Source organism: Haliotis rubra, unplaced genomic scaffold (assembly GCF_003918875.1).
Source record: "Haliotis rubra isolate DU_JTF1 unplaced genomic scaffold, ASM391887v1 Scf160, whole genome shotgun sequence".
Classification (NCBI taxonomy): domain Eukaryota; kingdom Metazoa; phylum Mollusca; class Gastropoda; order Lepetellida; family Haliotidae; genus Haliotis; species Haliotis rubra.
In genome coordinates this window covers 114,370-172,865 of record NW_025765559.1, presented here as the reverse complement: position 1 = coordinate 172,865, position 58,496 = coordinate 114,370, and the positions used below count along the sequence as shown (strand labels likewise).

General features: G+C 41.2%; 1 protein-coding gene and 2 long non-coding RNA genes across 3 annotated transcripts; 1 reads left to right on the top strand and 2 right to left on the bottom strand.

Annotated features, from left to right (window-relative positions):
• Window positions 1-3,736: 3,736 nt before the first annotated feature.
• Window positions 3,737-11,665, top strand: LOC124271453. Its single transcript, XR_006897040.1, has 3 exons — window positions 3,737-3,815; window positions 10,015-10,017; window positions 11,655-11,665. It is a non-coding gene; the product is annotated as an uncharacterized LOC124271453 (long non-coding RNA).
• LOC124271451 lies at window positions 8,372-13,476 on the bottom strand. Its single transcript, XR_006897039.1, has 2 exons — window positions 13,350-13,476; window positions 8,372-8,508 (listed from the first exon to the last, which is right to left on the bottom strand). It is a non-coding gene; the product is annotated as an uncharacterized LOC124271451 (long non-coding RNA).
• A 5,110-nt stretch (window positions 13,477-18,586) lies between these two features.
• On the bottom strand, window positions 18,587-34,197 carry LOC124271450 (cell cycle checkpoint protein RAD1-like). Its single transcript, XM_046706607.1, has 8 exons — window positions 34,002-34,197; window positions 32,763-32,918; window positions 31,700-31,794; window positions 29,489-29,600; window positions 27,911-28,033; window positions 27,279-27,343; window positions 20,108-20,252; window positions 18,587-19,433 (listed from the first exon to the last, which is right to left on the bottom strand). Exons 1-8 carry the CDS (start codon window positions 34,110-34,112, stop codon window positions 19,395-19,397), a joined length of 846 nt encoding a protein of 281 aa, XP_046562563.1. The 5' UTR covers window positions 34,113-34,197; the 3' UTR covers window positions 18,587-19,394.
• Window positions 34,198-58,496: the final 24,299 nt, after the last annotated feature.

The window sequence follows — 58,496 nt, the reverse complement described above, 5'->3', positions numbered from 1 at the left end:
CTTTTGCAACTTTTAGAGGGATAACATTTGTTTGTTACACTGATGTCCTGACCGCTACCAATAATGTCACAACCGTTACTATTCATTCAATTTTCGTTCCCCAATTGCACTCTTCTTTAGATTATAAGTGATTTTCAACCTAGACAGGTGTGTTTTTCTATTCTTTAGAAGCTACAGTTTGTTTTTATTCAAAAGCCTAAATTCATTCACAAGTTTCATATTGATATAACAAATGTCCAAACCGTTACCACAGCATGGAAGAAAACATGTCACATTTGTTACAAGTTAAAATTTCTAATACACATTTCACTGTCTGTCCAAAATAGGGTTAGCAGTTGAAGTAAATAATATAATTTTTTCCTTTCATGTTACCTGTTTCTATGTTGAATTAAATTGTTTAAGGTTTATGTCCAGCCCGTTACCATTCCTGTCCAAACCGTTACCACTATTGTCCTAACCGTTACTGGTGTTAATTGACTGCTCTAATTAATTCATGATAATACATGAAACACTCCTCTTTATGCTGGTGTCATCAAAAGATGTCCTGGGCTTAGTAGCTGATGTGAATTTTAGACAATATTACCTGCGGAAAGCTATATGCATAATAATGTTTTAGAAAAATGCAATTATTTTGTGGTAAATAAATGAAAGATACAAAATAACACTTTCAAAAATAATGATAATAGTTTTTACCTTCAAGTTTGATTAAGTCGGTGTAAAAGCTGTGTATGCCATCTTTAAAAGATTTTTATGAATTATATTTTAAAATCCTTATTCTGATTAAGAAGTGGTAACGGTCAGGACTTTCCTCACCCTATTAATTACTTATGTATCAATTAAAAGGCCAATTAGTAAATTTGAGCCTGCATGTTTGTATTATTGAATAATTAAGTATTTGAGATTTCATTTGAATAAAACATGTTTGTATTATTGAATAATTAAGACCCATATTTTGAGATTTCATTTGAATAAAACCTAAATCAATTTTCATGAGTTTGATTTTACTGTAATAAAGAATTGAAAATCCTACCAATTTTGAAAATGACCCATGGCCAGATTATCTATTAATAATCCAAAACCACTAAATATCCGAAAGATCCGAAAAAACATCCAAAAGGTCCAAAAATGTAGAAAACCTATCTTATTTATGATTTAGTGTAATCAATTACTACATGACACAGTTTCCAAGATGGCAAGATGTCACTCTAAGTGTCCATCGTAACACACTCAACAAGAATCCAAACAATCACAAGATGGCACTCTAAGTGTCCATCGTAAACACACTCCTCAAGAATCCAAACAATCACAAGATGTCACTCTAAGCGTCCATCGTAAACACACTCCTCAAGAATCCAAACAATTGCAAGATGTCACTCTAAGTGTCCATCTTAAACACACTCCTCAAGAATCCAAACAATCACAAGATGTCACTCTAAGCGTCCATCTTAAACACACTCCTCAAGAATCCAAACAATCACAAGATGTCACTCTAAGCGTCCATCGTAAACACACTCCTCAAGAATCCAAACAATTGCAAGATGTCACTCTAAGCGTCCATCTTAAACACACTCCTCAAGAATCCAAACAATCACAAGATGTCACTCTAAGCGTCCATCTTAAACACACTCCTCAAGAATCCAAACAATCACAAGATGTCACTCTAAGCGTCCATCTTAAACACACTCCTCAAGAATCCAAACAATTGCAGGATGTCGCTCTTACTAAGCATCCATCGTAAACACTCCTCAAGAATCCAAACAATTGCAAGATGTCGCTCTCAGCGTCCATCTTAAACACACTCCTCAAGAATCCAAACAATCTCAAGATGTCACTCTAAGCGTCCATCTTGACATGGAACACTCTCCTCAAGAATCCAGACACACGTGACAGGAAGACTCGAACTGGGGACTGGGTTGGGGTGTCGTCATCATCAAGGTTGATGTCAACGAAGTGGGGGGCATCACGGGGGACGGGGGTAGAGAGAAGGGCAGGGAGATAGGTGGGAGGGGTGGGCAGCTGAGACAGGGGTTCAAGGATGGTCATGTACCTCCCAGTAGGATGCTGACGGAGGGATAGAAGGACATGTACAGAGTCACAGAGGGTGGAAGTCGAGAAAGAGAGCAGAGTTCATGATTGATAGAGCCAAACACATTGTAAAAGCAATGTTATTTAGTTATGGAGTATTTACTGCACACACACAGACAATGAGAATAGTGTCCAATTAATAGTTTATGTGTTGGTATGACTAGTGTTTGTAACATATATAGTGGTAAGGTCCAGACACAAAATGGATACTAAACACACAATTTCAGTTTTACAATAACTATAAGATAACTGATTCGCTAAGACACCCACTTGGCGAGGAGGGGCCCAGATGTCAAAGTTCAAAGGGAACCTGATCACGAGGTCAAGGGCTGTGGGGAAAGAAGGAATGGAAGTCTTATAAATAATCAAACAACAAACAGAACCTGACTGTATCAAACCTTCAACAATAAATGGCATCATTTAACCCTAACTGATCATTAGTCAACATCTTACTCAGTTTATGCATATAATTATTCATTTTATTTAACTCCATTTTAAGAAACAAGCATGTTCAGTGCAAATTGGATCCTTACATTTTGTCTGTGTATCACTGCATATAAAAAGCTATCTTTTGGTTGATGTCAAGATACGATTACCCCAAACCTTAAATGAGTTAATGGTGTGAGTTGATGTGTATTGACTGGACACCGACTACTTGCTTGTGTACATGAAATAGTGCTGCCAATGTGTAAAACAAAATCATGCCCACATAATTACAATAGGTTATTGTGGTATACCATTGGTCTACCAATGGCCCAAACCATGTGCTCTTTACCCAGTAATTTACGATACAGATCAGAAGAAAGTTCTTGAATGTTTTTGTATAAATAACATATATGTAGTCGGTTGGGAGCACCTTTAGAATTCACCACAACAAATCATTATGTTAGTTTGTTTTTATCACAAGTCACCTGTCGCTAAGACAAGCAACCAGGGAGAAAATTCTGTGAGTACTGTTGGCCATAATGTATACAATATATCACAATAAGAGGTGTGAAGCGTGTTGACATTATTAATGTTTTCTTGATTTATACTGATTTATACTTATGGACTGTTGTTTATCTGGTTCAACCTGGTTTTAGAAGCACTAGTAAAAGCACCATGACAGTGGCCACTGTGCACATACTGTTGGGTATTAACTACACTTGCACAATTCTCTAAGGTAATAATTAATAGTTTGGTAAGTGATAATATCTAAATAATATAAATAAGAGAATGGCCTCTTCCGCCATAGACATAAGGATTTGCACTGGGACACTTGTGTTGATATGGTTATCAACATGCCCATGACTGCCTTATCTGGGCAGTCCTGTCAAGAGTCTGTCAACCTAACTTTTGGGACTGCATTTTTTGCAAATATCTTTTTTGTTATTTGTTTCAATGTAAAAGTCTTTACGTGTATATTATTGTTTCTCCGCGACTTAACGGTGATCGCCTACTAAAAACAGTTTTGCGTGATTGTTTTGATCAACTGGGGCGTGGGCTCAATTCATGTAAACACTAATGACTCCAAGCTCAGTGATTGTGATCCACACAGGGTGACACAAGAACACCCACTGCCATTGCAAGGTATTTTTATTAGGGTATACCCTATTATGTATTAGGTTCCTGTAAAATCATAACTTGACAAATTTCGTTAAATATAGGACCGGTAAGACTACAGAAAACCGGATACCTTCCATCATCTTTGAAAGCATGCGAGTTTACTTAGGGTTAGGGCAAGGGTTAGGGTCTGGGTAAGGTTTAGGTTTAGGGTCGTAAGTATCCCGTATTCTGTAGGTGTACCAAAGGACCTTTTCAGGGCAAATCACTGGCAATTAGTACCATTTACGGTTAACATTTCAAAATTTCAGGCTTGTTCAAGCCCGTGGGAAACCTGCATTGCAGAATATTGGCATGGGTATCCATACAACAAAACCTTAATAACCACCAGTTATGAGTCTATTTATTATATAATTGTGTGAAACGGACGTTGTATTCCACCCCCTGTTGCATGTAAACACTCTGAAAAGTTGAAAGGCCCAAAAGTTAATGTGAGAAAGATTCTACGACAAGTCAGTATTTGATGGCAGCTGACAGGATGTTCTGGATGTTTCTTTGTTTCCCCACATCAGGATGAATACAAAAAAGAAGTCATAAAAGAAAGCAAAAAGGCAACAATAGCTATTGTAGAAATATAGAAATACCTTGGGTGTAGGAGTTCATAGTGACAATAACTGGTGATGAGCAGATCGTGAGGCAAATGTCAGCAGAAATTCAGCAATATCACAGAGGTATGATAGCGTCAAAATGGCGGCATCAGAAGTGAAACTGTCGTCATAGCGACGTCATAAATCTCGCGAGATCGTCATAGCATTACGTGAAGTTAACGACTGGTTTCATCCGTTCCCTCCGCAAGTCAGGATCCCAGCCACGTTTCCACTTTTGAGTGAGCGAGTCGAGATTTACGCCGCTTTTTGCAATATTCTAGCAATATCACGGCGGGGTCCGCAGAAATGGGCATCACGCATTGTACCAATGTGGGGAATCGAACCCGGGTCTTCGGCGTGATGAGCGAACGCTTTAACCACAAGGCTACCTCACCGCCCCGTTTCCACTTGTACTGAGCATGGGTTATACATAGAATATATTTTAGTCAGACAAAACTGTTTTGCCAAACTAGTTCTTATGATTCCGCATTCCATTGCTGGGGACGAACGAGTCTTCAGCATGGTGCGGAAAAACAAAACAGATTTCAGGGGCAGTCGGCCTCTAAATGGAACTCTCTCCTCCCTGCTAACAATCAAGATGGCAAATCCTGAAGCTATTTCTCCATGTTTTAAAGAGCTTCTCACTAAAGCTAAGAGCGCCACAAGGGTATACAACAACAACAACACACACACCCCCCACCCCCACCCCAAAAGTGAAATTGAACTATATGTACTATTAACATTCAAATGAGTTATTCTCATTTATGTTGTATGAACTGATTGAATGTGATTGTGATCTGTGTTGAAATTATAACCGTGCAAACAATGTTAGAATTTTACAGAATATGCAGACTGATCATGCCAAAAACAATGAATTATATAGTTTGAAAACAACACATATGCTTGGACTGTTAACACCCCCCACCCCACCCCACCCACCGGGCTCCGCCCTGGACCTGGCGAAGCAGCAGCAAAGTCTAGCTGCGATATACATCAGTAGGAATATGAGATTTTAAGCATGTTTCAAACACAACGAATCAAATAGAATCATTCACTGTAGCCGAGTGTAAGTTACAAACACTGGGCCATTGTCTAAGATGCTATCGGAGAAACGTGAGGGCAAAGTGAATAGGCACCTCCCGAAGTAAATAAACTCTTCAAAAAAAAAGAAACGCACAGGACAAAAACAAAGAAATGTAATAAACGTAGTAAACGACCAACAGATGTTCGATCAGGTTCAGACCAGGCGATTTGGAAGGTCAGGGAAGGACATTGACGTTTGCATTGGCGAGATAGGCACTTGTTACATGCACGAGCTGTGTGGGGTCGAGCGTTGTCGTGTTGAAACAGCTCTGGCGGTTAAAAAATAGGAGGTCAGGTGGCAGGATCTGGTCGATGTAGCGATTTGCTGTAAGATTGCCTTGAACCACCACTAGCCCTGATCTACCTGTGTAGGACATTGCTCTTCACACCATGACGATTACTCCATTTAAATCTGTCCACCTGTCGAACGCAGTTCGGCGCAAAACGTTCGTGTCGACGTCGTCTCCCATCCCGTCGTTGCAGGAGGAAACGCGATTCATCGCTGAAATGCAAACGCGTCGCCAGTTCCCCAGGTTACACGCCTGTACCCTGTCGCACCATTGGGCACGTCGTTGTCGGTGTAGTCGTGTCAGGACAGGTCACATTTGTGGTCGATATGCTGGAATTCTCACTTCTCTCGGACGATTTCTGATGGTTTGGTCGGAAATTCATCGAAGAACCTGTCCTGTAGTGTCCGTTGCTATAGCAAATCGGTGACGTAGGTGAAACACCCGGATGAATCGGTGCTGGGCAGGAGTGGTCACTCTTGGTCTTCCACTTCTGGGGCGATATTGGGTATATCGATGCAATAATCGATATATGGTGCTGTGGTGGACGTTGAAGTGTCTTGCAACGGCAGACGAGGTCTCCCCTGCTTCCATTCAACCTTGGCACTTTTTTTCTTCGAATATCTTCTTCATTACGTCGTAAACTTCGTAATGAAATGATGAATTTGGTTTCGCCATCTATAGTCGATGTCTCTACTCATGTTTCCGACACACTGCACGTGCATTACGTGGAAATATTTTTCTGCATGTGCCGTGTTCATTCTTTATGACAAACTGTCAAAATATATCGAAATGAAGTGCTGAAAACGCCTGTGGGTTTCTTTTCTCTCTTTTTTAAGAGTGTAGAAGCACGGTGCTGAAGATTTCTGGTGAGTCCCTATAGGATGTCCCTTTTAGTTTATGATAAGGCATAGAGTAAAGATCACCTGTATTAGCATTAGACTTTACAACGGTCTTGGTCGTTTACCTGTCTGCAATTGTTTGTGTCGGGATTTTGCGGGGTGTTTTTCTAGAACCCATGCTTGTTGTAAGAGGCAACTTACGGGATCGGTCGGTTAGCCTGCATTCGTTGGATTCCTGGATCAGATTATTATTATCATAATTGACAGCCCGTCGCCATGGTGCTGAAATAGTGGTGAGCGTGGCGTTAACCCTCTTGGCGCCACGGGACCATATGATGTCAAACACTGAGTACGCAAAAGGAAAATCATGTCCATCATTATTATATCCTGATCATCGCCTGAGCTTTAACAGCATGTATTTCAAACACTGCTACGGATTATGAATTACGGTGAGATTAGAAACGTGGTTACCGCTCTTCTTGCCCTTTTACTGCCATATTTAAACTTTTAAAAAAAGACGTGCAATGACTCTTTGGCACCTTTGACGCATGTGGGGTAGCCTAGTGGTTAAAGCGTTCGCTCTCACGCCGAAGACCCGGGTTCGATTCCCTACATGGGTAAAATATGCGAAGCCAATTTCTAGTGTCCCCCGCCCTGATATTTCTGGAATATTGCTGAACCTTACACTCTCACTCACTTACCAACCGATCACAGATCAAGAAAAAGGGGACGGATGTCTTTTGGCTCATAACACATTGTCAAGCCTCCTGTGTAATCCAATGACAAGACCTTTTTGTTTCATATGACAACCAGCATGCCAAAATAACAAACACAATCACCAAGAAATAGTTGTAAAGATCATGAGAGAATAATATTGTAGCTATTTGTGTCAGGTAAGGTCGAAATACGTCACCACAAAACAGTTTCTAAATTATTGTAATAATAATGGGAAAAAAACCACCATAGACGTTCTTCTTTTTCGGAGACCAAACAAATCTGTCACCACGCAGTGACTGTATCGCTTCAGGATGTCCTCCTATACACGTGTACCACACAGTGACTGTATCGCTTCAGGATGTCCTCCTATGAACGTGTACCACACAGTGACTGTATCGCTTCAGGATGTCCTCCTATAAACGTGTACCACACAGTGACTGTATTGCTTCAGGATGTCCTCCTATAAACGTGTACCACACAGTGACTGTATCGCTTCACGATGTCCTCCTATAAACGTGTACCACACAGTGGCTGTATCGCTTCAGGATGTCCTCCTATGAACGTGTACCACACAGTGACTGTATCGCTTCAGGATGTCCTCCTATAAACGTGTACCACACAGTGACTGTATTGCTTCAGGATGTCCTCCTATAAACGTGTACCACACAGTGACTGTATCGCTTCAGGATGTCCTCCTATAAACGTGTACCACACAGTGGCTGTATCGCTTCAGGATGTCCTCCTATAAACGTGTACCACACAGTGACTGTATCGCTTCAGGATTTCCCCCCATAGGGAGCTGACAAACTAACACAGTCAAAATGGGTTCGACTAAATTCACTCACTCATACAAGTGATAATTAAACAGAAACATATTGAACTGAGCTATTCAGGAACGCATCAGTTACGTTTCGACAGATTTTAACACGCAGACATTGTGATCACCCAATCCTCATTAGACCGGGGATGATCAAATCTGGAGTACTGAGTTCCGTGAGTCAAAAAGTGAATGCTGGGCTCCCCACACTGAAGGTGTGACAGTACGTGTCCTTTTCTCCGCCGACAAACCCACACACAAACACAAATGGGGGTTCGACCCAATTAACTCACTCATACAAGTGGTAGTTACACCAAAACAGTTTTTACAGAGCCAAGATGTAACATCAGCTACGTTTCCACATATTTTAGTACATTTCAGTGATACATGTTCAGACAGGCGCGACACACATCAACTGGAGAGGTTCGCTTTGACGATGACTGGTCATGATAAGTCTCTACGTGAGTGGAGGGCTACCTATCTCCAACCTGTGGACAGAAAAGAAAAAACCTCATAAAAATCTCTGATCAAAGCAAGGTCACTTGCATGTTCCCGACTATATCATAAGTGTCTATGAATCACTGTCACTCGAGATATATGACTTCTGGAGTCCTGCTTTATCCAGTATATGAAACTTAAAGTACTGTAAACACTGTCCCTTCCATGATCTCTCTTTGGAAACTGGAAATATATGAAAAAAATCATCGAATTTTTTTATACATTTAACGCACACTTTGACCCAGGAGTTAGTGAGTTAAATTTTATGCCGCACTCAGCTTTTTGGCGGCAGTCTGTAAATAATCGAATCTGGAACAGACAATCCAGTGAACAACAGCGTGAGTATCAATCTACGCAATTGGGATACGATGACATGTGACAAGCAAGTTAGCGAGCCTGACCACCCGATCCCGCTAGTCGCCTAGTACCACAAGCATGGGTTACTGAATATCAATTCTAACCCGGATCTTCATGGGTCCTTTCACCCATGACATGTTTTTTATCCAACATAGATATAGCTATTGGCATGCTGAGGGAACAATGTATGAATGTACTTATCTAAGTTGTCATCTATATATGTATAGGTGTTTTAATAACTGTGGTTCCGCGACTACCTCAGCAAAACGGAATCGTGCAGGAATAAAACTTAAGAACCCCGGTGACAAAATCTACTAAAAGACTGTAGGGTAGACTTCAGATGCCACGCGCCACCCTGCTCTGACGTCATGGCCATGATGGGTCGTTGCTGAGGCAGGCAAATGACGTTTTCACTGGGCCAGTCATCAATGCAAAATACTGACTCACACACAGACATATACATATTCAAGGGAGAATACAGCATCGGCCACCGTCAGTATTGTATTCGAATCCATCTTCCTGTGGTACCAATATCTCTAAAAGGGGGATAAACCACACTCACTCTCTAACACGTAGGCAGAACGATGATGGCCCGTCGAGGTGTCTGTGTGTCCCAGTTACAGAGGAAGTCTAGGACAGTAAGTGCATCTAGGACATAGGACCAAATACTCAGATTGTAGGACTACAGTTCGGTTATGTGATAGGTGAACAGGTGACCACGGGATTTATGGTAGTGGTGCAGTGGCATTGGTTAACCTAGCAGGGGTCGGTGGGGTGGCCTAGTCTTTATAGTGTTCGAGCGCCACACTGAAGACCCGGGTTCAGTGTGTGAGGCCCATTTCGCGTGTAATTGTGCTGCAATATATGTAACTATACTCACACACATTCACCCTTGTTGTTGTTTGTTTGTTGTTTTACGCTGCACTCAAAATATACAGCTATAGAGCTGCGATCTGTAAATAATCGGGCCTGGACCAGGCAATCCAGTGACTAACAGCATGAGTATCGACCTACCCCACTGGGATGCGATGACATGAGTCGGCCAAGTGAGTGAGCCTAACCATCTGATCCTGTTAGTCGCCTCTTACGACAATCACTACCAGATGATAGTTCGAATCTTGAATTCACATTGGTTTAAGTTTGTGCACCAAAGTGGTGCTCTCGCCTTTCATGCAACATGAAAAGGGGGCTCCCGAGGGGGTGGTTTCTTTATTATGTCTGTCATTTCTGTACGCATGTGATCAAATTATATTTCATTAGTTCATCGACAAAACTCATCTCGAATTCAGTTAGATAACAAAAGAAAACACAAATCCGGTAGAAAGTAAAAGCAATATTTAATAGTTAAATCTGGTAAGTGTCGAATAAAAATATATTTTAAAAATATCAAATCTTGACCGAAAAAAGCCAAAATGAGCAAGGAAATATAAACTTTATGATACAAAAAGCGTTTATCTACGAATAATCCAAAACCACTAAATGTCCGAAAGGTCCGAAAAAACGTCCGAAAGGTCCAAAAAACGTAGAAGTCACCAAACATATTGTACTTAGGATTCAATACAATTAATTATTATATGACCCAGCTTCCAAGGTGGAAGTGTCCATCTTGATACAGTCTCCTCAAGAATACAAACAATTTCAAGATGTCACTCTAAAATAAAGCATCCATCTTGAACACTCTCCTCAAGAATACAAAATATTACAAGAATCACTCTTAGCGTCCATCTTAAACACATTCCTCAAGAATGCAAACAATTCTAAGATGTCACTCTCAGCGTCCATCTTAAACACACTCCTCAAGAATCCAAACCATCACAAGATGTCACTCTAAGCGTCCATCTTAAACACACTCCACAAGAATCCAAACAATCCAAAGATGTCACTCTAAGCGTCCATCTTAAACACACTCCTCAAGAATCCAAACAATTACAAGATGTCACTCTTACTAAGCATCCATCGTAAACACACTCCTCAAGAATCCAAACAATTGCAAGATGTCGCTCTCAGCGTCCATCTTAAACACGCTCCTCAAGAATCCAAACAATCACAAGATGTCACTCTCAGCGTTCATCTTAAACACACTCCTCAAAAATCCAAACAATCTCAAGATGTCACTCTCAGCGTCCATCTTAAACACACTCCTCAAGAATCCAAACAATCACAAGATGTCACTCTAAGCGTCCATCTTAAACACACTCCTCAAGAATCCAAATAATTGCAAGATGTCACTCTAAGCGTCCATCTTAAACACACTCCTCAAGAATCCAAATAATTGCAAGATGTCAATCTAAGCGTCCATCGTAAACACACTCCTCAAGAATCCAAACAATTACAAGATGTCACTCTTAGCGTCCATCTTAAACACACCCCTCAAGAATCCAAACAATCACAAGATGTCACTCTCAGCGTCCATCTTAAACACACTCCTCAAGAATCCAAACAATCACAAGATGTCACTCTAAGCGTCCATCTTAAACACACTCCTCAAGAATCCAAACAATCACAAGATGTCACTCTAAGCGTCCATCTTAAACACACTCCTCAAGAATCCAAATAATTGCAAGATGTCACTCTAAGCGTCCATCTTAAACACACTCCTCAAGAATCCAAATAATTGCAAGATGTCACTTTAAGCGTCCATCTTTACACGGAACACTCTCCCCAAGAATCCAGACACACGTGACAGGAAGATTCGAACTGGGGACTGGGTCGGGGTGTCGTCATCATCAAGGTTGATGTCAACGAAGTTGGGGGCATCACGGAGGACGGAGGTAGAGAGAGGGGCAGGGAGAGAGGTGGGAGGGGTGGGCAGCTGAGACAGGGGTTCAAGGATGGTCATGTATCTCCCAGTAGGACGCTGACAGGGAGGGAGAGAAGGACAAGTAGAGAGTGACAGAAGGTGGAAGTAGTGAAAGTGGTGACTATTTGTTTGAAATGATTAAGGAATCCTCATGATGTTAGAGAAATGTTAGTGATTAAGGTATGATTTTTGTTAATGCATATATATATTAGTTTGCAAGTCAGTAGTACATGGTTACTTATAGATTACATGGTTACCTACATGTACACAGTAACACTCATGAAATTCCATACAAACAATTTACTTAAGTAAATAACTGATTAGCATAACACCCACTTGGCGAGGAGGGGCCCAGATGTCAAAGTTCAAGGGGAACATGATCACAAGGTCAACAGCTGTCCAGTAAAAAGGGCATAAGAATAAGGGGTTCGCCTAAACAGTTGTATCTTGTATTTTTGCAACAAAAAAATAACTAAAAATCAACACATAACAGCCACATTTACAATAATTGTGTTGAGCCACTGTAATGGAGTCAGTTAAAACATTACACACAAGAATATGAAAGGGGGTGATCATATAAGGTCACTGGTGAGGTTGAATAACCTAACTGTACAAAAACCTTGGCTGAAAACGCTGCCTCCGTGTTCTCTGAGGTAAACATTTGGAGCTACCAGAGAAAAATTTAAGGTATGTGATTTATATATACAATATTTGTGAGGAATTGCTTACTTGGGTTGAAAGCAGAAAGTAAATATAATGTGTATTCGTATGACTGAACAATACGTACTAGCTTGTGTACATAATCAGTGATAATATAAGTGCTGATGTCTTTAAGCTCTTCAATTTTTTGTTAAGATATACTATATATATAGTCACAGAACAGCTACTCGGCCAAACCACTGTGTTCACAATGCTACAGGGTACAGACTAGTAAAACTGGCATGTTTCTTTCATAATCTGATATTATAATTAACATAAATGATGGAGCAAAGACTATAGTACTGACACGGTCCAAGTAACAAAATTGACAAACTTTATGGATAACAACGTCTTCATTACGAGAATGCGTCACAGATTCTAGTACCACTGTCAAGCAGGGAAATGTTGACAGGGGTACTAGAATCTATATCGAAACGTTGCACTCTCGTAATAAAGAATTTGTTATTAAAGTTTGTCTATTTTGTACTTCCCAGTTTATAAAATGCCACTCAAAGAGGTCCTATAGTACTTAACGTTTACAAAACAATACTGGTGATACGACCGAAAGCCAAGTGACTTATTTTATCATAAGATAAACGAATCGCTGAGAATGTAAGCGGCACTGGCGGGCTAATTAAACCACAAACAAGACAAAATAATCGGTGAGTCTTAATTGTAAATCTGAGTATATTGATAAGGACCTGAGACATAATCAGAGACAGACCATCTGTAGAACCTAGTTAATTATTTAAAATTAAAAGAAAAACCTGAAAAAATAAAGCTTAAGAGGTCAGTAAAACTATTGAAAATCCGGTTTTAGTGAAAAAGATCTCGAAACTGGACAAATGATCATCGTTGATGGCAATATGTTCAGGAAGTTTCTTTTCCATAGGCGAAGTTCAGATTGAATTAAGTAAATAGATCATTAAAGAAAGAAAAGCAGACAAAATAACAAATTCAGGAATAAAGACATACCTTGGGCGTAGGAGCTCATGATGTTTAGAGACGACGATGAGCGAACTATCAGCAAACAGCGTCAGAAAAGCAGCAAAGTTATAGCAGTATGATAATCACAACAAGATGGCGAGATCAGAAGTGAAACTGTCGTCATGGTGACATCATAAACCTCGCGAGACCGTCATACGCTCTGACTAATTTTCTTCCTGCTCTGCGCAAGTCAGGACCCCAGTCATGTTTTAAATCAAATTTAGAGCTAGATGCTTGATTAGCATTTTGGAAGATGCTATTTGATGAACATAGAGATATTTTCTGGGTTACATCTTCTTTTTATTCTTGAGTACAGCGTTTCAGGGCTTGTTGTGGCCCCATCATCAGGTTAAATTGAACAGTAACTGTTATATCGGGCAGTTAACAGTTACTGTTCAATATTACCTGATGATGGGGCCACAAGCCCCGAAACGTACTCAAGAATAAAAAGATGTACGTAACCCAGAAAGAAATCTCTATGTTCATCAAATTTAGAGCTATTCATTTCGTTCATTGACCTCTGAATTTCCAACACAGTATGTTTATCTCCTAAACATTTCACTTATGAAAATTTAAACAACTAATATATCATAACATTTTGAAGCTATGTTTTGTTTCAAAAGTATCGACAACTTCCTGCATGCGCGCATTTATTAATGGAGATTTGTTCAAATGTCATACAACAATGGCTCCGTTTTGTGTACGAGTGAGTTTAGTTTTACGCCACACTCAGCAATATTCCAGCTGTATGGCGCTGTAAATAATCGAGTGACCAGACAATCCAGTGATCAACAGCATGAGCATTGATCTGCGCAATTGGGAACCGATGACATGTGTCAACCAAGTCAGCGAGCCTGACCACTCGATCCGGTTAGTCGCCTCTTATGACAAGCACTGGTTACTGAAGGCCAATTCTAACCCGGATCTTTCCGGATGGTTTTGTGTACGAATTTTTGAAAGTGCATTTAATAGCGTTTCGACAATTTCGCTTCATTTGCTATTGCCTTAGGTGGCCATTTATTTGAGAATTATAAACATGCTGGTGAGGAGAGATTATTACCGATTTAGCCTAAAATGTTAAGGTATTTTCAAGACACCTTTTCTCAAAATATTCTTCTTTTTTTTTAAAAAAGAGAGAGTTGAAATTACGTGCCATGGCATTTAAAAATGTAAGTGACCATCCAGTTTCATTCGCATTCACTGGGTAGCAAGCTCGTGTCCATCTAGCGAAGATGATATGGAAATTTAGCTCATTGTTATACAGCATTGTCGCATACGTTTGCGGACATCTGAAGCACGGTTTTATTTTGTATTTAAATGATAAAAAATGAATGCGAGTTAGGGTGTCATAGAAAGACTTTTTTCAATGCGGGTTGTTTGTTGTTTATTTTCATGGCAAATACTGATTTGGCTTTTTCAAGCCAAATGTGCATCTTATACTGCTATTCCAACAAGTGGACCGTTCTTACCATCCAAATAAAACCGATGTCCAGATCCAGCAAGTGGACCGTTCTTACCATCCAAATAAAACTGATGTCCAGATCCAGCAAGTGGACCGTTCTTACCATCCAAATAAAACCGATGTCCAGATCCAGCAAGTGGACCGTTCTTACCATCCAAATAAAACCGATGTCCAGATCCAGCAAGTGGACCGTTCTTACCATCCAAATAAAACTGATGTCCAGATCCATAAAAAATTTGATTCTTTTCATTACTCTTTTATTTATACAGTTGGGTGGCATTATAATGCCTGTTATTTTCTCAAAGGAACAATGCTGGACGGTTGAAGCATCATGATGACATTCTTGTTGAGCTCTGAATCCGGAAATTTGGCCTACTGTAAGTAATCACACAACTAACGTCACATCACTCATCATTGCTTTAGGTATCATAGAAGTTTGTCACCGTGTCAAAGAGATACACCAATTGTTCTGAATTTCTGAGGCATTATTCCGAACTCTTTTTGTTGTCATACTTGGGTACTGTGTTAGCACATGTCCCCAGTAAGATGTGCAGTTAAGAGTTGACGTGTTTGATCCGAATGTTTAGGGGGGCAAGCTGTGTAAGGTGCCGTGCTAGTAAGCGCATGGTGCCTAGCTCGATCCCCACTTGTGACCGGGTGTAAAAACCTTGGAGCTAACATTACTTGCAGGCTCTTTCAGTGTTGCCACAACCCCTAGTGAGTAGTACACAACCCTGTGCACTGAAAAGCACCCATCCAAAGGTAGGTGACCAGATGGTGGACACACGAACACGTGGAGCCACCTAGTTGCGGGTATAGTAACGTGCAGTATCATTGGACAAAATACTGTGACTATGTGTTCCAGTTCGCCCACTGGGGTGCAAATGGGTACCTTGTGAGGATGAGGCTGTGTGATAACTCGCTGCGCCAAACTGGCTGCATGAGTTGAATACTCCCCAGGGAGCTGAGATGGTTAAAAAAGAGTGCCAGAAAGGAGACATCTGTTGATCAAGGGAACCCTCCAGCGCATTGAGCACACGTGTACTAGTTGCCTGAATATGTACGCTATATAAGTATCCTATAATAATAAAGAATGTCAGGCTCCTCGGCCAGCTCTGCACTTGTTTCCATCAAACATCTTTTGGGCAGGTGTTAAGTACTCGTGGGGACTTTATATGATATGAGAGAATGACATTGAAAATCCTGGTCATTCAGTAAGAACTTAGGAAAAAAATATGTATGCCATAGCTTGCGTGTATTTGATTCCATTCCTTGAAAGTTAGTATACATGACCTTTTCAGGGGCTATTTTAGATGATCATTGCTATTAGGTAAAGATCACTGGGTGTCACATTACGAAAGAGCTAAAAATATACGAAGCGTTTGCATTGATTTATCCATTTCATGAAAGATCATAACATTTTGGTACCAGCTATAATTAATGACTGTCTGTCTCGTCTGATATTGAAGGTCAAGGTGGTTCAACCAGAAGTGCTCTTAACCATTTCTGTGTTGTTTTACCTCGATATTTAATCATGTCGTAAAAATCTGTTTGTATTCTCAAAACAGTGTCGGCCCATAAGTTTTCACATGCAATACACCAATTAATACTCCCTCGTTGTAACCCGTGTTAGGTGGTATAAACCTACACATGTTATTTGTCATCATTCACTTGATGGTCACTTAATGAATTTATAACAGGTATAATTAGTGGTAACACACTTAGATTACCCGACAAAGGTTCCCATTTGGCATTTCTTGTGTCTGGAGTAAATATTCAACATTATAAACATCGATCAAAGGATTAACCGATAACACGCTGATTGATTAATTACTTTTATCTTACACAGCGGAATTGTCAAAGGTAGTGTTTATGTATGTAGATTTACTAATCTATACTGAATACACTCTGTCGTGTCGGTGTCTGCGTAAAAAACAACGTCCTTCTTTCAAAGGATTAACCGCCAATACATTGATTGATTGCCCATTATTGGCTAACTAAATTACTGTTTTTAAAGAAAGGCGGACATTATGCAATTAGTTGCCAGGTGTGCTATCTTGGGTGACCAATGAGACTATACACCAATACCTGAAAAGATTTATCACTTTTTCGTATATTAAACTGTTAAAAGACACATCATTTGGAACAGTTTTGTGGATATTGATGGATACATTCCTCGAACAAGGTAATGGCCTGATATTGTTCCTATAACTTTAATCTGTTTTAATTTTAATATTTGCATTTTGTTTTTATTCATTTGTCGTAGCATTCAACAGAATCATTGTTTTCTCCGTGAAGTGTAATGAGACAGACAACATGCACTAGGGTGTGTGTGCGAATTATGATTCACATTGGCAAACTATAAAATGTCTAGATATTACAGTTCTGTTATAAATTCACTATAAGTATCAGCAGATCGTCTGCTTTTTATTTAGTTTCAAAATGCATACAAGTGTGATAATAAACTAATTAGGATTATAAGACCAAATATAAAGACGCATTTTTATTGACTAGTATCTACATACTGGTGAGTGGACATTAACCATGGGAATGTAGCAAAGAAATTTATCGCGCAGTATTGTGACTTCGACCCCACCTCGCTTCCGTGGAAGAAATCGTTATGTTATAAGTTGTGTCATGCAAAATCCGTTTGGTTATGATTCCAATACATATTTAACAACGAGTAGAAAGTAGTCTTGATTTTCTAACTTGATGAAAACAAACTATATAATCTCATTATTCTAACAGATTTTTTATTTTTAAAAATGGCGGCGCCCTGTCGGGAACATCCGCCAGTCTGAGGATAAATGGTATTTAGGTTTGTTTTTCACCGAGTCTAAAATCAAAACTACTTTCTACTGGTAATAAAATATGTATTTTATTGATAATAATAGGATTTTTGCATGACATAACGTATATCATAACAATTTCTCTCGTGGCAGCGAGGTGGGTCAATATAATACTACTTACAATATTATTGTTACTTCGACCACAACCTTACTTCCGTGAAGGCTGAACACAAGTAAGACCTCTGTCCTTTTATCAGCCCATGTGTTTGAGTAAGTACAATCTCTTAAGGTTTTTGCAGATGCAGTCTGGGGATTGATCGTCTGATTTTCCCCTCTATCAGGGCTGGTGGGGTAACCATGTGTGAAGCCCATTGATGATATCCCCTGCCAAGAGATTGCAGGAATATTACTATAAGTGGTGTAAAACAGTAATCGCTACTAACTCCCATCTATCACCTACACTTCCGTGGCCGTTCTGCTTTTGCATATGACTATGCGTGAGTATGTTTTTATGCCGCTTTTAGCAATATTCCAGCAATATCACGGCAGAAGACACCAGAAATGGGCTTCGCACATTGTACCCGTGAGGGGAATCAAACCCAGGTCTTCGGCATGACGAGTCAACACTTCAATCACTAGGCTGCCCCACCACCCCTTCTTTGGACATGAGGTAAACACCTTTCTGGTTTCATATCCTCCTCATCTGTCTATCACTAAAACACTTCCACACTGTAAGCTAATTCCTCAACCACATTTTAAAACATGTAGTCAGGTCTTCCTCACAGGACACGATTAAAACAATAACCAAAACACAGCAGTCAGTAGCAACTTGCTTGTCAGTAGTAAAGATGACAGCTTTTGGCACCAAACAACATCCTTGTAAGAATCCACTTGCTTTTGATTCAACACACTTCCAGCTTCGAAATATTGTAACATGCACCATGTTGCACCAAACAAAAAAGACAAACACACTCTGAAGTATGACTATTTATGAAAAATAAAAATATCTCATAATCACACACCCATCCTGGGCCCGGAGTAAACCTATATCCACCACTTGATCCATTTGCATGGTCCTGCCCTTGTTTTCAATTTGTCAGTTTGATTGGCTATACAACCAGGTCTAATGAACCAATGAAATTGGGAGGTACCCATCAGCATGGGACTTACAAAAGCTCCTCAATCTTGGGTTCCAAGTTCCATTGAGTATGATCAAGTTAGTGAGAATTCAATCTTAAAAAACTGACTGACATGCAAAGAAAGTTCTCAAAAATCTTCATCATGGAAATGATGTCTTCATGTCAATCAAAACTGGTGGTAGCTTTGGTTTCTAGGTAACACAAGTTACCTCCCTTACACTTTCCTTCAAGAAAACAAAGGATCAGTAAAACGTTAAAGAAGATGAACGGCAGGAAATTTGCAAACCACAAGAATCATAGAAAAGGATCCAATGATGACTAGGTTTACCGAAGTGCGAGCCCAGGAGGTATAGGGATGTCACACACCACGTAATGTCTCCGTCTTGTAATGCTCCTTGACCAGCCTGCCAGTGCATGCACCCAGGCATCAGTGATGTTAAGGATGTTGATGAGATGATGACAGCTTCTGATCGATGATTGTAATGTGAAATTACTGGACATGCACACATCTGGCTGGGCCTTCAAGAAGACTGATAACAGTTCTCCATTGGTCCTGAAAGTCATCCTCATCACTCAGTCATATCCAAGAACAAGACTTGTTGACATCTCACAATCCCACATACATACAATGTACATTCCTGTGTCAGTGATCTGGTTCCTCCATTTCTTCATCTGGGGCACACTGCAATGAAAACAAAATGTCACCATCTATTGACTGACTGACTGAGTTTGGTTTTATGCCGCTTTCAGCAATATTCCAGCAACATCACGGCGGGGGACACCAGAAATGGGCTTCACACATTGTACCCATGTGGGGATTCGAACCCGGGTCTTCGGCGTGACGAGCAAACGCTTTAACCTTTAGGCTACCCCACCGCCCCACCCACCATCTATTGAAATGATATAACCCTACACAAAAGATCAAAACAACAACATTTCAAATCATTACAATCACATCAACAACCATCTATTAAAGTATACAATTCTATCCTAAAGATCAAAGCAACAAAAGTTTTAATCATTTGCCGCCTCTTTTTTTACTCGTCAGATTCTGGAATACTAAAGGGATGGAACTCTGCACTGCAAACTGCAGAGTCACCAGGGCAAAAGAAAATAAGTTGTCCGTTAAAAGTTATTCACCATATTTCAAATCATTACACTCACATGTACTACCAAATATTGAAAGTATACGACCATATATGAAGCCCAAAGCAACAAAAGTTGCCACCACTTTGGCGACGCATCAGATCCTGGCCTGCCAAAAGGGACGCCACTCCGTCTGCCTCAATTTTCTCCTGGGTTGCCGGTTATGAACAAGGTAAAATTATTCACCATATTTCAAATTGTTACACTCACATAAAATTCCACAAAACAGACTTGGTTGTCTTCATTCTTGATCATGTACTGTAGAGACAGGAAGCCTCTGTTGTCGGTTCTGATGGACACCCGAGTGGACTGAGCCAGAGCTTTCACTGTTGGCTTGAGCAGAGCTAGCTTGTACCTGCAACAAACATTGGTCCTAGGGGTGAACTGATACACTGGTGAAACGATACATATTTTATTTTCATCCTGTTCCTGTATTACACTTGGTGAAACACTATACATATCAACACTCTCCATCCCCAGCTCTTCATCAGTCAAATATCCTGAAAAGGAATTGTAATTAGTGTCTATAGTTTGGTACTAGAAATATGTAATTTTCTGAGTAAAATTGATATTTTATACTTATCCTGACTCATGTATTATTGCTTGTCTCCTTCCTTTCGCTGAGCGTTAGTGGAACACTTGTATCTCCTTTTTGAAGCTCCATTTCAAAGAGCAGGCGTAAAATCACTACTCACCATGAGTTGTGTCCCTCTGGTATTGGCGGGGAAAACAAGCCACCTGTCTTCCCAGCTTCACTCTCTCGAATAGCTAGCCCGACACTTTAATTTTACAGGAAATCCAAAGTGCCTAGCGGGGAGGTTGGGAGGAGCTTACCTCATGAGTCAGGATAAGTATAAAATATCAATTTTACTCAGAAAAAATTACATATTTTTCCTTATCCTGACTCATGTAATATTGCTTGTAGAATCCGTCGGATCTGGTGGTGGGACAAGCCACTTCTGGATTCAATTAGTGATTTACGTCCTGCATACCCCTATGGGAACTTCCTGGTAGCACTTCTATTTACTGCTAGGCTCTGCTGCTGCTGTAACCCTTTACTTCCAGCTTTCTCTGATGGGGGACCACAATTGTTAACTTTTGGTCCTTGCTTCTGTTAACATTATTATGGGGATTTTGCAACTCCATCTCTTGATGCAAGCATCAGTGGAGAAGCGACCCTTTTATGTCTGATGCGTCCTTACAAGTACTGGGTCTTATCACTTATGCTTAGTCTGTCTTAGGCGTGCATATGGACTCTAAAGCTGTACTCTCCTGAGTGTAGGCTTTTGCAAGTCATGTGATAAAAGGGCAAGACTCCGTCTCAGCACCTTTGTGGGACTGTCAATTGTTGTGCTACAACAAGTGGGCGAAAATGGTGAATGCCAGAGACGTCCTCGGTGGCGATGTCTCTCAGGTAGTGGTTGGCAAACACCATGTCCGATTTCCAGAAGCAGCCCTCCATTATCGTCGGTGATAGAGCAATTCCCATGTAGAGCGAGTGTTGGCGCCAGAGCTCTAATTTCATGTGGGTTGGAGGCTCTTGGAGGATCAAGTCCTGCTGCTTTGTAGGCCCGTGGTATGACAGTTCTCATCCATATTGATGATATCGTAGTCGCGAGAGATCTCTGTCTGTGTAAGCTGTCGATATAGGGATGAAAAGAGCTTGAATTTTTCGTCTCCTTGTTCTAGACCTTTGTAGGTAGACTTTCAATGCTCTTACTGGGCATAAGGAAAGGTCCTGTGTATCCTGTGGCCCAAGGACTGATGATAGCGCTGGGATGTGGAATTGTCTGTCCGGTTGACCTGGCAGTTGATTCTTTGCTATAAAGTCCCATCTCAGTCCCATATGTACGATGTTTGATTTTCGTCAAATCATGTCCTCTCAAAGTCTAGAGCATGTATTTCCGACATCCTTGCTGCTGTTGCTAAGGCGATCAGGAATAGAGTTTTCTCGTCAAGAACTCAAAAGATGTCCTATCTAATGGTTCGTAAGCGTCACTGGTGAGATGCCGTAGAACTATGTTGAGGTCCCACGCCGGAGCTTTAAATCTCTGTTGTTGGTCCTCCAGTTTAAAAGAGCGTAGTAAGGCCAGTAACTCTGGTACCTTAGTCAGTTTTACACTCGTCCTCATAGTAATAACTGAGCTCAATGCCGCTAGGTATGTTGAGAGTGTTGACCCTTTCAACCGCTTCGTTTGTCTTAGGTGACAAAGATAGTCCGCCACTTGAGGGTGTGTCGCTTTTATGGCTGTGAAGCCTGTTTTCAAAGCGTAGGTCTCAGAAGCTTCGCCACTTGTCGTTGTACAAGTTGCGTGTTGACTTGCGTAAGGCTAGCGTGACTGCTTTCGCTGCTCTGGCGGAATATCCTCTCTTATTCAAGCACGCCTTGATACGCTCCACGCGTGTAGCCGGAACACCTGTGGGTTGCCGTGTGCTTGCTTTGTGTGTGGATGTACTAGCAAGTTCGTCCACTCTGGTAGTTGCAGTTGAGGTGGTCCTAGTTCTTGTATGAGAATGGGGAACCATATTCTCGCTGGCCAGTAAGGCGCGACCAAAATCAGTTGCAGGTTCTTCGTCTGTATGATTTTCTGCAACACTTTCGGTATTAGAGCTGGTGGTGGAAACGCGTGAGCGTTTAGTCCTTCCCAGGAGATGCTTAGAGCATCTGTTGCCCATGCTCGTGGATCTGGTATTGGAGAGACGAATGTTACCAGTTGATTGTTGAATCTTGTGGCAAATAGGTCTATTAGTGGCGCTCCTATCTCTTGTATGATCTGTTTGAAGATCTCTGGATGTAGCATTCATTCTGTTGGGGATGGTTGAGTTGGTCGAGAGTCGTCTGCTATCACATTCTTGGCTCCTGGATTGGCATGCTTTTATGTGGATGTTCAGATTGTCTAGTATGCTGAACAGTTGAAAGCAGAGGTTCAGAAGGTTCACCGACCTGGTTGATCCTTGTCTGTTTATGTAGAACGCCACTGTGGAGTTGTCCGTGTGTACTGTTAGATGAGCATTCTTTAAAATGCTGGTCCAGTGGAGTATGGCGTTTATCACTGCTTTCATTTCCAGCATGTTGATGTGCAGATCTTTCTCGTCTATTGTCCATTTCCCAGCTGACACTTCGTTGTCGGGTGTGCTCCCCAGCCTTGGAGCTATCGTCCACATAGAGATCGTCTTGCACTCTGGCTCTGCTAAGTAGGTGCCTCCGCAAACATTCGATCTCTGGAGTCTACCATAGTTGATATGGTTTTAGTCTGTCCGGGGAGTCGAAGGGATCCGGATCGTCCAGATGTACATTCACGAAGACCTGTAGTGGGCGTAGTTGTAATCTCCCTCTGCGCGTCATATCCTGTGCTGATGTGAGGAGACCCAACAGGCTCTGCCACTGTCGTAGTGGCCACGGAGAGAGTAGAGCTTGCGATACCATCTGTTGTATCTTTAGCCAACGGTCCTCTGGTACTGCTATGCGGTTTTCTGTTGTGATGAGCCGAATTCCTAGGAACTGCAGGTCCTGTGTAGGCTCTAGTTCCGACTTGAGGAGATTCACTAGCCACCCTAGTTGTGTGAGAAGCCTGATGGTAAAGTCCAGCTGTAGTCTGAGATGATTGGGATCTTGATGAGCTTGAATCCCGTCGTCTAGGTAGAACGCACTGCGTAGACCTCGATGATGTAGGTATGTGACTATGGGCTTCGTCACTCTTGTAAACAACCAGGGGGCCGATGATATTCCAAATGGCAGGACTTTCCATTGGTAGTGTCGTCCGTCTAGTACGAATCTCAGGTACTTCCTTGATTCCGGATGTATAGGAATATGCAGGTATGCGTCCTGTAGATCTATGCTGGCCATGTGGTCCAACGGACGGACGAGATGTAGTAGTTGTGGTAGATGAATCATGCTGAACTTTTGTGGTTTGCATAGATAATCTCTGTTGAATGTCCTCATGTTGTAGATGAGTCGGAACTTTTCTTTGGAGTTTTTCTTTGGTACGAGGAAAACTGGGGAGTAGAATCCTGGTGAGATCTGGTCCTGGTTTATCACTTCTATGGCGTCCTTCTCTAGTAGAGATGTGACCGCTTCTTGTAGCCTCTCTGTCCGCTGGGTTGCAAAGTTGAACCTCTGTGGTGCGTTTGTTAGTGGAGGGGCTGCTTGTAGTTGTATGTGATATCCGTCTCTTAGGATGTTGGATACAAAAGGATCTTGAAAAATTCCCCAGTTCTCCCAGTAGTGTTGTAGACGTCCACCCACTTGGAAAGGTTGAACAGGAACGGCTGGGGATGGAAGACTCCAGTCGTTCCGAACCCGCCTTTCATCGTCTATAGCTTCTGGGTGCCCTGCCCCGTCCGATCGTCCTCTATAGTTGCGGATGGGCGTGAAAAGTCCTTTCCTCCTTTGGAGGTCCCATTTCTTTTCTCTTGCTTTTTGGATGCCTGCAAATTTGGATTTGCCGAGTAGCGTTAGGGAGGTCTGCCTGATGACACTTGCTAGTGTATCGATGGACTTTATCATCAAGACCTCCCTCGATTCCTTTGTGACTTCCTTGGCGACCTCGTCAATCTCCCCTGCGAAGATGGATGTTGTAGACCATGGAGCTCTGTACAGCGTCTTAGTGAAGCGTTAGCTCCAGTTGCATGACGACAATAGTCCTTGTCTTCTAGCTAAGCGTCAGCTGCTGATATGGATATGGATGATACCGACATAAATTGGTGGTCCTTTTTCTGCGTTAGTAGGGCAGAATAAATCATCAGGTCTTCCTCTGCAGTAGAGTTCTTAAACTTGGTGATGGCGTCTCATTAACTGCCCTGGATCTGTTAAGTCGAAGAACATCCTTCTGGTCATAGTGTCTATCTGTGGCAGCTTTTTTGTCCTCAATCTTGTAAGATTTGGTCCGAGTCGTTGATGATTTTGTAGTTCTCATCTATTTCTTGCACCTTCATGAAGGGGTCCATGTTGTGTAGTGAGAACTTCTTTGCGTTGAACTGTGGGATATTAGGAGCCTGGAACCTCGTTGCCTTCCTGAAGGCTGCGTCTAAGTCCTCCGGTACTTCCGAGATGGGATCAATTGGTGGTAGAGTGATCGTGTCCACATCATCATCCTTCATTAGGTACGTGACTGCCTCATTCTCTTCCTTAGAGGGTGACGCTAAGTCCAGTCCATTAGCCATCCAATATTTTATCTCTGAGTCCGAAAATATGATACCGCCATTGTCTGTATCATGTTCACTGGCATAAGATCGTTGATCATCCTTAGTTGGGGATCTGCGTGGAGACCTGTGTGGCGATCTACGTGGCGACCTGCGTGGGGATGAGCATGATGAACTAAGTGTAGTTCTAGGAGAGCGATCTGTAAAGGCGACCTGCGTGTAGGTGGCGTCTTTTAGTCCTGGATTGCCTTCCTGACGATCTTGTTGACCCTGTTGACGATATTGTAGATGACCTTCAAGCAGGGTGAGAGATTCTGTTGAGGGTCTGAGTCGAGGCGTCTCTCTCGACCTTCTAGGTGGTGTAGGTTTCCTTCTCTGTGAAGTGGGTAGCCTGCGTGAAGGTTCTTTATTAGTCTCATCCTCTGATAGGCGATCTCATTGGTTCTGAAGAGAGCGTGCGTCCCTGCGCCGCAGGTTTGCTGGCGTCATGTAAGCGTAGATCTGCTCTTAGTCCTAGAGCTAGATTCTCTGGTGGGCCTCTCAGATGTATCATCAGTGTGGGGTTAGTTCGTGCAGGTCTGGATCCTCTCTCAGGTTGATGACTTGAGCAGGAGAGCCGCCTGGCTGTCCATCATGTGAGGCTCTTTCCTGCTTGGCGGCGCTTCTCCATCATCTCCATCATCTGTTGAGAGAATTGCTGCATGAAGGCCCCAGGGTTGAATGTCTGCGGCGATTGTAGAGATGTCGTCTCTGCGATGGTAGCGATATGGTCCAGGGATCGCTGTGCCTCATGGATGTCTGCCGTCAGTGTAGACTTCGGACTGCGTAGATAAGGCTGCTGACATAACCGTTGCTGAGGCCTGCTTCCTTTTCTTATGATGTATCTCTGGGATGATCAACAGCGGTTCATCGTAGAGTCCTCTCTCTGCCATCGGGACGATTTCGACGCCATAAAGGTCCTCGTCATCTCTGCGAAGAAGTCCCGTAGAGCTGCTTGAAGTCTTAGGGGTGTGAGGCTTTTTCTGCGTTGAAGATGGCCTCTTCTTCTTCGTCTGGGTTGAGGAGTTGTCGAAGTAGAAGACCTTTTCTTCGTTGTAATGGCGGGCAGCGTCCCACGCCCATCTTCGAGGACATCTCCGGCAGGTCACTGGATGGTAGAATGTCGTCGGACAACGATGGACAGCTCTGGATGGACTCAGCCGGTTTATCCATGACTTGTAAAAGTCGACAGGATTTATCCTTAGCACCTAAGTACAGAGAAATGATAATTATTAAATTGAATTTGTATTAATTGCTGACATAAGTTACAGCGAGAGCTGGAAGTGCATATTGTTGTACAACTGGGGCACAGTAAATCGCGGGTCTGCAGCAGATAACCTAAACCTACAACGAAAACAGGTTTTCATGAAATGTAAACAACTGAACAATCCACGTAAAACACGTGAATAAACAGTCAAATTACAAATAAATTTCAAACCTTATTGTAGAAGGATACTCCCTAAAGCCTTATAAAGGTATATTATATGGAAATAACTAATTAATCAAAGGATATAGTGCCGTATTGGAGACACAGGCTCTCCCAGACCGTCCACTAGAGGCGAAGAAGGAGAGAGTGAAGCGTTGGAAGACAGGTGGCTGTTTTTCCCGCCAAAACCAGAGGGACATAACTCATGGTGAGTAGTGATTTTACATCTGCTCTTTTGAAAGGGAGCTTCAAAAGGAGATACAAGTGTTCCACTAACGTTCGCGAAAGGAAGGAGACAAGCAATAATACATGAGTCAGGATAAGGAAAAATAGTCACTTTAACATGTGTCTAAGTGTCTAAGCTGTTTTTCTTTGGATCCTGCTCAGATAAACTTATAGTCAAGGTTTTCATGTAATTTCAAATCACAATACACATTATACTGTCACTTTACTGAATCGTTTCACCCTAAATTTATACAAATAACACAAAGCTATAACAAACTGATTGCAAGGCTTCCATCCCAACTGCCCTGAAATAGAAATTGATTACTGAACTTCAATTTGATGCATGTCTGAAAATATAGCACTGAAATAGCACATCACTCCTTTAGAAAGAGACGCAGTGCATTGTTTCTCATTAGTTGGTGTAACACAACATGTGTCCAGGTCATATAGTTGGCATTGCAAAATTTGCATCAGACATTGCAAAACTGTATATTTTGCTACAACAGAAGTCCTGCGTTGTACTGAATCTGCAACATGTGTAAATCTTACCTGTTGGTTTGAGTCTGTTGACACTGGAAGGATTCCACCATGTCAGAGTCTTTCGGAAAGGCAGACTGAAAATGAGGCATCAGCTCATACCAAAAACAAAATAAAAACCTGGGTATCTCAGGGTTTCACAATACAACCAAGTCACATACTGAAGTATATTAGCATTTCACTTGTAGCTCATGATACCAAGCAGTCATGTCTTTTGCACTAAATTTCAATGTTCCGTGAGGCAGTGTAACATGAGGTTGTCATCAACAGCGCAAAAATTATCAGATTTATCTATGATAAACTCAGTATTGACATCTCAATGGACTTCACAACTCCAGGCTATTGCCAGCTGTTACTCATGCATACAAGCAGATCACTATATTAGATAGATTTGTCTGGAGACACGAGGATCTGTATTACATCACTGCTCATGTCCAGCTCACTGACGCACTCTGACAATGGACAATGGATATATCACATTCAGTGTCACCTTCACCTTTTGACCTTGAATGTTTTCTTGTACTTATCAACTATATCTGCACTTATACCAGTATTAGACACCACAAGCACTTTCATAAACATGTCCACATTTGCAGGCAGAGTACATAAATATGAATATCCGCACACTAATCTTGAAAACTCACATGAGTACTGCCAGCATTGCCAAAGGTCGACAGCTGAAAGTAAGGTTTGTCTGGAGACATGAGGATCTGTAGAACATCACTGCTCATGTCTAGCTCGCTGAACACTTCTCTGACGCACTCAGACTGAAAGGACAATAGAATGTTCACATTCAGTGTCACCTTGACCTTTGACAAAGTATTACCAGTAATCAAAAGAGAATCACAGATATAACCTTGACTGTGACCTTGTACTTTAGAATATTATCAAAACCATACATTCAGTTAGACACATGTGTTTTACAAATTTTGATTGTGAAAATTTATTTCTAGAATTTTTTTTACCCAAGAAATAAATCTTAACAATCAAAACAGGATTTTGTTCAAATCATGTTAATTATCTTAAAGGTCACATGCAACGTAAAACACAACTTTGCAGATTCTGATACCTTTCGGTATGGACTTACCGAAACAAATCATCAAAAATGCAAATTCAACTTATAAAGTTGAAAAATAACGCGATGAAAACACCCGCACGAAATCGGAGTTCAAACGTTTCACTAATTTTCCCCCGACTTTTCTGGGGAAAACGGGTTTCAACAGCTGGGCTGCGCTCATAGCGTCTGCGCAATGAAATGGAGTTAGGTGCAGCTTCGGGCGGGTAGTCTGGTGAATACTCGGTGAAGGCTTTGGTGTGAGCTATTTTTCTAATGTTTTGTTCATGTCTCACCGGTGCAAGCTTTTTATATGTTATGACAGTAAATAAACTGTTTATATAATTTCATTTGTCTATTTCACCACACGTTCTTCTTACCGAGTCACTTTCTCAGTTCGATACTTAAAAGCAATGTCATTATTTAGCGTTGACATAATTTCTAACTGTGATATAGATATGTGACTATGTCGTTGTCACAGACTAAACTCAATGTCTTGTTTTATTGACACCTGTGTGTCTGCCTGCCTGTCTGCTAATGACAATATTCAATACACAGCTGCTATCACTGACCACATGCAATTTGAACTTAACAACAATCAGGTTATACACCATAAACAAAATGCATTGATTTATGGCCCGAGTTCGGTCTCTGTCACATTATGTAATTACACAGACAGGTAGGTGTGATACTTGAACACATGACATGTTATGATGTCTGTTGATTGCAAAATGTTATACACAAAAAATGAGCATGTATTTACAAAACCCAACATCTCTATATATACACACACAATGAGCCGTGAGGGAAGCATATGCAAATGAACCAGCCGTTACACTTGAGTGCACACCTACCCGCTCTGACTGGGTTCGGTATCCCGGCTGCCTCGTTTCTTGGGAAGTAAACCGAAGTACACAATATTGCACTTTTGATTTGTGATTGTACGCTTATAATTTTGTTTATATGTTTTTTCATAACCAACAATGTACATGTATATTATATGTCATGAATAAGTGATAATTGTGTTTTAATTATGTTTGATATTTTGGTTGCATGTGACCTTTAAATATTTTATATGAATTAAAAAGGAGATGAGAGACAACATAAATGTTACACGCTGTATTTCTATATTTCAGCAATATGTGTTGTATTGTTTCACCCCTTGTACCTTCATGATGATCTTGTTGATGACATTGGTACTACAGAAATCAAAGTCCAGCACTTCATCTGGCTCCAGGGTCTTGATGCTGCAATCTGTCAGAACACCCTCCTCCTCTAGACTGGAAAAATCAAGTATCATCATCATGAGTATCTAGCTCAGTGACCCCGATTGATTTATTGTTTAATAAATGTGTTAATAATATGTGTTAATCTCAAAGACTAGATATGCTTACATATTTCAAACATACTGGTAAGTTAAGGAATGTGAGCTTTAAGTTTGAGAGTGGGTATATTTGAATACATTTCAACCTTTATCACTTTCATATCACTCTCACATGTGTCACTCACATCACACTCACATGTCACACTCGCATCACACATTTCACACATCAAACTCACATCTCACACCCAGATATCAAACTCACACATCACAGACCCCTGAAGGTCTGGGTTAGAATTGGCTTTCAGTAACCCGAGCTTGTCGTAAGAGGCATCACACTCACATTACACTCACATCAAACTCACATGTCACACTAACACTACACTCATATGTCACACATCAAACTAACACATTACACTGACACATCAAACTCACACTTACATGTCACACCCACATGTCACACTTGCATCACACTCAATTGTCACACATCAAACTCAGACATCACACATCAAACTCACACTCAAATAACACTCGCATCACACTCAAATGTCACACATCACACTCACATCAAACTCACATGTTACACTCACACTCGCATAACATTCACATGTCACACTCAATTGTCCAGCATATTCACATGTCACACTCAATTGTCACGCATCAAACTCACATGTCACACCGCCATATCAAACTCACACATCACACACCCGTGAAGGTTTGTTAAAATTGGCCTTCAGTAACCCATGCTTGTCGTAAGAGGCATCAAACTCACATGTCACACTCACATCAAACTCACATGTCACACATTACACTACACTCACATGTCACACATTACTCACATGTCACACTCATATCAAACACGTCACACTCACACTACTCACACATCAAACTCACATGTCACACATCAAACTCACATGTCACACATTACTCACATGTCACACTCACATCAAACTCACATGTCACACTTACACTACACTCACATGTCACACATTACACTCACATGTCACACTCATATCAAACACATCACACTCACACTACACTCACATGTCACTCACATCAAACTCACATGTCACACATCAAACTCACATTTCACACTCATATCAAACACATCACACTCACATGTCACACATCAAACTCACATGTCACTCACATCAAACTCATGTCACACATAACTCACATGTCACTCACACATCAAACTCACATGTCACACATCAAACTCACATGTCACACATTACTCACATGTCACACTCACATCAAACTCACATGTCACACATTACACTCACATTTCACACTCATATCAAACACATCACACTCACATGTCACACATCAAACTCACATGTCACTCACATCAAACTCATGTCACACATAACTCACATGTCACACTCACATCAAACACACAAGTCACACATTACACTCATATGTCACTCACATCAAACACACATGTCACACTCGCATCTCACACGTCACACCCACTTATCAAACTCACACATCACACTCACATCAAACTCAAATGGCACACTCTCATCAAAGTCACACATTACACTCACACGTCACACTTAAATCAAACTCACATGTCACTCACACCAAAGTGACACATTACACTCACATAAAACTTGCATGTAACACTCACACTACACTCACATGCCACTCTCACGCCATACACTCACCTGTCACAGAGATGCCAACCCTAATTTAGCCCAATTAGTATTTTGGTCAAAAACAGATGTGAAAATTAGCATTGTTGTCCAAAATTTGTATTAACTTTAACAAAGAATTTTCATATTGAATAAGAAATGTAAATATATAGTCCAAGGCCTTGTTATTAACGTTACACTCAACTAAATCAGTAATAAGTATCCACATATAGCTTGATACTGAATAAAATGTGGTTGTGCTATCGTAGTCGCGTATTCTGTGTTGTTTTTTTCATAACGAATACGATAAAATCATATGGGTTGGCATCTCTGCATGTCACACTACACTCACTTGTCACAGTCACACTACACTCACATGTCCCGCTCATATCAAACTCACATGTCACACTCACATCAAACTCACATGAGCACAAGGGGGCAGCCATAACCAGCATAACACATCTTCAGACTGGTCGTCACACCGGGGATGTTGCTGCTGCCAAATATTGTCAGACATTCCTGTGAAAACAAAAAACATAATCTATCGCATTCAATTCAATTTCAAGAATTACAACACAATTTTTAATGTCATTTCATCTCATCAATACCGGTATACTCTTGATAGTTAAGTCCCTTATGCCAATAGTACTGGCCAGTCTGTTACCATGGTTACCACAGCAAGTGGTGCCAAGTTAATGTATCAAAGTTTCAAACCAAATGGATTGGACATGATGCCAATAGACAATTTATTATTTAAGGCTACTGCAGGTGGACAATGGTAGTCCCAAGTAAAGAGGGGTATTTTGGCAGCGACCAGAATGCAATAACATCAAGCACACTTTGATGCAATTAAAATATAGGTCACCTGGTGAGATTTTGAAGCTATCTTTAAAGATGAATTCTGCCACTGTTAAATTCAAGCAAATAATTGGTACATTCAGTTGTACTAATAAAGCTATTAGCCTTTTTAGTCAATTTCAAAATTAATTTCCACCAGGAATTGATGACATACAATTTTGAAATAAAAAGGGTTAGAAACAAATCAGTAAAAGTAATTTTGGGGTATCTGTTGTGGGCTTGTACATCACCTTACCACAAACTTCTGTATGACATGGAATGAAATTGTATACTGTACAGAATTCAAGGGAAAATATGAATAAACATAATAAACATGATTACAGTCATCATGGATGACCCCAGCATTATGAGACACCTGAGTTACACATAACACAGAACAAAGACCAAGTACAATCATATTTTCCATGTGCTTAGCATAACTGCTATTGCGTGTACTGTGCCCAGTCAAACCTATGTCGTATCGGCAGCGGTGACAACATTTATAAATGAAAATACGAAACTGTGCACTCCAAAACTAGCAATCAAACATAATATTTCTGTAAAATTCCACTATCATGATCATAATAATTACATTATTCTTATATCATAATTAATAACTGGATATTAGAGAAAATGTATTTTGTACTTACTAATAACACTGTCAAATTTATCTTGAATGTAATTTGATCTTCCTTGATTGAAAATTCATGGAAAATTGCCTCTTGTATGAATGCATTGGCTTGAACACACTTTGCATCTTCCACCGTCACCTTCAGACCCATAGGACTGGCAAACACTGTGGCAGTCTGAAACAAACACAGCATCCTACATGAAAGTTTAGGCCAATATCAGGATATTATCTTGGATGAAGAAATAATAGTTAATTCCCATGGTAGGACAATTATGGAAGATAATATTGTGGTATATATTCTTATACCAATTTCATTCGAGAATGACAATGATATAAGAATCTATACTGAAACCACACCAAAACATTGTCATTAATAAAGTATATATCTTTCTTATCATTCAGCACATTCTAAAATGCCAAACAGAGTAAAAAATAGTTTGTACAGAATTATGACTTTCATCATGTTCATAAACTTCCTATTTATGAATAAAAGATATACAACATTGAAATTGATGCAACAATGTAAAATTAAACACTTAAGCATCTTCATATCATATATAAAACCTTGATCCAGACCATTACATAAAATATGCCTACATTACCATAAATTGGAAAATCGTACTAGGGGTGAGGTGAAGTCAGGTGAAACAGGCATTATTAACATTGTGTTCAAGAATATTTCACCCATATCATGCACATGGCAATACTGTCCCTGTGTGTGTGGCTGCTTAACAGTAGTCACTTATGCAGGTGTTTTTAGATATCATGTCATGTTATTAAACATAACATTACACTGCCTGACCAGGTATGCCACTTCTGAGGCACTTTTAGGTTGGAAAATTCTTACTGAGACTGAGACATCGGGGTCAAATATCAGCTTGTGGACAATTGTATACACATCTGTCAACACAACTGAACATCAAAAAAGGCATTCGAAACAGTGAAGCGAGATCCAGTTTATCAACCCATTAGCTTCCTGGCAAGAGGTTCACATAAACATGATAACTAAAATCGTATTCCAGGCAAGTCCTTCATCGACACCTTGGTATAGATACAAAGTTGCCTGGATTAGCTGACAAGATCAGAGTATTCCTCGACGCGGGGCTTATTGAAATCTAAACAAGTAAGGTTCACTACTACAGGGTGTAGGTTCACTTGTAAGAGCTATAACCGGCGCCCGGTAAACAGTGTCGTTGCAGGGTTTGATCATGATTTGTTCATTCTCAAATCAAATAATGAAATATATTATTTTACTTACTTCTTTGAAGTTTATGGCTTTCAGTATACTTGAAACATTCCTTGCATTGTCAACTTTTGCGATCAGAATATTCTGGTTGTCATCATCTGCCTGTTGTGTCGATAGACTCATTGTTGGTTACAAATTTTAGGAATACATCAGAAAATTATAACAAGCGCAGGTTTCTTATCCGTATTTACCGCCATCTTGTTGTACTGTCAAAGGGAGGTAATTTAATGGTAAACATATTTACCATCCTGTACAAAATAATTTTCTTGGTACACGTGTCATAATCACTACATGTGGAGGGTGAATGTAAAGATGACTGCAGTTGGTTCCGATCGATTTTTACCTTTATCTATAAGATTTCGTTAACGTCGTCATTTCGAATTATGAAATAACTTCGAAGTAGGAGTCAAAATCAATTCTTCAATTTTACTATTTTTAAACAAACTGGGTCCCGAGTGATTTTTGTAAGCAGACTAGGCGCAAGTACTAAGCATGGTATTATTGTTACTTGAATTCGATCACTGGCCCGTTAGTGTTGCTTGAATACGATCACAGGCCATTAGTGTTAGTTGAATTTTATTACGGGCCATTATTGTTACTTGAATTCGATCACAGGCCATTAGTGTTAGTTGAATTCGATCACAGGCCCATTCGTTTGCTTGATTACTTACAGGTTGACAGACCCGTGAAGATCCAAGTTAGAATTGATCCTGGGCTACGAGAGCCTATCAAAAGGTTTTTCTGTATAAGACAACGAAAATATATTATCCAAAACATCGCAACTACTGATGACCATGGCCATACATAGTTACTGAGAACATGCAAAAGTTACGTGGTTCAATATTAAATGTTTCCCAATGTTTATTGCTCTCCTGAGTTCATGCCGCCATAGTCAAATTCTCTCAGTTAGCACCTTATATAACATTTCGACACCATTCAGTCAATTCTGTCTCACAGTTGCTGCTGAACCATATTGTCCCACCCTACAACCTCACATGTGTTATTGATACCCACCCATCTGTTTACTTCAAGAGATACTGACAGACTACAGAAAGTCTAACTTATGTGTCAATGGTAGGGCTGTTAAGCTACACCCTTACACCCGCTGTCACTGTTTGTCATTATACAGAAATTACAAAGTTGATGACATTTATGGAGAAACACATGTGTATGCAATGTGACACTGTGATACCCCACCCCCACCCCCAATAGAACAAAACGAGTGGCACCCCCCACCCCCACTTAAAATCATCCTCAGCGTCGTCGTCATTGTCGTCGTCATCATCAACTTCTCCTTCATCATCTTCATCATCATCATCATCATCATTCCCCAACCCCACCACCCCAAAGCCATAAATTATGAACGGTCCCTTAGGAAAACAAAATATATGGGTAAATCTGCCTCCAGTCAGTCTAGTCCAATGGTGGCAGGGCCGATATCAACGTGGTAAATAAACCTCAAACCTCTATACCAACTACTGTCATCTGGTGAGTAGGCTGCAGCTGAAAACGGGGAACTATTGCCCTGGACTCCATCTGTCACAGCTCAGGGCCCGTATTCAGGGCATCATCTCATAATCATGTAAGCATAAAGACTGAAAAACACATCATCGATTTGTTATTGCTACGGAAGAGAACTTACTGTGCAGGTGGGCCTGTAAGATATTGTATGAGAGCTTCATTCATTTACTGCCACCAACAAATTATTTGTCAACGAGCATATTAGTTTACTGTTTATTACCCTACTCAGCAATATTCCAGCTTTATGGCGGTGGTCTGTAAGTAATCAAGTCTGCATCAGACAATCCAGTGATCAACATCATGAGCATCGATCTACCCAACTGGGACACGATGGCATGTTGTCAGAGATCATATATCGGTACAGCAGTACGAGTACACCATGGGACTCAGTACTCGTACTGCTATCAATCGCTCTTCAATGTGCTTCGACGGGTGGCTCTCGAGGACCAAACACTTTATGACTGCTCTATACTCAAGCTTATCCATTTCTGCTGTTTCAATAGGGGTACATGTAATCAGATGTCACCTGACCGGAAACTAGCGACATGTGCATGTCAATATTACGTATATGTGAATGATATAAACATTTCTTCAATATTATTATATTATTATAATCTATTTATATAGCGCCGAGTTCCAGCTAGATGCCCACGGGCGCTTTGTCTTTTCCATCTATTACAGGATGTCAATCTCAACGGCACTTCGTTTCATCAATCTAAACTCCTGAGGAGCAACTCTTGCAGCCACAAGGGGCACCAAGTTAATTTGGCTTTCCCACCCTTACGAGGTCATGCAGGTCATATCATGCAGTTATTTTTATCATGCACATATCAGAAGTATTTTAGGCTCAAAAACCTTTTGATAGGCTCTCGTAGCCCAGGATCAATTCCAACTTGGATCTTCACGGGTCTGTCAATCTGTAAGAAATGTTATATAAGGTGCTGACTGAGAGAATTTGACTATGGCGGCATGAACTCAGGAGAGCAATAAACATTGGGAAACATTATATATTGAACCACGTAACTTTTGCATGTTCTCAGTAACTATGTATGGCCATGGTCATCAGTAGTTGCGATGTTTTGGATAATATATTTTCGTTGTCTTATACAGAAAAACCTTTTGATAGGCTCTCGTAGCCCAGGATCAATTCTAACTTGGATCTTCACGGGTCTGTCAACCTGTAAGTAATCAAGCAAACGAATGGGCCTGTGATCGAATTCGAGTAACTATAATGGCCTGTGATCGAATTCAAGTAACTATAATGGCCTGTGATCGAATTTAAGCAACACTAACGGACCGGTGATCTTATTCAAGCAACACAAATTGGTCTGTAATCGAATCATTGAATTCAAGCAATCCTATAACGGGTTCTCTGTCCAAAGCGACGTTAAACCCAACATACAAACTCTCTTAGAACTAATGCAAGTCCGATCCATCCTTTCGATTACTAGTAAGCTCTGAAGGTAGCTATGGCAACCTTTCATGATTTCAACTTCTGTTTCACCTCATGCTAGACTGTTACCCTTCTTCCTAACTGCTAAAGTGAGGCGAGGAACACATGCATGCGCTCTTGGACAGGAAACAGTTTGGCCCATGTAAGCAGTGTATTTAGGATTTAAACACTGTTGGGATCTACTGCCTCACAACTTGGCCATGAGAATAGACAAAATATTTGATTTGACGCTGAAACTGTGCACTCGAAGGGTGCATAACCAGCAGATTACTGCGCTCGTGCCTGTCAGATACCACTTATCTTACAACTCATATCGACACGTAACTGACGAGCGGAAGCCAAAGAACTCGTTGTTGGACAGATGGTATCTCTCGGATACTCGCGAAATATCTCTACAGTATATCTAACCAAACCGGCGAGGGATGGTGTCTTCAGGTCACGAGTTAGCCATGGGCTATATCTATACTATGACTACCAGTCACAAACCGCGACCAAGCAGGGCCTTCCTTGATCAACGGCACATGAAGAACACTATATATACACAACGAACTTAATTACACACCCCCTGTATTTTGCAATGACAGATTTTCAACGCGTACATAAAACTTCTCGTAGTGACCACGATGGAAAAACATGGAGTTTTTCTGACCCGTATGATCCTTTGACTCATAAAAAAGGCAGAATGATTGCAATCCATGTTGATTTTATGATGATAATTACTCATTTAAATGCACACGACTACCAATCAACTCCAAAGGGTTAAGATCGGGGCCCATTCAATCGTGAGATATGTCAGGTGGTGATTAACTAAGTCTTTGTGCATATTACATATTTCACTGTACCCTATGAACGTGGACTGCGTCAACTCAGCGAGAAGGAAAGCTTCACGTTTTGTGTGTGTGTGTATACCAACATATGAGTAATACATACTTAAACAGTTCTGACCCGGGAAGATTCGGGATAGAATTGGTTTCAGCAACCCTGGCGTTTCGGAAGAGGCGACTGACGGGATCGGGTGGTCAGGCTCGCTGACTTGGTTGACACATGTCATCGTATCTCATGATGTCAATCACTGGATTGTCCGGTCCAGACTCGATTATTTACAGACCGCCGCCATATAGCTGGAATATTGGTGAGTGCGGCGTTAAACGGCAAACAAAAAAACAAATTCAAATATACTGGACAAAAATAGTTAGGGATATATGTAAATTTCGACATTATGAATATTCGGGGTCACATATTTACACATGTCCGCGCACATACACATTCACAGACAATACACGTGTCCTACATGTGTGTTGGATCTTGAATATGTATACGAAAACGCGCATACACACACACACACACACACACACACACACACACAAGGACACATACAAACATGCACCGTCTGTGTCCCACATTTTTCCTCAGTATATCATTTTACCACACATACAACTAGCTCGTCACCCCAACTCAACGCCACAAAACACAGCGCTCTTCCGCCTTCTCTCGCTCATGCCTACCTCACCCCTCCTCTTTTAATCCTTCTGTCCCTCATGTGTACCTCACCCCTCTTCTCTTCCACCTTCTCTTTCTAATTTCACCCCTCTTCTTCTGCCTTCTGTCTCATTTCTGTCCCATCCCCCAAGCGCCTTTTCTGTCCGCCCTCATTGCCTTTCTTCCATTTATTTATATTCATGACTCCGGGTCATTTCATGGCTATTCTTAACACTTGGCTGCATGCATTAACATGTAAGTGAAATCTCTACCTGTAACAGCTACACCTCAGAATCGCATCAACATTCAGACTCAAACACTGTCGCCTTATAAAGGAAAGTCGTATCTATCCCTTTGTTTACTTCGTTGTTTCGGGTTGGTTGTTGTCGCAACATGTATATTTCCTACTGTATCTACTTTATATGTACATGGAGCGTTGGGGTGACCTAGTGGTTTAAGCGTTGGCTCGTCACGCCGAAGACCCGGAAGCCCATTTCTGGTGTCCCCCGCCGTGATGTTGCTGGAATATTGCTAAAAGCGGCGTAAAACCAAATACGGTCACTCAGTCAGTCAGTCAGTTATATGTTTATTGTTTGTTAAGTGTCACGCCGTTCACAGCAATATGCCAACTATATCACCCCGGTGTCTGAATAGTCGTCAGGAACATCTATTGACGGCATCATTAACATCGATCTTATACATACATCAACCAAGTCGGCAAGAATGACCACTCGATCCCGTTAAGCCAGTGTTATAAGCATGGGTTACTTGTTCTCCAGAGTTCACTTGTCACAAACACACACCTAACACTACAAACGCTCAAAACACACTACATAACACCTAAACCTTCAAAGCCTAAGGGGGGAGTCGGGGTAGCCTAGTGGTTAAAGCGTTGGCTTGTCACGCCGAAGACCCGGGTTCGAATCCCCACATGGGTACAATGTGTGAAGCCCATTTCTGGTGTCCCCCGCCGTGATGTTGCTGGAATATTGCTAAAAGCGGCGTAAAACCAAACTCAGTCAGTGAGTCAGTCAAAGCCTAAGGCATCCTATCAAAACTGGCCTTTAAGGTCGCTTATAATCCCACATAGCCAACTTGTGCTAACATAATATAAATACCAAAAGAAAAACATACAAACAAACAAATCAAATAACAAACAAACCATCCCATAGTCCATCCCCCAACAACTTCTGGCGAATTTCCACATTCAAAATTCATGCAAATTTAATCATGCAGCCCGACGCTCCATGTCCTGGCGGACCTGTGTGAAATACCCATTATGTCGGAGAGCGCATGTTAGATCTCCAAATCATTATCATCATTAGCAGCAGCAGTGTCATCATCATCATCACCAGACCAGTTGTGACCCGAATCTTCACGGTGTGTCTTATCTGTAATAAGGCGGTTGGCGATATAACAATGCAGCTTCCTTGAACACCTTGTACATCTCGTCATGGTTCAAGGCACTCCAGGATGTACGTGAAGTCAGGGACCATAACGTTGTGATGTCGTACTCTTTTCCCGGTAATGCAATTCCTGATATTTCAATAAGGAAGTTGCGAATATCTCGAATATCTGAGTACAAACAGCTGATTGGTTTATTCACATTGTAGTCAATCTAGTGTATCTTCCGTGTAAGGCCTTCAATGGAACGTGATCATTTTCGAAGAAAGATCGTCTAGAGGTCATAATACAATATGTACAATCGTAATTCACCACTTCTGTGTCATGTTGAGGCATTTTTGAGAAATATGGGTCATTGTACGTCGGCATTCAGTAACTCCGAGTTAGTGTAGAATCATTAATATTGTTATAAGGTAAAAAATGCATCCCTAAATCAGTAAGAGAATTACATAAGACTCCGTATATAGAGTTACAGTTTGGTTCATGGTGGATAACGCCCAGACATTGTTGGGAGACAAAAAGTCTAAAGAGAATGGCGTTTAGTCGTAAGTTAGAAATATATACGTTGCTTGAGACAGAACCCAATAATAAATCAATAAATATTGGGGGAGTTACCGAACTGTATTTACCGATAATTTTCCAATCATAATATTCATGAGTGCTGGGATGGATATAGGATTAACGAATCAAAACGATGGGTTGAAACAGGTGATCAGGCCAGGCTCGAACCATATAAAAAGATAGGTTTAGCACTGAGCGAGTGGTGCGCGCTTTTAAGTGACCGAAGCCAGTCCACGTCATTCAGTTGCCTGTGTGGTACGAGCCTATCCTGTGTGTTGATGAAGTTGTAGTTAGAGATGGACTGAGACAGAGTAAAACTATGTGAGTATAAACTTGGTGTTGCGTTTAACTATGAATGTGTGTGTGCCAGTACATGAATGTTATGTGGCTAGTTGGGAGTCACGGTCGTCCGACCCCTCACTTCCCGACTTAGCATCCGGCAACGGACCAAGCGAGTGGAGCGCCATAGCTACCATCTCCCCGAACAATGTGGAACGACCATTATCAACAGGTAACTGGGGTAGGGTTTTACTAACACCCAAACGCCAGTTACGACATGGTGGAGATTGCAGATTTTCTTGAACAAAATGTTTAAGACGATTCCCATTGCTATTTTTCTTGTGGTCGTTCCTACCCTTTCATTCGCTTGCGTGGACGTTTGACGAAGGTAGGTTCCCTTTTCGCGGATCGGATATGTTATCTGCAGTTTTGTTTCTTAGGGTATTTGGAATTGTAATGTCTCGTGAGAATGATTCAGATGCATCTACGTCATATGACAGTCCAATCTTTCGTCCCATCACTTCCAACATTTTTACTAATCCGGCCCGCCTTGGTATAACGCTACCGCTGTTTCAGTCTGCTAACCCCCTTAACGATCACCCTCAAACTGCTCCTCCGGACCTCTCCGTATCTCTTACTCAGGAAGATTTAGAATTTTCATTTTCTTCTTTAGATTTGTCATCATCTGTCAGTAGTTCTATTTCTACCCCTGAATTCAATATGGGCGATTCCACTCTAATGCCAGAACATTTCACAGGTAGAGACTCGTCTCATGCTGCCGAGTGGCTTGACCGTTTTATTCATTTTGGCAATTTTAAAAAGTGGACTCATGCGCAGAAAATTGAAGTTTTCCCGCTTTTCTTGAAGGACGCGGCATATCTATGGTTCCGAGATCTAATAGAATCGGCAGAGGAAGAAATTATCCGTTTTGATGAGATTGAGAAATTGTTTAAGGAAAAGTATGTCCATCCGACAGACCGTTGGGCCCTTTTGGAAACATTTGTGAGTAGAAAGCTATCCCCTTCGGAAACTGTAGATGCTTATTTGGCGGACTTGACCGAGACGGCTAGTCTGTTAGGAAAGTCAGACACGGACTTAATGGATGCCTTTGTCCGGGGATTGGATGACAATACTAGGAGACATGTTTTAATGAAACAGCCAACTGCGCTTAAAGAGGCAGTCTCATTTGCGCGATTGGCCAGGTCAGTCATTCCACAGTCTGTAGAAAGTTCGAATATGAAGCTCGCAATAGATACTTTGAGGGAGCAAATTGCTTCGCTCGCGGGGAAACTCGCTCAACCAACATTACCGGTCAGTGCTTTTCAGTATCGCCAGAATCAACCTTCCCAATTCCCCAGACGCCCTTATAGGCAAACAGCTCGTCCGTGGCAGCCGCCACAACCTCAGCTTCAGCAACAGTCGCATCCGGACCAAAATAATCAGCACAGACGTCCACCCCAATCTAACCGGCCAAATTCAACCCCAGGAAGGACCATGTCACGGGCACGCCAGTGTTATCGCTGAGGAGGTTAGTATGACTTATCTCATTCTGATCGGTGTCCAGCACGAAATTCAAAGTGTCACTATTGTCAGAAGGTAGGACATTTCCAACGTGTCTGTAATGCTCGAGCCCAGGCAGGGATATCACAGCGTGAATAGCAATTAAATTCACGACCGCACAAGCAATGCTCTCACTGTATACAACAAACTTTTGGCCCCCCATACTTGCACTCGCAGGAGTCGCCAATTCCTATTTTATCAGGATATAGCCAGCATCAAGCTCCTGTTTTACACGTCACTCCTAACAATGATAATAGGCATAGAATTCATGTCCTTTTGGGAGATCAGATAGTCTCTAGCATAGTGGATTCGAGTGCTATTAGTGTTTTGACTCTTGGACTGTTCAATGACTCAGGTCTGTGGAAAGAATTCCCTATTCAGAAGTCCGATGTGTTATCTCTCCAGGGCATAGGCTCACCCATAGTGCCAGTGATAGGACAAGTTGAACTTTCTATTACTATTGGTGATTCTCGGATGACACAACGTTTTCAAGTAGTTGCAGATTTAGCATCACCTATGTTTTTAGGAATTGATTTTTTGATATAGAAAAGTGCTATCTTGAATTTTCAATCGTGCACTTTAACCCTTCAAAACGGGTTAACAATAGTTCCTGTATGGGCAAATAGCAGCGAGCCCCCTTATCAATTGTTGTCAGTACAACCAGAATACATTCCGGTTCGCTCGTTGACGGATGTTACAATTCCCCCTCAGTCTGAAATTATTTTCCCCGTTGACGTGAATTGTTCTCCATCTGACCAGATAGGTATATGTGAACCAAATCCCTTATTGGCAGAAACACATCAAGTTTTGGGAGCTCGTTGCCTTGTTACGGCTACTCCAGGCAAAAGTGTGTACCAAATCATTAACACTAATGATCATGCTGTAGACATTCCAAAGGGCCACGAAGTTGCTCAGTTCACTTTTGTACCATCAGATGAAATTATGCCTGTGCAGTCACAGCACTCGTCTGATTCAGAACCACCCCTCTCTCAGTCCGAAGTAGACGCGAGATTACGTGACTTGAATATTGATTTGTCTGCAACCACTCTGTCACAGGAACAACAAGTTAGGCTAGGCCAATTGTTAGCCAAGTATCGTGATTGTTTTGCTGTTGATCTGTCAGAAATTGGACTAAATGATACTATCCAGCATGATATTGACACAGGAGATGTCACCCGGTTAGGCAACGTTTTTATCGTACGAATCCTGCTATGCGTGCAGAGATAGATTGTCAAGTTCAAGAGTTAGTTGATTTGGGTATATGTGAACCTGATCATGATAGCCCGTGGGCCTCTCCAGTTGTTATGGTGCCCAAGAAAACTGCTAAGGGTTCGCCTCCATCATGGAGAATGGCCATTGACTTTAGAGTTGTGAATTCATGCTCCCGTCCAGTAGTTTTCCCAATGCCAAGATTAGAAGATGTTCTTGATGTTTTGGGCACGGCACACGCAAAATATTACACAACGATTGATTTGGCTGCAGGATAGTGGCAAATAGGTTTAAATGAAGAAAGTAAGCCCAAAAGTGCATTTGTGACCGCGAGTGGTACTTATCACTTCAATCGTATGGCTTTTGGTTTAGCCTCTGCTCCAGCAACTTTTCAAAGATTGATCAATGATGTTTTCCGTACCCTGAATTGGCATAAAACAATGTGCTATTTGGATGACGTCTTGTGTTTTTCGCCAGATTTTGAGACTCATTTAGCTGATTTAGAAGAAGTATTTTTGTGCTTACGCAAGGCAAACTTGAAAGCAAAACCATCCAAATGCCAGTTTGCTAAACACTCAGTTTCTTATTTGGGACACATATTCTCAAATAAGGGTGTCCAAGTCGACCCAGAGAAAACTATGTGATGGCGTTTTTTCCGACACCCACAAAGTCCAAAGAAGTTAAAAGCTTCTTGGGAATGGCAGGGTTTTACCGCCGTTTCATTCAGGATTTTTCAAAGATAGCAGCTCCCTTACATTCACTGTTGCAAAAGGATTCAAAATTTGTTTGGGCAGATGCACACGAACGGGCATTTCAAACTCTCAAATCGGCCCTACTCAAACCACCAATTCTTACATTTCCAGATTTTGACAAACCATTTCTCCTATATACAGATGCTAGTGATGAGGCGCTAGGATATTTACAGTGGTCGTGCTCTGCAGTAACAGAGATGTAGTAATTGCTTACAGTGGTCGTGCTCTGTCTAAAGCAGAGAAAAATTATGGTATCACTGAAAAAGAATGTTTAGCAGTTGTGTCAGGTATCAAACATTTCAAAGTGTATTTCACGCACGCTCCGTTTACAGTAATAACGGATCACAGAGCTCTACAGTATTTGAAGGACAATAAGGACCGCTCTGCTCGATTGAGCCGCTGGTCACTTTTGTTGAGTGATTTCACTTTCACAGTTCAGTACCGACCAGGTAAAAACTTGGGTAATGCGGATTTTTTGTCACGCTTGCCGTACCCAGAATGCCCTGAAGGCATGGATGATCCACTCTCTGATATACCCTATTTGTTTGCTACTGATGTGAATTGTATAGACAATGATAATACTGAATCGGACGACGACAGCCACATGTAGTTCGAGAATGACTCACTTTCTGACCCTTTTTGTGTCCATTCCGACTCTGTCGCAGACTGCTCGATAGCAGAGAAACAATGTGCCGACCCTGAACTACAGCCGTTAATTGACTGTTTAAAAGTACCAACATTTGCAACTGACGACAAAACCACACGACGGCTCTTGTTACAAAGCCAAGATTTCGTTCTTGACAATGACATACTGTATCATCTGTATGCACCGCCAGGGCCGGGGCACAGGAAAGACAGGCTTATTCGTCAATTAGTGATCCCCAAGTCGTTAGTAAAAGAGGTGTTACAATCATACCATGACAGTTTATTAGCAGGGCATGTCGGTATTGACAGAACATTCAATGCTATCCGACAGAAATATTATTGGCATCATATGTTGGCTGACATAAAGCAGTATATTTTGGCATGTACTGCTTGTCAAATCAATAAACGTGATTTTCACAAGAGACCAGCCCCTTTGCAACCGTTACCAGTTCCAGGTAAATTGTTTGATCGCGTTCAAGCTGATTTCCTAGGACCATTGCCAATCACCAAAGCAGGACATCGGTATGTGTTTTTGTTAACTTGTGCATTTTCACGATGGAGTGTGGCTATTCCTATTTGTTCGTTGGACGCTGCAGAGGTAGCCAAGACATTTTACTCCAAGTATATTTGTGTGTATGGCATCCCCAGAGTGTTATTGACTGATAACGGTAGTTCATTTACCAGCAAACTTTTTAATGCGGTATGTTCTATATTGGGGATCAAGGCACTGAAAACGAGCAGTTATCACCAACAAACCAATGGAGCATGTGAAAGACTCAATTCATTTATGTGGCAGACATTGCGCATGTTTATCAATGAGAACCAAGACAATTGGGATGATCTTCTCCCTAGTGTTATGTTCGCATATAATACTAGCCCGGCAACACAAAGTACTGGATTTTCTCCCTATTTTTACTCCTGTTTCGACAAGAATGTTCAGTACCCATTGATGTTGAGCTACAATCGTTTCCACCTCTTCCCTACACAATAAAGCAACGTCTTGATGTCATCATTCATCATATCGAGGTTACAAGACAGGTGGCACGAGCCAACTTACAACAAGCGCATGAGAAAGCGAAATGTTATTATGACAAAGACACTTCAAACCCCATCTTTCAACTTGGAAATAAAGTTTGGCTCCATTCAACGGCACGTACTGTGGGTAAATGTAAAAAGTTAGGCTAAGTTTTTCAAGGACCTTTCTACATTACTGATGAATTGCCCAATTTCACCTTCAAGTTACGTCGTTGTGATAACCACAAAGTTCTTAAAGTGCCGGTCCACGCAAACCGGCTCAAGAGATTTGTCGACCCCAAGGATGGAATAACTCATCCCATTCCAGCTTGCGGAGACGACACACCAATTGTTATGTCTCAGAATGATGGATCTGATTCGGACGCACACGGGCCAACCCAGGCGTCCCAGCAGTTAGGCCCCTCCCAGACACAACAGCCTACTTTTGACTTGGAAGATGATGACGTTTTTATAGTGAAACGAATACTGGCGCATAAAATCGTAAATGGAGAGAAATACTACAAGATCCACTGGGAAAATTTCACTGTACAAGAAGCTACATGGGAACCCGAATCGAATATCCCTCAAGAGTTGATTCGAAATTACATGATTCAGAAGTCATTAAAGAAAAAGAAAAAGCGCAAACGTTAATGATGTCAGTCTATTTTTACACAGGTTTTACAGTTGGTTATCTTAATTGTTATGTTTCGTTCCTTTTCAGTTCAGGCACTGCAGATTTCATGTTGGAGACGTCTAATATAGATTTTTGCTTGTGTTTTTCAGCATTACCACTATATGATGCTATACGGATGGTGCTAGCCCATGCTATAGATCATTTTTTATGATGTTACATGATTCAATTGTCACAAGGTTACAAGAAAAATAGAAGTGTGCATGTATGTTGAACTGTATTTTTCTTGTCAAATGTCTAGTTGTGAATATTCAGAATACTTCGACTGCATACAGTCACGTGTTGGTTGATATTGAAGAATACATTCATATACACGGGTTAGTGACCAAACGCTGCGAAGGTTTGGGTCATGTTTCGTACTACTACTACTTCAAGAAAACATTCCCGGGTTACTGACCAAAATTTTGGATCAGGTTGTATATATTCCTACTACTTCTACGGGAAGGTTACAGGTCGCACTGTCCATTAGGGACGTTGTACACATTTCGCGGGCCGTTCCGAAGCATTTCACTATGCGTGTATATCCGAGACAAAGGAATGAATTACAATCTAAGGTATGTGACAGTCGTGCATCACATGGTGATACGACGTACTTACAAATACAGCGATGTTCACTGAAATACAGTGAAAGGCGATGATGTTCAATTAAATACGATGATGTTCAATCCACTACAAGTACATGACTCGAAAGGCAGTCAAGAGAATTCAGTGTTCAATGGTTATACAGTACCGATACAAATATGTTCCGTGATGAGAAATCTTCTGATGAAACAGGTTGATCAGAAGTTACTACTGTGGTTGAATGTTGTTTATTCGCACGATTTCTCGTGTGATCCTACCATTACCTGCATGTGACAATTGTTATCATATTTTTAATACAGTGAGTTTCAAATTACAGGAGAAGACTCATGAATGCAGTTTTACAGTGATAATGTTTCCTAATGCGGGGAAACGTTTCTTACAAATATTGATGAAGTAGATGGTTTAATTTAAAGTTTCTATTTATGTTCATAATCGCGTTCTTTGAATTTTAGAATCCAGGAGTCTACTTCGACCAGTTTGGGTCTTGTTCACGCTGATGGCGCTTGTCAGCATCCAGAATCAAGTCAATTCTTTCCATACAGAATTACGACTTCCATGGGGAGTTGTATTTATCCATACGTCACGTATCGACATTTCACAGAATAAATGGATCCATGTATTTAAGTATAAATTGCCAGATTTGTCTGAAATGGGTAATAGACCAGATTACAAACAGTTTTGTAAATCGTATGCATTACATTGTTATTCTGTGAGTGCTATTGATGGATACATAAAGAAAGCGGAACAAGAATTGCTCGAGTATTGGACTAATGTCAGCAAAGACATTAAAATACTTATTCCGCATATTAAAACTTTTCAACAGGATTCACGCACGAAAAGAGCAATTCTTCCATTTATTGGATCTATTAGTCGTTCACTTTTTGGTACTGCTACAGTCGAAGATGTAGAACGACTGGCGCAGTATGTCAAACAATTATCAATGCATGTAACCAATACGTCTCGTAGTGTTCAAGTGCAAGTTCGTCAGCTGTCGTCATTTATAGCTAAAACTAATGACCGTATTTCTTCCGCTCTTATAGGTATTGAAACGAATCATAGGGACATTTCTCAGGTCGCCGAACAGGTACAAGATGTAGAAAAAAGTATTTTTATTTCTATGAAAATTTTGCTGGATCGTCTGACATTTTTAACGACTGTTCGACAGGAAATTGATGAAATGTATCTGGGAATACAGCAATTAGTTAACCAACGTTTGAGTCCATCTTTGCTCCCAGTCTCGGAAGTAAAGAAGGCCATAAATATGATTCAAAAACGCCTCAATGCAGAATATCCGTTGTTTCACGTTGCTCACAAGGATCCAGGCTATTATTATCGGGAACGCATTGTTCATTGTTCTAGAACTGGAGATTCAATTTTAATTTCGCTCATTGTTCCTATCCAGACACATTCAACTCTCCTCGATGTATATCGAATTAATTCATTTGGCTTACCAATTAATCAGTCAAGTTCACATGTCACTCAGGTTATGAGTTTACCTGATTATTTGGCAGTTTCGGAAGCGAAAGATCAGTATATTGAATTTTCTACCAGGGATTTTCAAACATGTTTTGGTGAACACGAGAAACATTGTCCAATTTTTCTTAGTCCCAAACCAAACACTGCACTCACCTGCGCACTTGCTCTGTTTAATCAGGACGCACCAGGAATTAAATCCTTGTGTGATGTTAAATTTAAATTAAACGGGCTTCGTTCGATGGCTCTCGAAATCGAACCAGGCCTTGTTCTTCTCAGTGGCATAAAAACTATTATATTAACTTGTAATGGTCGCATTGAGAAGCGTCCAGCTTGTCAGATTTGTATATTCGAAATTCCTTGCCACTGTGCGTTGAAACTGGATGAATTCGATATAGACATGAGAATTCATAACTGTGAGAAACAGTCAACAACTTCAAAATTATATCCACCCAATCTTCTACTCTTATCGGAATTTTTCAGTTCGCCCGTACTGAAACCTTTCCAAACTTTACAGCCTCTTTTAGAAGATTCTACTTTCAAAATTCCTCATTTATTAATCGAGGATAAAGTATTCGATAACATTCGGAAACAGGACAAACAGTTTCAAGTTGATTTACGCCTTATTTCCCAACCTATGAAAAAGGCACAAGTGATTTCGGATAATTTAATTGAAGATAAGTGGATGGATTCCCTTCCATCCTCTGCTTTGGATCAGTCGTTCAGCAACCCTTATCATTTAACGGCTAGTTTTGCCGCAGGTTTGTCCCTCTTTTTATTAATAATGGTTTTGTATTTATGGTTGAAAGTTCGACGCTTATTTTTTGCTTTAACCTTACTTACAGCAGGTTCTCCAACTAATGGTTTGACAGACTGGAAGGCATACCACACAACCACCCCTCAGAATTATCCCCAACCATCTTTTATGTCTTTGATTAAATCAACTATGGATGTTTTCCTCATCATATCGACAGTATTTCTGGTGTTTGTTTTACTTCTTCGCAGAGTCAAGAAGTATAATCGACCGGCTACGTCCTTAGTTTTACATCTAACGAATTCTTTTGCTTGCCATGAGATTATTCTCTCACACTTGTATCTCTGCCCCCGTGATCTTACGTTGTCTGCTGCAAACCCTTTAACCAACTTTCGTATTCAACGAGTTTTCTTTACTCATTACTTGTTATTCGATAGTCCCAGCTTGCTCATTCAGACCCCAACACAATCTATCTATGTCTCTGGGAAGATTGCTAACAGTTGTTTAAAGGCGTGGAAATTAAAGCGATTCCTATCCACTACTACCAATGTTTTTATGGTTTTACAGCATTGTGGGTTGCTTTTCCATTACCGGTTAATTAAAACTCTTCACAAATGGGATATCCACTTACCAATTTTATGCATATTATTATCATATATTTGTCAGTTTTGGTACCACATTTTTTCAAAGTTGGCACAAGTCGATTGAGTGATGTGTCTGTGATGTTAGACAGTCTCCTTTTTAGACATTGTGGAAGAATTTGATCGCCACAAAAGGAATATTCAATTATATCTTAATATTTATTCGTATGATAATATTGTTTCACATTTTTGAGATAATGCCAGCAGTCGGAACGCATTTTTTCCACATGTTTTATGGGATGATGTTAGTGGTCACGAGGTATTCTGTCGTGGGTATATAACACCATGGTCATTCTTTCTTCGACCCCGCTTTTCACTCTGCCGACGTTGTTCATATTGGTGAGTCTTTTGATCTCTATTGTCTTTTCACTTCTCGCGTGATTCCCTTGTTGGACATTTTGTTCATTCTAAAAACTTCCCTTGGACAACTTTGTTTTGTCTACAAGGCCACTTCTTGTATTTCCTTGCTACTATACTTCTATCATTCTATCTATCATCGTGCAGGCATTCAACGATGTCAATTTATTTAGATGGCTGTCGTGTGACGAAGTCTTGGTGAAGGGTGACGTTATTCGTCATTCACTACGGGTGACCTCAACCCTAGTAGCGGAAACCCCCGTCACGCGGGCCACAATTCGTTGTCAGCGATATTTTCAGTTTCTCCCTTTTTGGAGAGTTGTATTGTATCTGGCAGGATTATTATCTTATACTGTCGAGTTACCTTTGATGGATGATGTCGCTCTAGAGCAGGTGACGATTCTGTCAGAAGACTTCGGGTCGCCCGATCTTTTTCTGGCCTGCGCCCGTACGGTGTTATCCCGCGGTAATCCATTTCCTAAAATGATCACATGGATTATGCGAGCACATGAGGCTTTGCCCGTATATCAAACATCCTTTGCAAATTTTATTGATTTTCTGGAAATAGAGTATAGTCTTCCAGGATGTCACATCCTACAACAGGTAGCGGGTGCGTGGGCATTTCATGGCCATCAGGTGGCTAGTGTGGTCGGGAAAACGAAGGACCGATATGAGAGGTGGCCTCGACAGTCTCATTGTGTTCTTTGTCAAAAGCAAATTCCTGACGACGCGATGACGACGGTACGGCCTCTACCATGTTGCTTTGCAACTGTGCATGCGGAATGCTCGCTCCGGTTTAGGGCAATGCCGTTGTGGTCCTTGCCTGCGCCTGCCATGTATTGTGTGGCTTGTAACACGCCTTATGTGGGAGGCCGAGTCTCCTTACCGGACCATCCCATGGCTGATTTACCACAGGTAACCGCATGCCTTCAGAGACATTTAATGCTACGCCGTCCAGTGACTGTTCCTCAATGTTTGGGGACCAATCCGCAACCATCTATTACACAAAACGCACCAGTGCCACCAGTGCCATCCACTTCAAACACGCAGGCCTCACCAGCCCCAGCCCAGGGGAATACGTCGCACCCATTTGGCCCTGATGATTCCTCATGGTCATCAGTGTCGGATGTGTCACAATTAGATCTTTTCAATTTTATTCCATCTTGATTGTCTATTATCTGTCGTTTTTCTTGCTTCCTTATTCTCACCAGTCGGAGGTATTGCCCGAATATTCTTCGCGGGTAGCGGACGTTCACGGTTTCCCATTGTTATTTTATAGTATAGTCTTTTGACTATCGTGTGAGTTGAAATAAGATTTAGTAAGTATATTTCACTATACGTATGTTTATAGACCTGTTCAAGGTTCAATGTATATACAAAGAAACCAAACAAAATTCTTGTTCTATAGTCGATTTTTATCCGTGTTTCAATGTAGATTCTCAATCCATCACATATTTATAAATGTTGTTCGTTCTTGCCTTTTTTATAACTGCAAAGCATTTACTGATTGTTGTGTAAGTTAGATGTTCTTACCCTCTTACATGTATTACGGGGATAAAATAACATTTTACTCCTATTTATTGATGCCAGGTATCGGAGACTAATCATGTTATAAATTGAACTCCAGTTGTTATACGGCACGACATCAACAGTCACGAATGTTGATATTGTCTACTGTGATTTGCACACAGTTGACACTTATTTGAGCGTGTCATGTTTAACATGTTAATGTCGTATCCAATATATATTATAACCCTACTTATATTCGTGGTGGTTTAACACTCGTTTCAAGTGTTGTAGATTGATGGCTGGACCCCATTCGGACGGGAGAACAGATAAGCTCCTCCCCCCACTGTCGTTTGGTCTACGCAACATCGATAATCTGGCTCCACTCTTATACTGTTCCCGGCGAACGCTCTCACACGGGATGGGACGCTGAACATCACGCCTCTCACGAAGGCTCGTCATTGGCGATCAATACTGCAGTCCTCAACGATGATTCCCTGCCTACCAGTTGCGAAAGCATCAGGGTTCATCTTAGCGAAAGCCACGTGACTCACATTCGCAGTGTGCAGAACATTTCGTCTCTTCACTTGGATGCATAAGCCAAGAACTATGCTGTGCGATCCGATCAGGCCTTGTATTTGGAAATTGACTTTGTGGTGGCCTCGCACACAGAGTATTGTATTCAGTGCATAATGAATGACAATCGGAACATGACTCTTGCCGTAGACATTTGCCAGTTTATTCGATGGACCGGCACAGATGAACTTTTTGTGAATGGTGATGCCATATTTGGCCATATCAGTGACATTTTAACATTTCGTATTGACTTTAATTGTGTGTTGTGTTTTCATCTTATAATATGATGTTTATGCTTTGTGGTTACCCGAAGTAACATAGGATTCCTCTCTTATTCTTTGGCAATAATCACTGTGTCTACGAATTTTCTTACTTAATTAGTGGGTTTGACATGACTTGTCACTTCTTATCAGAAATTACCGATCCTATTTTGCTTCGATGGTGTATGTTGTGTTTAAATCTTAACCTATCCGACCGGCCCTCATGTTTACTTTACCCGAGCTGTGGGCAGCTCTTGTCCACAGGCGGAGGATGTTATAAGGTAAAAAATGCATCCCTAAATCAGTAAGAGAATTACATCAGACTCCGTATATAGAGTTACAGTTTGGTTCATGGTGGATAACGCCCAGACATTGTTGGGAGACAGAAAGTCTAAAGAGAATGGCATTTAGTCGTAAGTTAGAAATATATACGCTCTTGAGACAGAACCCAATAATAAATCAATAAGTATTGGGGGAGTTACCGAACTGTATTTACTGATAATTTTCCAATCATAATATTCATGAGTGCTGGGATGGATATAGGATTAACGAATCAAAACGATGGGTTGAAACAGGTGATCAGGATCAGGCCAGGCTCGAACCATATAAAAAGATAGGTTTGGCACTGAGCGAGTGGTGCGCGCTTTTAAGTGACCGAAGCCAGTCCACGTCATTCAGTTGCCTGTGTGGTGCGAGCCTATCCTGTCTGTTGATGAAGTTGTAGTTAGAGATGGACTGAGACAGAGTAAAACTATGTGAGTATAAACTTGGTGTTGCGTTTATCTATGAATGTGTGTGTGCCAGTACATGAATGTTATGTGGCTAGTTGGGAGTCACGGTCGTCCGACCCCTCACTCCCCGACTTAGCATCCGGCAACGGACCAAGCGAGTGGAGCGCCATAGCTACCATCTCCCCGAACAATGTGGAACGACCATAATTAACAGGTAACTGGGGTAGGGTTTACTAACACCAAAACGCCAGTTACGACAATATGTGTATCAATGAGTACGCCAATGTGTTCATTTATTATTAGGTTTTAGCAATATTCCACCAATATCACGGCGGGGGACACCAGAAATGGCGTCACACATTGTGTCATGTATCGAATCAAATCGAACAAGGATCTTCGGCGTGACGAGCGCGCGCTTTAACCACTAGGTTACCGCCACGCCCCCATGTGTTATAGTAACAGAACATGTATTATTCTTATTTATAATTCGAAGTCAGTGCCATGTATGGCCATTAGGTTCATGTGAGTCTTATATTGGAACATGCATACCACACTGTGCTTTGGGATCGTACATTAGCTTTGTAGATACACAAAATTGGGATAGTTTGTTGTTTTTTATATAGTAAATAAATAAAAAGGAATATTTTTTGACAAGTAAAAGAAATGTGTTCTACTTGCAGCAGTCAGATACCCATGACTATTTGAGTGAGGTACTGAGTTTAGTTTTACGCCGTGCTAAAACATATTCCAGCTATATGGCGTCGGTCTGTAAATAATGGAGTCTGGAACAGACAATCCACTGATCAACAGCATGAGCATCGATCTGCGCAATTGGGAACCTATGACATGTGTCAACCAAGTGAGCCAGCCTGACCACCCGATCCCGTTAGTTGCACCTTACGACAAGCATGGGTTACTGAAGATCAATTCTAATCAGGACCTTCACTGGTACATGACTATTTAAGACGGTTCATGGCCGGGAAGGCTAATATCGTGACGCTTTTCGGTTCAATGAGCATAGCTTTCGCGGTACGTGTACTTGCAATTCAATGTTATCGCTGAATGAACACGGCGCGCCTCACTCGGAGGCTCGGACAAATGTTTAGCCTTCCCGGCACGACACCTTTAAGACCATGGTGTGTTAGTCCCCGTTCCTCTATACTCCCACGCTGAAGACTCGGCCCGTTGTTTGATATATAGCTAAAGCGTCAGTTGGGCATATCACGACTACTTCAAGAAATTTGTTACAAAGCACTCGACACACTCACAAATGTACACTTGCTTGAGTGAGGCCATTTAGTAGTTCTGGGGACCAAAAAAATATGCTTTTTTGAGAACAAAAAGAGAAAGGTTCCTTATTTCACTGCAGGTGTCTTAATGCGACGCACACTTGACGTCTTGCCCCACACACGTGACGTGACGTTGCCTGACAACTCGTGAACTGCTGTGGGTGCGGACGTATGAGCTATGTCTCCCCGAGCTCTCAAATAATTTGGGCATAAAGAAAAACGCAAATGGTTTACAAAATACCAGCAGTAATACTTGATGTTACCTTACAATATATTTACAAACACAATTGTCACAAGTTGCAGTGATCGGACCTTTCGTTGGATTTCAGAGAGCTGTTTTCTTCCCCTTGGAAGATTGTTTTGCATTATTTTTAAGATATACATTAATTATTTATTTATTCATTGACACACTGATAAAATATCAATCATAAAAATATAAATATCCCTAACTTATTTTGTCCAGTAATGGTTTTTGAGTCATATATTATTGTCATCCTCGATAATCTCCAGGGTATACGTTACGGTCACTCCCCACTATACCCTGGATGCATCCACGGTTTGGCCCGATAATTATATTATCTCCCTTTGCTGACTCCGCATTCTCACAGTAGCCAATCGGCTAAGCCGCCGTTACATCCAAGCTTGCCAGTGTCAACAAAAATAGCGGTCGCAGTCGTGAAGGTTTGTTCGCAGTACCACTCAGATTTTTGGAGAAATAATATAGACAAATTAACAGATCTGAAATTTTCAAAAATATATAAAGGAATTCCCTCCACATCTTTCAGAGTACCCTCTGCATCAATTGTGTTGCCAATTGTTTAAACGATTGGATAAGTTAAGAAGCGAAAGTGAGTTGTGATTGGTTCGCTCAACTTCCCAGCGTAGACACCCGATTGGATAAAAAGCCAGCCAAGGGAGGTAAGAAAATCGTCGGGCCAAGCCGTGGATGCATCCAGGGTATAGTGGAGAGTGATCGTAACGTATGCCCTGGAGATGGGGATGATATTATTGTCTGTATTGACATTTTCTAGTGCCTAGGTTGAGCGAATGACAAGGGACGGGTTACTCACAATAGGTGAGATGAGTTACTGAAGAATATTTCTCTCATACTCACAATAGCAATCAGTGGTTACTTCGGGTCCAGATTTGATTACTTACAGGATAACAGACCCTGGAAGATCCGGGTAAGAATTGGTCTTCAGCAACCTATGTTTGTCGAAAGAGGCGACGAACGGGATCGGGTGGTCAGGCTCTCTGTCATCGTATCCCAGTTGCATATATAGATGCTCATGATGTTGATCACTAGATTGTCTGGTCCAGAACGCCGCCATATAGCTGGTATATTGTTGAGTGTGGCGTTAAACAACATACAAATCTTCCAATTATAGACACAACATAGGAAATGCAGTTTCAGTTAATTGTATCACAACGCAAAAACGGTAATTGAAAAAAAACACCCCTACATATTTGTGCTGTGTTTAACAAATAAAGAAACAAACAGACAAAGAAACACCTATTGTGGACAGTGTTAGCTACAACTGATCACCTACCTCTTTTACAGTATGTGTAAGAATGATAAGGCTGTATTTACAGGCTCGACGCTTAAACCTCAGCTTGGCATAAAAAACAAAAAACTACGCCCCCCACCCACATATTTTTCTTTACGTCATTAAATACCCATTTTCATCAGTGGAGTATAGGTGGTTAGGTAGCCTAGTAGTCAAAGCGTTCGTTTGTCACGACAAAGACCCGGGTTCGATTCCCCCACAGGGTACAATGTGTGAAATCTAAACTCGCTGGCTCGCTCGCTCACTGAAATGATGCCACAGACCAGAGGCTGGCAATTGGACATGACATAGTGACATTGTCCTTGGATTGGTTTCGTCAGAACGTTTCCATGTAGAAGTTTCATTATGTATGAAACCATTTGGCATCTTGTTTTCAACTTCTCTAGGCCATTAATGAGACGTTATGGCAGTAACCTGTTATTGCTTCATCTGGCTAATGGGATCCGTGCCGAACCTTCGCTCGATTAGTTTTGTAAAGCAGCATTGCATTTGTCAAGCTATTCCACGTACACAAATCATCTTTCAGATGTTCTTTTCTTTAAGAACTGGTGTATACCCTGGCAAGGATTCAGTGCGTGAGTGAGTGAGTGAATTTAGTTTTACGCCGCATTTAGCAATATTCCAGCAGTATCACGGCGAGGGACACCAGAAATGGACTTCACACATTGTACTCATGTGGGGAATCGAACCCGGTTCTTCAGCGTAACGAGCGAACGCTTTAACCACTAGGCTACATCACCGTCCCGACAAGGAATGAAACTAGCTAGGCAGGTTATGATAAAATGTGGAATTTTAATTTCTTTTAATTTGAATTAAGAGAATGACGAGTATGCTGTAAATCACATTTTATTTTACACACGCTATATGGTTTCATGCGAGTTATGTCCGTGTGGGTTTCATCTGGACAGGCTTGTGTTATCGGTCTTGTGACGTCATACATTAATGTTATCTATATCTGATTTGTGATGCACTGGGTTGTCCTGCACAGTAGGCGATGTATTTTTATATTATCACTTGTCTACATTTTTGTAGAGTGCCCATTCTTTTACAAGGTGGAATCTCTCTGCGATTCAAATATGTATTTATACATATGCGCCCCGCCATAGGTGTCTCACCTGTCGTCAGAGGCGGTCGACTAGTGAGTGAGTGAGTTTAGCTTTACTCCGCACTCAGCAATATTCCAGCTGTATGGCGGCGGTCTGTAAATAATCGAGCCTGGACCAGCCAATTCAGTGATCGTAACTGGGATACGATGACATGTGTGAACCCCCCGATCCCCGGGTCTTCTCGGGTGGATTGGTGGTCAGGCTCCGTACGTATCTTTCTGGATTGCATGTCAACGTAACCATACGGGAGGTTGATCACCACTCTTAATATAAAACGTCAGTGTAAAATACCCGGCTTTGACTAACGTCAACAACTCATTTGTTGTAAAGGGAAAATAGCTGTTGAAATGATACAAATGGACCATTGACAATCAGTGAAGACACCAGGTGTTCGTAAAGACACATATACGTAGCCTGAGTAGCACAGTAGTGACTCTGCCACACGACGAGGGTCTGCAAAGAAACCCGACAATCTAATGATTGATTTAGCGAAAATTAATGGCAGTTGTCAGGGTCATAGTCAGCGATTTACAGACACCCACCAGATGGCTCATAAACACCAAGAACTCTTCCTCTTTCCTCCGGTACAGGGTAATCGTCGAAACATTATTTTGTCTTTCTCTATCCAGTATACTAAAGTACAGGGCAGAGTGGACAGTGTTAACGATTAGATAAGTACATGATACTATGTAGCGTTATCTATGTACTTGAGAGGAATAGTTTTAGTCAACACCAAATACCGATGTGATTATGCTGAACTGCTGGCTCATATTCCAGTTTAGATGTGGTTTTCCCGACGAAGAGATACTCTGAAGTTAAGGGGTTTGGTGGGGCAGCCTAGTGGTTAAAGCGTCCGCTCGTCACTCCGAAGGCCCGGGTTCGATTCCCCACATGGGCACAATGTGTGAAGCCTATTTCTGATGTCCCTCGCCGCGATAGCGCTGGAATATTGCTAAAACAAGTGGCGTATAACTAAGCTCCCTTACTCACTCTGACGTTAAAGTGGTAGTCTAGTGGTTAAAGCTTTCGCTCGTGTCGCCGAGGACCCGGGTATCATTCCCGACATGGGCACAATGTGTGAAGCCCTTTTTTGATG

What these genes read in the sequence shown, in the direction of transcription:
- LOC124271450 (XM_046706607.1), bottom strand. Translation starts at nt 34,112, where the DNA reads ATGAGTCTATCGACACAACAGGCAGATGATGACAACCAGAATATTCTG. An exon ending in AAGCCATAAACTTCAAAGAA is followed by an intron (nt 32,919 to 34,001) that starts GTAAGTAAAATA and finishes TGTTTGTTTCAG; the next exon opens with ACTGCCACAGTGTTTGCCAG. An exon ending in TCAACAAGATCATCATGAAG is followed by an intron (nt 28,034 to 29,488) that starts GTACAAGGGGTG and finishes TTGTCCTTTCAG; the next exon opens with TCTGAGTGCGTCAGAGAAGT.